The sequence below is a fragment of the Pimephales promelas genome, chromosome 5, assembly GCF_988280905.1.
Source record: "Pimephales promelas chromosome 5, fPimPro1.hap1.1, whole genome shotgun sequence".
Lineage (NCBI taxonomy): Eukaryota > Metazoa > Chordata > Actinopteri > Cypriniformes > Leuciscidae > Pimephales > Pimephales promelas.
This window is the reverse complement of record NC_142773.1, coordinates 24785606-24857694: the sequence shown is the minus strand read 5'-3', so window position 1 is coordinate 24857694 and position 72089 is coordinate 24785606. Positions and strand designations below refer to the sequence as shown.

Sequence of the window (72089 nt, the reverse complement as noted above, 5' to 3'; positions counted from 1 at the left end):
CTCTAGCCCCTTCCAGAGCTGAGATATCGAAACTCAAAAAATTCGGCCCGAAAAAAAAAACGACAGTACCCCTTACGTTTTTTTTTTTGGGCGAAAAATTAAGTTTCTCCAATCTTCCCAAATTCTGATAGAGGGCCATGAGACTTAGACCTGAGTGCAAAAATGGAGGCTCTAGCCCCTTCCAGAGCTGAGATATCGAAACTCAAAAATTCGGCCCGAAAAAAAAACGACAGTGGTACCCCTTACGTTTTTTTTTTTTGGGGGGCGAAAAATTAAGTTTCTCCAATCTTCCCAAAACTCTGGATTCTGATAGAGGGCCATGAGACTTAGACCTGAGTGCAAAAATGGAGGCTCTAGCCCCTTCCAGAGCTGAGATATCGAAACTCAAAAATTCAGCCCGAAAAAAAAAAGACAGTGGTACCCCTTACGTTCTTTTTTTTTGGGCGAAAAATTACGTTTCTCCAATCTTCCCAAATTCTGATAGAGGGCCATGAGACTTAGACCTGAGTGCAAAAATGGAGGCTCTAGCCCCTTCCAGAGCTGAGATATCGAAACTCAAAAATTCGTCCCGAAAAAAAAAACGACAGTGGTACCCCTTACGTTTTTTTTTTGGGGCGAAAAATTAAGTTTCTCCAATCTTCCCAAATTCTGATAGAGGGCCATGAGACTTAGACCTGAGTGCAAAAATGGAGGCTCTAGCCCCTTCCAGAGCTGAAATATCGAAACTCAAAAATTCGGCCCGAAAAAAAAAACGACAGTGGTACCCCTTACGTTTTTTTTTTTTGGGCGAAAAATTAAGTTTCTCCAATCTTCCCAAAACTCTGGATTCTGATAGAGGGCCATGAGACTTAGACCTGAGTGCAAAAATGGAGGCTCTAGCCCCTTCCAGAGCTGAGATATCAAAACTCAAAAATTCGGCCCGAAATAAAAACGACAGTGGTACCCCTTACGTTTTTTTTTTGTTTGGGCGAAAAATTAAGTTTCTCCAATCTTCCCAAAACTCTGGATTCTGATAGAGGGTTATCAGACTTAGCCCTGAGTGCAACAATGGAGGCTCTAGACCCTTCCAGAGCTGAGATATCGAAACTCAAAATTTCGACCCGAAAAAAAAATGACAGTGTTACCCCTTACGTTTTTTTTGGGGCGAAAAATTAAGTTTCCCCAATCCTCTCAAAACTCTGGATTCTGATAGATGGCCATGAGACTTAGCCCTGAGTGCAACAATGGAGGCTCTAGACCCTTCCAGAGAAGAGAAATCGAATCTCAAAATTTCGACCCGAAAAAAAAACGAGTGTTACCCCTTGCGTTTTTTTTTTTTGGGGCAAAAAATTAAGTATCCCCAATCTTCTCAAAACTCTGGATTCTGATAGAGGGCCATGAGACTTAGACCTGAGTGCAACAATGGAGGCTCAAGACCCTTCCAGAGCTGACTCTGCATTTTATCTTTATTAAAAACCTTGTTTTACCCGATCCTCTTGTCTGACCTCCTTGTTCCGTCCGACTCCCCAAGGGTGATCCGGGTCTCAGGGGTGGGTGCAGGTCAGATTGGCCCACCCCATTCACATTATCATAGCAAATGGATTAATGATTTGAACTTTAATGTAGTTACCATTGATTCTGCTACATAGTCTAGATAAGAGATGTTACACTGGTTAACAGGTTTTGTTTTACCAATACTTTTGTAAAAAGATTCAATAAGTGTTACATGCAATTCCATTTCACAGTTTGAAGTAAATCATTACAAACAACAAAGTAAAAGAATTGATAACATTTTTATTTTGTGAAGCAATGAATAGAAAGTCTTCATGACATCATAAAAATAAGCTTTATATGTACAGTGCACAAACACAGTTGTGCATTTGAAAAATATTTAACATACACAGGACTGCTCCTTCCTGTGCAAAAGTGATCCCTGATTTAGGCAGATTTTTAGCAGTCTGTTCACTTTCAAGTTTACGGTAAAACACAATACATAAAAAGGCACCACTACCTTGCTTAAATCAACTCTATGAGTCTGTCAGAGATGCAAGAACAAAAACATTGAGAAAACATCCACTTCTTAAGGGTAACACTTGGAAAACTGTGTTGAAGCAAGCATTTGTCCAATCTAATAGTCCTGTTGCCACCACAGTTCCCTCTGTTTCACTTAGCAGTGCCGGGCGTCTCATTTACTGTGTCTGCTGTGTCCAGAATGTGACCTGCTCTGGTGTTTGCTTCTTCCGTGATCATGCGAGCGGTCGCGTTCACGTTCGCGATGGTCCCAGTGGTGACTGGTGGCACGATCATGCTTGTGTTTCACATAGTCGCGGTCACGGCCTCTTTCGCGAGAAGTGCTGCGAGTTCTGCTCCGTGATCTCCTCCTTTTGTTGCCACGCCGACTAGACTCGCTCTTTCTGTCCCGCTCCGTCCTGAGTTGTGTAACTGGCGAAACTCTGCGACCTTTGTGTTGCCGTGGAGATGGGCTGTGGCTGCTGTGAGAGCTGTATGTTCCTGAGTGGCTCCTCCGACTAAGGATAAAAAAACCCAAAACATGTCAGCAGCAGAAAATGAAAGTCGGTTTAAATAAAAAACAATCGTCATGTGTACAGGTGTAAAATAACCCTTAATGAAGTGAAACTGCACGTTGTAACTTACTGTCGGTGTGGAGAACGAGACTGAGACCGTGATCTTGAGCGAGACCGGCTATGGTTTTTGCCATTCTGAAACACTTTTCTCTCCTTTTTCATGCTGCTATATAAGGAAATAAAACAAAAAATGGCAAACAATATAGTATAGTACAGGAAAACAGGGGCAGAACAGTGTTGTTTTTGCTCCCTAAAATATTAGAAATTCTTAAAAAATAGAATTAAATGAAATGGATGAAAAAAAAACTTGAATGACAGAATGTTGACAGGGCAACCATCTAAAGTAGAATAAGTTTACATACAAAAATACAAAACCTCAAAACTCGAAATAAAAATATTTACAAAATAATTTTTGTTTTAATGTGAAAAAGCACAAAACTACATTGGAAAAAAAGAAAGTTAAAATAAAAACTTTGCTTAAAATGCACAATACTGGCTTTTGTTGAAAAATAGCAGCAATAAACAACCAAAAGGGACTTCAATTTATATTATTTTCCATGATTCAATCCCAGAAGGTAAAATTATTCAATAAAGATTAAATTTGGCATTAGTATGGAAACAGCTTTACATGAAATTACATAATACTTCATTTATATAACGGGAATACATGATTTTTTTAACCATCACAGACATTTGTATTATTTGTATAATGTAGTATTATTCATACAAACATACCACCCAGGCCAAATGGAAGTACAATGTTAAAAATAAATACATATAATTTTAGCTGTACTTGATATAGGTGGTGTATTTTAAAACACTTACCCATTCAATGGGCTTTTGGCAAATAATTGTCTGTTCTCAGACCCCTGTACTAGTTTAGAGTTTGGCGATTTTTCTTCCACCTTCACTTCTCTTGGGGAAGCTGGAAAAGAAAACAAAGAAACAATTCACACATGTCTGTGAATTAACGAGTACTTGCAGAAAGCTTAAAACAATAATGCTGGGTACACTGCACGATTTTCTACTCACTGACAGTTTTGTAAAAATCAGAGGCAAATTATAGTTCGCGCGAGTGACGACCCTGTATTGTGTATTATCACAGACGTGATCAGATGCCCATCGCTGCATCCAAAATCGAATACTACCCTACTATATAGCATGAGAAAACCAGTATGCCATCATAGTAGTATGTAGTAAGTAGTATGACAACATGATAGAAGTAGTATATCCAGATTTAGATTACATTTATGCTATATAGAACATACTTTTAAACAGACACAAAGTAAGTTCGAATTCAAATGTGTCGCCTACCCTTCAGGGGCGGACTGCCCATCGGGAGAACCAGGAGAATTACCGTTGACCTGGCAGACAATTCTGCCCTGTATTTATCATTATTATTGTCTGCCGAATATACAAATGTGATTTTCCAAATTCGTCATTCAATAATAAATCTCTAATAAATCAGGAATCGGTTAGTCTGGACTCGCAATGCGATTCGCCTCCGCCCCAGCGGTTTCGATCAGAGTAATCAATGCGAGAGACTTGAGAGGAACCGCCTAGGTGGAGCAGAGAGGCAAAACTACTGACCTGTTCAGGACTTCAAGTGCACATCAGTTTCATCTGTAATGTAAAATAGGCTAGTTTTGTCTTTGTTTACTAGGTTAAGCATTATACTGATAGCAACTGTTACTTTACTACCACTCAAAATACATCATTATTTTAGGGATGCACCGAAATGAAAATTCTTGGCCGAAACCAAAAAAGAGAGAACCAAGGCCGAAAACCGAAACACCGAAAGAAATTATGCCAATCTTTAGTATTATTGCATTTATGGCTATGACTGTGTACAAACTTTACTAAAATCAAGGCATTGCAATTGCATAAATTAATATAACATTTTCAAAGAATAAATCAATTACAAATTATGCAAATATTTATTTAGCACAATGCACAGTATAAAATAAAATTCAAACTAAAATGTTTAACTTGACCCCACTCATGTGTACACTAAATAATAATCTACTGGCCTGCAGAAAGGTTTTAAAAAATGAAATGTTCTCTCAAAAACAAAGCCGAGCGCAAACTTCTCATCACACTAGCACCCAGTTTGCACGTCTAAATTAGGGTTGTAACGGTATGAGATTTTCACGGTATGATAATCGTCTCAGAAAATATCACGGTTTCACGGTATACGATATTAAACTATCATTATTATAATCATCATCAGCTACAATGGCCCTTAAATGAATAAAAACAGATATGGTTTTTGGTTGAACATGGTTTACAAAGTTTTTTTCAATAGAGTCTTTATGAAATGTATAATTATTTCCACAGAAATTCTGGGTTGTCTGAAATAACTGGTCTGGATTCTGTGATTAAATACAAAATGTATTTTTGAAAATGCAATCAGATAAAATGTAACAACTTTAGTTTGTCTACACAAGAGAGGTTAACTAAATCAAAACATGGACAAAAAAAAACTATACACAATAGTCATATATTTTAGTCATTATTTTAGTCATAGGCTAAACCAAACTTTTTTTACAGGTTGTACTGAACACCTATGAGTTTCAGTTAGGCTGCATTTACACTGCAGGTCTTGATGCCCAAATCCGATTTTCTGACTATATCCGATTTTTTTTGACGACCTGCTTACATTATCTTTTAAAAGTGACCCATATGCAATTTTTGCATTTACACTATACACTGCTGAGGATACTGTGGAGAAAAAAAAGAGGAGAGACATTGCCACGAGCACTTAAAACGATGCCTCTCGTGAAATGTCTTCAAATACGGATTTATTTCTTTAACAACCCTGCATTTTTGCCGGCACTCTTCACCCCAAAACACTCAAAAGACATGAATCCTCCGCATTGCTCCACTGTGTGTATCCTTTCTTCCATCGCGCCTATAATCGCACACTTTTTAATGACGTACGACTCGCATTTACTGGGGAATATCCGATTTGTCTGCTTACATGGCAGACGCAAATGCACGTATCTGATTCATATCCGATTTATTACCGCATTTGAATGAGGCCTGAATCCAATTTGAGAAAGTTGGAATCCATGCGTTTTTTTCCTGCTTACACGATTACCGGTCATATCCGATCTGTGCCACATGAGAGGAAAAAAAATCGGATTTGGGTCACTTGAACTATGCAGTGTAAACGAGGCGTGTATTTGATGATTATTCTTTTAAAAAACAATTATAAAGTGCACATTAAGTGTTCTCTGTCTGGATATGTTCATGTGTTCACATCTTCACATAGTGGGTGAGACAGCTTTAAAAACCATGAGCGTCATGCATACTTGAGTGTGTACTAGATCTACTAGACGAAACGGCGCTGCTCATTCATACAGAGATGCGCTGAATATAGAAGGGGCTTGCACACCAGTCTTTTTGCGTTGTATATTCACAGACACGCACATCGCGATTTGATTTAGGCTACTGCACAGCTATATTTTGATTTATTCATCCATCTATCTTTTTAAATCGCACATTTTACGTGGCATCTGTTTTGTAACGCAAAAAAGACGGGTGTGAAAAAAGACGAAAAGGGATTCCCTCAGCATGACAGAAATAATATGGCCTTACATTATAAAAGTTATGTATAACCTTTATCTTCACGGAGGGAAGGTGTTCCTGAATATGGGAGAACATGTTCGACGTGTTTACTCCTTTTACAGCCACTCTTCGTCCACATATCTTGCAAACTGGATATCCATCTTCAATGAAAACACCACGATCGTTTTTCGGATATAGTACAAAATATTCCCATACTGCAGATTTTATTTATTTTTTCGGCGGGAGATAGAGATTCGCAGCCTCTGTCTCGGACATTTTCAGCGCTGCACAGGTAAGCAGTCAAGCTGAAAGAAGTTGCATGCGGCAGTGCAGGTGAATTCTGTTTTTTTTTTTTTTTTTTTTAACCGCGGATAAGCAAATGTGCACGATATGACAATCGTACATGTCAATATCGCGATAAACCGTCATACCGTTACAACCCTATATGATAATCGTACATGTCAATATCGCGATAACCCGTCATACCGGTATACCGTTACAACCCTAGTCTAAATTAGTTACATTTTAAAAATTTAGCATACAATAGCATAAAAAGCCTTTTTAAATGAACAATGGTCCATGTTTAATACAAATGTACATGAAACATGTTTAGTGAATGTAGAAAATATTTAAAGGGATACTCCACCGGATTTTCATATTAAACTATGTTATTCCCTTAATTAAGACGAGCTGATGGATACCTCTATACTCTATGCTGATGCATACTCTATCGCTCTGTATTGCCGCAAAACTATGTTAGCACTTAGCTTAGCCCAGTGCATTAAATATGGGCCAAAAAGAGAAGCGACAAAACACTTGCTCGTTTTCCCTATTTAAACACAGAAAAACACAACGTTTTATTTTGTGTCACCAGCCTAGGTCGAGTTACACTAATCGAGTAACTGTGTTTAAATAGGGAAAACGAGGAAGTGTTTTGTCGCTTCTCTTTTTGGCCCATATTTAATGCACTGGGCTAAGCGAAGTGCTAACATAGTTTTGCGGCAATACAGAGCGATAGAGTGCACGCACTGAGACGAGAGAGGTATGCATCAGTTCGTCTTAGTTAAGGGAATAACATAGTTTAATATGAAAACCCGGTGGAGTATCCCTTTAAGAGAGCATTAATTTAGTTCTATACATACATGTTCCCATATACATATTTTTTTTGTAATGTCACAAGTAATAATCTCAGGGTTTACTGGGTTTTACATGATTATTTTTGTATTGGTGGTGGAATACTAAAAAATAAACATTGTCATGTATTTATCTGTCTTCTTCTCACCGATTCCTGATTGTTAGAGGACAGTTACTTGATTCGTCCCCTGTCGTTTCAAGGAATAGTACAACGGAGACCGCGTCAAGTATAAACGCCTCGACCGTTTGGAGCGGTGCACGCGCTGTTTGTGGAGACTCGCGCTGCCTTGTTTACTTTCGCCTGCCTCCGCAGCGCGAGTCTTATTTATAATTTTTAGTTGTTTCATCCACCTATATCTGCTCTAAACAATGCGTGCCGCCATGACGACAACTCCGGTTGCGAGCGGGTCAAGAGCGGTGCGCACGCTGTCTGTGGAGACTCGCGCTGCCTTGTTCATACTTTCGCCTGCCTCCGCAGCGCGTGTCTCCACAGACAGCGCGCGCACCGTTCTTGACCCGCTCGCAACCGGAGTCATGGCGGCACGCATTGTTTAGAGCAGAAATAGGTGGATAAACAAGGTTTCCGTCTCATCGCGGGTTCAGATACACTGAAATACGTCCACACCGTATTTCACAAAATGTCACACCGCAGACATGTTGCTTCAGACAAGCACGTGCAGGTCACTGTTTCTGTTTGCGTCATCACAACATTTCGGCCGTATTGTTTCGGTGATAAGTCTTTCGGTGGCCGAATATTCGGTGCATCCCTACATTATTTATTGTAAAGTTACAGTGGTAATTTAGCAGAAAATATTAACATTTTAAAATAGGTTTAGAGCAGACTAGGGAAGACAATAACACAACCCTTACAAAAATGGCTTATGGTTACTATAGTTAAACCATGGTAACCACAAATTAACCCCAATTTTACTAATACTGTCCATAGTTTAACCATGGAATTTGAAGTAAAACTCTGGTTATAGAAATGGTAATCAATCAGCCAAAAAAAAAAAAAAAAAAAACATGGGTCACTGCTTTTGCTATAATAGAACCATGGTTAATATTCCTAACTGAAAAACAGTTAGGAATAATCAAGGTATTGACAAAATGTCTATGGCTCATGATAATGCAATAACATGTTCAGTATTAGGATTTTTCATGATGTAGTTATTATTGTACTAATTCTGACATTTTGCCAATACCTTGATTATCTTGTTTTTATAACCATTGGAAGCCAAAAATCCGCACAGGCCTAGTCATTAAAGTTAACCAAACAATAAAACATCTTTAACAAAGATGAATCTATATTTAAATTATACAGAGAACACGATAGTGTTATTTTAGTAATTTAGATATTTAATGATTACATTTCTGTACCAGAGTACGTAACGATCCATGAATCAGCACAGACAACTTCAATCCAAAGCTTCTTGCAGGCATAATTTGAACAAGAAATCAAGCCTCAGGCATGATCTTACGTTATTTCCTGTCTCACTTCTTGCGTGTTTGGTTGTGAAACGTATGTTGCAGACCAGACAGTTGTCAGCGATTCTTCCTATTGAAATGCTGTGTAATGTATGACCCCGTCGCCTATCTGTTGTGTAACGTGCACACAACAGCAACTAAATGGTACGGCAGACAATTGCATAGTGTTGGAAGAACAGCGATCCATCGACACTGTGAAAATTGTGCAGCTTGTACCCGGCATAATAATAGACAAACAGAAACACAAACTTACAGGGTTTTGATGCTGGGGAAAATCCACCAATGGCAGCGAGAGCTGGTGTGACATTAGGATTCTGTCCTTTGGCTTTTAGTCTTGCCTCCTCCAGAGCCACCTTCCTCTTTTCCACCTCTTTTTCAAGATGTTCACTGATAGGCTGAAAGATGGATATAGTATTAACAACAGTATCTAAGAAAAGTATTGACGAGATAGTCAATATAATACAAATCTTTAAGTTGATTAAACTGAAGTTACCTTCTCCCTAGAATAAAGCTTCATCGTGTTAATACATATTTCTTTGATGTTCTCCTTAGTAGCACCGAAAAGAAGATACCAGTGTGGTTTGGAAGGAAGGGGAATCTGTGGAAATACAAAAAAACATTTAATGAAATAAAGAAATAGAAAAAATGAAGATAAATAAAGTCAAGGACATACCTGTAACACTCGAGCAGCGAGGTAAATACAGGCACACGCAATGGTCTCAGGTTCAAACCGCACAAACGCATTGGTTCTAAGAGCATCATTCATATAGTTCCTGCAAAACATGAAGAAACACCTATGCAAGACCTGCCATGCTCTCTCTCTCTCATATATGGCTTATTCTGGAGACTCTTAACTTTGTCCTTTCCCTCACTTTTTTTTTTAAATGTAGCCATGGAGGCAATAGTGTAATCTTAAATTTGAGCAATAAAACAATCTCAAATCACAAAACTAAAGCAACATGCTCAAACAAACGTGCATGTTTGGCGAAATCGAAACTTTTCAAACCTCATATCAAAAAAAGTTGTGAGGAGAGGCAAGGATCACTTCACGGAGGATATCAGGGGACAACTTACTGTGACAATTCACATGAACATGATTCATATGAGAAAAAAAAGTAACAATGTTTTCACTGCTAAAAAAATCATTTGTATTTATAGATCAAAAAGTGCACAACTAACTACTAGCACTTTTTAGAAAAAAAAAAGGAAAAGAAAAAAGCAAATCCTGGACCCCCCAGCAAAGCCAACCTCCGCTGAGAGCTCTCACTGGATTGGCTGGCAGCCTCGAAAAGGCCAGCCAATAAGGTGGGAGGGGTTCCTGGGTCTTGTGCCTGAGGAGTTCGGGTGTTTTCTGTGACACTTACCACCATGGGCTACCCTTTAATCAAAGAGTAGAGAAAGGACAAAGTTAAACAGAGCTCTCCAGAAGCCAGAACCTCAATGATGTGCAACAAGTCAATAATGCATGACCTACAGATTAATCCTATATTTTTATTACGAAAACAAAGTGGGATGCCAGAATGTGAGCCTATCTTACCTTTAGGTATACCAAGCTACAATGCAATTATACTTTATAATGCAGTGTTTCCACTAAGTCCTGTTGATGCCTAAGTAGCAAGCTCTCTCACAAGTTCAAGCTCTAAACAGCAAATAATGACAGCTACTAGTGGAAACACAGCACGAGTCCAACCATAAACATGATCCAATGTCTCCTCTATAAGGGGAAAAATGTTCAAGTCATATTTTGAAGTGCATTTTCATGAGCTTCAAGGACAAAAGCACACTTACCATGCTGTTTGAACCAGCATCTGATTCTTCTCACATTCAAGCACTTGTAGGTACATGACAATGATCTGCAATAGTTGAACATTATAAATTAATGATTTGAATTATGGACACTATCAGGATTTTCATATAAGAGAATTGATAGAAACAAACTGGAAATTTTAGAAAACAAAACTCACCTTGTGTGGATGTTTGACGTGAACACAGAAGCCCAACTCTTTAAGGATACGGCGCTCTGATTTAATCACTTGGTTCTTGGTGTTAATGTAATTCTGATCAAGGATAAGAGGGCTGCACCTGGTAGAACACAAAAAGTAAACGGGCTCATGTAGATTAATTTTAGACATAAAAAAATATATGTCGTAGACTCACTGTATTCCGGACACTAGACAGTTTTCTGCAAATTCTTTAAATAAACGCTCATGCTTACTAAATAAACGACTCACCTCCGGCGCCGCGCACTCACTACATTCCCTTTAGCACATAGTGGATGCATAATGTAAACCCAGTCAAACGTTTGACCGCAGTATCTTATGTGCTTTATAATCCGGTGCGCCCTATACATGAAAAATTTACTAAAATAGGTCATTCATTGAAGCGTAATATATAAATATTTATATTCGTCTGTATTATGGACCACGATTACGCTTTGCCTGCACGTTCTGCTGCTACAGCCAGCTCAGGAAAGCTCAAACGTACGGGTGAAAAATATGACCCGAGAAGGGTTTGGGACAGGAGAAGCATGACACAGGTAAACATTGTGGTTGCATTTAAAGCTTCTTGACAAGCTAAATCTACAGAGAGATGCGTATATCCGTATATTTTGTGAAACGATGATGTCATGCCATGAGCTGAGCTGGTTGTCATTGACAGCGACAACAACTCCCGTGAGCCCACGCTCTTTCCCAACGTCATCAAAGTACGTCTTTTGTTATTATTTTAAATAAGGTGGCCCCTGGTGGCCAAAAATCGCATACTGTACGTTTAACACAGTGAGTAGAAATTTACAGCCGTCCAGAACACTGTGGGTCTACGTTGTATATAATATATATACACATACATTTCATGGCATACACTTTCTCTGCTTAAATACTCTTTGAAAACTATACTTACTTATGACATAAAAATGTCATCCTCAAAATGGTTTCAAACAAACAGATCGTAATTTAATGTCCAATTTCAATTATTAATACTACACACAACAATTTGAGGGATATGAAATGACAGCCTGTATCTAATAAGCATTATTGGTTTTAATGGTAAATAAAACGGTTACACATCTATAAAAAAAAAACATTCAAAAACAACTCGGCCAATACTTAACAGCATTAAGAATAAAAACACCGGATCGACTTACCTTTTGCCCTTTCCTTGTTTCAAGTGATGGAAAACGTTGATCACATCCCTCACTCGTCTAGGCGATTCCTCAATCTTTGACGCCAAGTTTACACAGGCCATGGCAACAATCTGTTTTAAAGTGAAACCACACTAATTATTTTCATGACTTGCGTCGAATAAGTTTACACATTTTTTATATTTCTGACTTACCTCGAAGTTGTGTTTGATGTAGGACTTCGAGTAAAAGAATCGTTGAAAGAGGACTTGTCCGGTCGCCATCGCCACCTAACCAAAATAGCAAATTATTAACGACGTTCAATTCACTTTACTTACAGTAACGTTAAAGCAACATTTGTTGTATAACAACAAATAATCTGTTTTGAACAACAACACTAACGTTAAATTCATTCGACGGCCCGGCTGGCATTTGCTAATCATCTCGCTGCCAGACAAAAGGCCGCCGGTTTCAGTGTGCCGGTTACGGCTAAGTTAGCTAGCGCTAACGTTAGCTGTGCTAAACGCATCGTCTTACATACCGCGACATCTTATTAGTTAAATTAACTGCGTGAAACGGTGGCTCTGGTGAGTGAAACCCAGACTGTAAAAACATATCAGAGGAAAGAATAAAACTAATGTCAAAACCTATTTTATTTATTTATTTTTATAAACGCCTTTATTGTCAACAACAGCATGTACAGTGTCATATCTCATATAACAAAAAAATAAGTCACATGCCTCAACAACAAGGACAAAAATAATAATAAAAAGATGAGAGGTTACATTAGCATAATTTTACAAATAGATATAGGGGGAGAGCGGGGCATATTTTTACAGACATTTTGACTTTGTCAATTTGTGTAAATCTACTTAGGGTTTAGAGAATTTTTTACCACATGTCTAGTACAATTATGTGGTTTTGTTTTATTAATACAGTCTATACTTTTTTCTTGATTTACCCTGAAAGAATGGAAGTGAAATGTGACAACATGCCCCATAGGTGGGGGTACATTGTAACATCACCATATGACAGCTTAAAATGCTCTCTTATCTAATAAAAAATATACAAGTCAAACCAACATATTTTCTTAATAAAATACAATGATTAAATTTTTCATATAAAATAATGGCATTTTTTAATAATTAATATACTCATTTTTGAGTTTGACAACAAACACACCAGAAAACACAGCTATATTATTTCAAAACAAAATAATAATTAATAATTTCTGAACATTGACTCTCAGTCTTTATTTACATGTTTCTCTATATTCTATTATATTCTATAGTATAGCTAGCATACATTATAACGCAGTGTTACAACATGCCCAAACTGCACAACTGGGGTTTAAACCCTGCTAGTGTCTTAGAAGCAACTGTTAAGCAACAGATTGGAGAAATAAACACAAAAAATAGAGATGAAAAATTAACTTAAGAAATGTACTTTTGCTAATAAATAAATGTTCAGTGATATCTTACAAAGATCTCGTAATTTTGGCGCAAATTTTTATAGTGTTGAAATGGCAACTAGTAAATACACCAAGTCTCGTCATGCTGTGTGTAAGTGTAAGTATTTAAAACAAGTGTGTTACAACTAGCCCCGCATTACATTGTGTCCCGCGCTCCCCCATATACAGTACATTATACGTCAATGCAATTTAAATACAGAAATGATACTTTACAGGTGAGCATCATTCATTATATTTTATAGTATTTTATTATGTGAAAATGTTAAAGGAGGAGGCGAGGAGCATATATGAATCACTTTAATTGCTTTACTATTTGTAGATTTTGACATCACATCTATATACATTTTAATCTCTTTTCCAATCACCATAAAAAGAGGTTTGCCTTTTGTAAACTTGCATTTATGAAATTTACATAGAAATAAAATAATAATAAAACCAACATCCCTTAAAGAGCGATCTTTGATATAATACCCCAAAATCACATGTTTGTGAGATAATTGAAATGTTTTTAAAATATTATTATCAGCAATGAAAATCTCCAGATTATTCAAAAAATACTGGGTATATTGGCAAGACCAAAACAAATTAGAGATTATTTCAGTGGAGCATTCACAGAAAGAACATTTTAAATCAATTATAATTTAAAAAAAAAAATTTGTAGGAATACCTTTAGGATAAAGTCTATGAATTCATTTATATTTGATTTTCTTAACATTATTAGTAAGGAGGAATTTTTGAGGTAATGACCAATTTACATTATTAAAGCAACTGTTCAAAAGAACAGAAGGCATAGAAATAATCTCTCTTAAAAACAAGGATCTCATTTTTTATTGTTAGGCTTTAATTGTTAGGCAGAGAAACAGATATGTGCCGAACATACGTATGTACAGGTCTATTAGGACAGAGAGTGTGGAGGTTACATTTTCATTTGAAGAAAGTTTTGCTTAAATCATCACATTTTAAATCATTGGTTGTTAATTAAACCATTAAAATGGAATCAAGAAAACAAAACAAAAAGAACATTTTTTTTAAAGTCATAGTGTAAGTGTAACGTTGAAGAGATAGATCATCACTGGTCTCTGAGACAAATATGGAGTGTAAATAGTCTCAAAAAACTTCCACAAATGCGCGCGAGAGATCCGCATGCGCGCGCCCCCATCCACAAGTGCACACAACAGATCCACACACGCAAACCAATCCACAAATGCACACGACAGATCCACACACGCAAATCAATCCGACAGATCCACACACATCCACAGATGTACGCAAGAGATCCACACAACACACACACACACACACACACACACACGCACACACACACACACACACACACACACGCACACACACACACACACACACAGCAATCCGCGAATGAACGAGAGATCCACACAGACAGCGATCCACGAATGCACACGAGAGACACACACTCATGCATTATTGTCCTTACTCACATTGCTTTGCTCACAATCCACAAATGCTTTATCTGTACCTGTAATTTCATGCACAGCGAATCACGTGACTTTTGAGACTTGTTCTGCGGCCTTGATTTGCTTGATTCACAAATGCACACAAGCCATTACCTGCAAGGATGCGATATGGTGTCTTCCTCCAGAGGACGCTAAACGGCCTTTGAGCTGAGTCTTTCAAATGGCTGAATTCATTTCGTTTTCTAATTTGTGAGAAAACTGAAGTCTAAACATTTTTCACTAAATATCATATTCTTAAATGCAAATATAGAGTAAAACCAAACCTCTCTTTTTGTTCTTCAATGTATAATCAGAATATATAGCCTATTTAGAAAACCATTCGGATAACAGTACAGCTTTAAAAAGTCTTTACATTATTTCTGTAACTAGCCAACTACTAGGCTGTACTACGTTTTCTTTTGTTTATATTATTGTAATTCTGAATGTAGCCTACTTTGTGGTAATGTAATAACCTCTCCCCACACACACATATTAATTGTAGAATAAGATTTTTTCAGCAATTACCATATATGTTTTGCTTTCCTTATTTTTAAAGAAAGGATAGGGAGGACTCGTATCATGAACACATGTCTGCCGAATCCATGTGCTACATTTTAATACATACTGCTTAGGCTACTTAACTACTTAAAACAAATACAATTTGATACAGAATGCTGAACACATGTACTATTTATTCAGTGTATTATGAGGTCTATGTTGTTTGGATGAATATTTTCTCCCCATACGGACAAGGCTGATACGTAGGTACGTAGGTACGTAGGTACGTAGGTACGTAGGTACGTAGGTACGTAGGTACGTAGGTACGTAGGTACGTAGGTACGTAGGTACGTAGGTACGTAGGTAGGTAGGTAGGTAGGTAGGTAGGTAGGTAGGTAGGTAGGTAGGTAGGTAGGTAGGTAGGTAGGTAGGTAGGTAGGTAGGTAGGTAGGTAGGTAGGTAGGTAGGTAGGTAGGTAGGTAGGTAGGTAGGTAGGTAGGTAGGTAGGTAGGTAGGTAGGTAGGTAGGTAGGTAGGTAGGTAGGTAGGTAGGTAGGTAGGTAGGTAGGTAGGTAGGTAGGTAGGTAGGTAGGTAGGTAGGTAGGTAGGTAGGTAGGTAGGTAGGTAGGTAGGTAGGTAGGTAGGTAGGTAGGTAGGTAGGTAGGTAGGTAGGTAGGTAGGTAGGTAGGTAGGTAGGTAGGTAGGTAGGTAGGTAGGTAGGTAGGTAGGTAGGTAGGTAGGTAGGTAGGTAGGTAGGTAGGTAGGTAGGTAGGTAGGTAGGTAGGTAGGTAGGTAGGTAGGTAGGTAGGTAGGTAGGTAGGTAGGTAGGTAGGTAGGTAGGTAGGTAGGTAGGTAGGTAGGTAGGTAGGTAGGTAGGTAGGTAGGTAGGTAGGTAGGTAGGTAGGTAGGTAGGTAGGTAGGTAGGTAGGTAGGTAGGTAGGTAGGTAGGTAGGTAGGTAGGTAGGTAGGTAGGTAGGTAGGTAGGTAGGTAGGTAGGTAGGTAGGTAGGTAGGTAGGTAGGTAGGTAGGTAGGAGGTAGGTAGGTAGGTAGGTAGGTAGGTAGGTAGGTAGGTAGGTAGGTAGGTAGGTAGGTAGGTAGGTAGGTAGGTAGGTAGGTAGGTAGGTAGGTAGGTAGGTAGGTAGGTAGGTAGGTAGGTAGGTAGGTAGGTAGGTAGGTAGGTAGGTAGGTAGGTAGGTAGGTAGGTAGGTAGGTAGGTAGGTAGGTAGGTAGGTAGGTAGGTAGGTAGGTAGGTAGGTAGGTAGGTAGGTAGGTAGGTAGGTAGGTAGGTAGGTAGGTAGGTAGGTAGGTAGGTAGGTAGGTAGGTAGGTAGGTAGGTAGGTAGGTAGGTAGGTAGGTAGGTAGGTAGGTAGGTAGGTAGGTAGGTAGGTAGGTAGGTAGGTAGGTAGGTAGGTAGGTAGGTAGGTAGGTAGGTAGGTAGGTAGGTAGGTAGGTAGGTAGGTAGGTAGGTAGGTAGGTAGGTAGGTAGGTAGGTAGGTAGGTAGGTAGGTAGGTAGGTAGGTAGGTAGGTAGGTAGGTAGGTAGGTAGGTAGGTAGGTAGGTAGGTAGGTAGGTAGGTAGGTAGGTAGGTAGGTAGGTAGGTAGGTAGGTAGGTAGGTAGGTAGGTAGGTAGGTAGGTAGGTAGGTAGGTAGGTAGGTAGGTAGGTAGGTAGGTAGGTAGGTAGGTAGGTAGGTAGGTAGGTAGGTAGGTAGGTAGGTAGGTAGGTAGGTAGGTAGGTAGGTAGGTAGGTAGGTAGGTAGGTAGGTAGGTAGGTAGGTAGGTAGGTAGGTAGGTAGGTAGGTAGGTAGGTAGGTAGGTAGGTAGGTAGGTAGGTAGGTAGGTAGGTAGGTAGGTAGGTAGGTAGGTAGGTAGGTAGGTAGGTAGGTAGGTAGGTAGGTAGGTAGGTAGGTAGGTAGGTAGGTAGGTAGGTAGGTAGGAGGAGGTAGGAGGAGGAGGAGGAGGAGGAGGAGGAGGAGGAGGAGGAGGAGGAGGAGGAGGAGGAGGAGGAGGAGGAGGAGGAGGAGGAGGAGGAGGAGGAGGTAGGTAGGAGGAGGAGGAGGAGGAGGAGGAGGAGGAGGAGGAGGAGGAGGAGGAGGAGGAGGAGGAGGAGGAGGAGGAGGAGGAGGAGGAGGAGGAGGAGGAGGAGGAGGAGGAGGAGGAGGAGGAGGAGGTAGGTAGGTAGGTAGGAGGAGGAGGAGGAGGAGGAGGAGGAGGAGGAGGAGGAGGAGGAGGAGGAGGTAGGTAGGTAGGTAGGTAGGTAGGTAGGTAGGTAGGTAGGTAGGTAGGTAGGTAGGTAGGTAGGTAGGTAGGTAGGTAGGTAGGTAGGTAGGTAGGTAGGTAGGTAGGTAGGTAGGTAGGTAGGTAGGTAGGTAGGTAGGTAGGTAGGTAGGTAGGTAGGTAGGTAGGTAGGTAGGTAGGTAGGTAGGTAGGTAGGTAGGTAGGTAGGTAGGTAGGTAGGTAGGTAGGTAGGTAGGTAGGTAGGTAGGTAGGTAGGTAGGTAGGTAGGTAGGTAGGTAGATAGATAGATAGATAGATAGATAGATAGATAGATAGATAGATAGATAGATAGATAGATTGATTGATTTCATGCACTGGCACTCTGTGCAGCAGGTTCCCACAGGGATGTGCTATAGTCCACAACTGTTGCCAAGTGCCAAAATAATCATATCATCATATTTGAGACCTACACCACAGTGAGGGGGTTCATTACAGAAATGATGAGACAGCTCACAGAGGGGATGTGATATGCTTGACACCTGGTCAACAAGACATAAAAAGATGGTTGTTGACTTCAGGAAATCTTGTGCTCCTCTATTCATATCAATTGGTGGAATTAGTGGAATTAGCGGAATTGGCGGAATAAGTTAAGGAGCCCAGGATAAAAAAAAAAAAATCTGACCTCTGGTGGGTCAGATGCCTTTTTTTTTTTTTTTTCAAAAAATGGCTTTTTTCTTTAACAGTGCAATAAAGTACAATAGTCCTCTTTGCATTTGCATTCACACATACAGTATTCATATATATATCTGTTTCTATTTGATTGTGTGCTGGTTTGGTATTTGTTACCAGAAAGTGATTAACTTTTGTTCCACTTTAATGTCTTCATTACCAATGTTCTGGTTATTTGGATATTTGCTAAAAGGGTAAAGGATCTTGGTCTTTACTGTGCATCACACAGGAAGTAGGAGAGATGCCAGCTGTCATTGATACTCATTTTGACCTCATTGCATTTGCTTGCATGCACCTCACCTCTGCCAACTAAAACCCTAATGTGTCTAAAAAAATTAAATATACAAGATTTTGATGAACAAATAATTTTTAAAAGATGGATTAAATTATTTGATCTCTTGGGCTTATTACAACATTTTTCTCAAAAAATTTTTTGTAGAAGTTGTGCAAAACACTATTTTCCTAGTCTAAGTGAAAATAACATTTTGATGTCACTGCCAGCAAACAGTAAATCATTTTTTTAATCAATGTGTTTTCACAGGTTTTTCTTGCTTGTGGTTGTTTTTTGCGAAATGCTTGTCCCAAGTTACTGTGAACAACAGTAAACAAAACCTATGTAGACAAAATATCCTGCTGCTGCAATAACACTTCTGTGAAACATACTTTAAAAAGCCTGTTTCTTCTTCCTTTTTATGACTAAAAATGTCATTAAATGCCTATTAACAATTCTGATATAGAAGGAAAAATAAAGGTGCAAGTATATGAATTATTTTGAAATGTTTCACTGTTTGACTTACATCTCTATATAACACTAATAAATACTTCTGTTGTGTAAAAGGGTACACCGCATGCTCAAAAAAGATTTAATTTAAGATCCATCCTTATTGCTTATAAATACAGTTTGATACATGTTTGTGACTATATTATGTCATGGCTTTCACTCTAAAATACAGAAAATTAGCTCAGTTGGACAGCCATTTAAATGACTTTACATGTCAGCCTTGCAAGTGCAAAGTGTCATATTCTCTCATGCATACAATGTATTTCTGGCAGCTGATAGCACTGACTAAACCTCATGTCCCAGGGGAGGAACATCTTGCAGCTTCTTTTTGCATAAATCAGTCACTGAGACGTTTTAATCAGGTAATTATTCATCCTTTCTGTCAGTGACTGGGGGGATTCTTAATGTATTCCAGATATGCTGGCTTGAATGGCATATTGGGATCTGGTTAAAGAGCTGAAAGGTTTCACCTCACAGGTTCAGAGGGGCTAACACTTTGCTATAGGGTGTATTGGCAATTTAATACTTCTATATCTAACATAAATTATGAAATTAAAATTTGATGTTTGAAACCAAAAATGATATCATGCCTAATTCTCTATGAGTCCTTCATTTCAAAGTGCAGGAGCTTCATTGACCCAGGAGCCATCATTGTGAACAAGACATTATTGAGTCAAATGCCTAAAACCTTAGTCCACAGGAAGGAAATGTCATCAGCAGTACTGCACAGTTAAAACTGAACAATACCCCGCTTCATGAGGCAGTTTTGAAGCAGCCCCCCAAGATTGGAAAAAAGTTGTTGCCCCGTAGTGAGTTTGGCATGAACAACCAGGTGACATAAATCAGCATGTTTCTGTGTCTGACTTCATGTTAACCTGAGGAATGCTATGTTCTCTGAAGTCTCCGCCCAGCTTTACCTCAAACAGATTTGATTGGCTGCTCGTACGCCAGGGGGAACCAACTTTGTTCCTTTTAGAAATCCAAGCCAGCTATATTTTCTTAACATGCTAATGATTTGCCAAAGCCTGTGGCTGTTACATACAGCAGGGCCAAAGAGACCTGGTAGCTGATGGGAAACATACAAACTGCTGTTGTTTGAAACATTCTCAACCTCTCACCTCTCTCCTCAACGCTGTTCAGATGGAGCTAGGCCTGAGGTCATTTTCCATTCTCTAATGTTGTCAGTGGAGGGAAGCAAAGGTGGGTTTTATTCAAGTGTAAATATATTATATCCCCTCTGGTATGGTATACATTACAAGTGCCTTGTTGTACAGTTATTGACCTAGTCTGCACCAGCTGCATTGCTTTATTGAGACTATAGGTGTAGGACACCTGATGAAAGTTCAGTTATACCTCAAAATCTAAAACCCATTTATAGAAACAGTCCAGATCTGGAGTTGCCTGTTCATGCTGGGCCTATTTCTCCAGTAGTGTAAATATTTCCGTCTCCACATGTTCTTAATTTTGTTCTGACGGAGGCTCCTCTGTCTTGTGAACCGATTGCTTAACTATCGGTTTAGAACAAAATCACACGTGATCACTGATTTCTGTTTCTGAGTAACACAATACAGTATGTGGTGTGTCTGTAAAATCCCCATAAACAGAATGGAATGAAACTACTGCTCTAGCAGATGATAAATCACTGAGGGAGAGATTTCATAAATGTTTAGTTAATGATTGATTCTCAGAATTTCTGTCTTTTGGAATTTTCTATGTTGTTGTCTGAGAGTAAAAATCTGCAAAGATAGAGCTGCCCATTTTAGTACGGTTTTACACTTTTATTCACTCGAGGTTAAGGAATTACAATTGTGGGCCAAGGACAACAACTGAAGACATTGTGTATATAAGGAAAAGCAAGTGCTTTCTGATGGGTTTGTTTAAATGTTTCTTTAAGAATATCATTTTAAAATGGGAACCAAATACAGCTGTCATAATGCCTTCTCTGAATTTTGACTGCAAGTTAACAGTAAAACCTGTTCTGCTAAAATAAATTATTTTCAGTGTGCTAAAGTATTATGTTCAGTTTTTTTTAACATAGTAATATACGAGAATAAGTTGCACATTTGGAGAAAAACTCTAAGAACGTGATAATGATTAATGCATGTGTACAGCACTAGAGCCGACAAAGATTTAATCTACAATTAAACAATGCTATTTCTGTCACTTTCATAAAAGCCTATTGGAAACTATAGACACACCCCAGACAAGGAGTATTTAACAGATGTTGTCAGTAAATTATTTGGCTGTGTTTCTAAAAAAAGCAGTGGGTGGAGCATTAGGTTAGAACTGCTCTGGTTTGATTGATCTGAAAAAATATATACTTATGCTGGAAAACTAATCAACTTCAAGTGTTCAAGCCACAATCCTTCGACTTCAAGTGTTACATGTACACATGGTTCCTCTTTCACAGTGGATGAATGGAAAGCAAGAGGACTCCCCTAAACACTTTTTTTTGGCCAAAGATCTGCCCTGCCCACGGTGTTCAGCAATTCCTTGTCTGATGATCTTAAGTCCAATGCTCACAACACTTCTAAGTCCTAAGTCAAGTTTAGAATCTACAGTCATCATGTCGCACCACCAGAGTCTCATCACAAAATGGCCACCACATCAGAGCCTTCAGCCGTCATGGCCGTCACACCAGAGTCTTCAGCCATCATGGCCGTCACATCAGAGTCTTCAGCCATCATGGCCGTCACATCAGAGTCTTCAGCCATCATGCCAGAGCCTTCAGTCATCTTGGTCGTCACACCAGAGGCTTCAGCCATCTTGGCCGTCATGCCAGAGTCTTCAGCCGTCATTGATACCAGAGTCTTCAGCCGTCATTGACACCAGAGTCTTCAGCCATCATGGCCGTCATGCCAGAGCCTTCAGCCATCATGGCTGTCATGCCAGAGTCTTCAGCCGTCATTGATACCAGAGTCTTCAGCCGTCATTGACACCAGAGTCTTCAGCCATCATGGCTGTCATGCCAGCGCCTTCAGCCGTAAGCCATCATGCCAGAGTCTACAGCCATCATGACCGTCATGTAAGAGTCTTCAGCCGTCATGGCCGCCACGCAAGAGTCTTCAGCCGTCATGGCCGTTTAGCCAGAGTCTTCGGCCGCCATGGTCGTCACACCAGAGGCTTCAGCCATCTTGGCCGTTATTCCAGAGCCTTCAGCCGTCATGGTCGTCACACCATAGGCTTCAGCCATCTTGGCCGTCATGCCAGAGCCTTCAGCCGTCATGGCTGTCATGCCAGTACCTTCAGCCGTAATAGCCATCTACAGCCGTCATGGCCACCACGCAAGAGTCTTCAACCGTCATGGCCGTTACGCCAGAGTCTTCAGTTGCCATGGCCGTTACGCCAGAGTCTTCAGCCATCATGGCTGTCATGCCAGTACCTTCAGCCGTAATAGCCATCATGCCAGAGTCTACAGCCGTCATGGCCACCACGCAAGAGTCTTCAGCCGTCATGGCCATTTAGCCAGAGTCTTCGGCCGCCATGGTCGTCACACCAGAGGCTTCAGCCATCTTGGCCGTTATTTCAGAGCCTTCAGCCGTCATGGTCGTCACACCATAGGCTTCAGCCATCTTGGCCGTCATGCCAGAGCCTTCAGCCGTCATGGCTGTCATGCCAGTACCTTCAGCCGTAATAGCCATCATGCCAGAGTCTACAGCCGTCATGGCCACCACGCAAGAGTCTTCAGCCATCATGGCCGTTACGCCAGAGTCTTCAGTTGCCATGGCCGTTACGCCAGAGTCTTCAGCCGTCATGGCCGTTACGCCAGAGTCTTCAGCCGTCATGGCCGTTACGCCAGAGTCTTCAGCCGTCATGGCCGTTACGCCAGAGTCTTCAGCTGTCATGCCTGTCATGCCAGAGTCTTCAGCCGTCATGACCACCACGCAAGAGTCTTTAGCTGTCATGCCCGTCATGCCAGAGTCTTCAGCCATCATGGACACCAGAGTCTTCAGCCGTCATGCTCTGCCGGTTCCATAGCATGGTCTCATTTGGTCTCATTTCCAAATCTTATTCCTATCCATGGACCTGGCCGTCCGTCCCTCCCCCGGTTCCACCTCCGTGCCACCTCTCTCCTGGATTTATGTGAAAGCCACTCCTTAAAGGGGGACTATGTCACACCTGTCAGTTGGAGTGCAGATGATAGCCACCAGAGGGCACTTGTCCTTTCTGCTTGATTGTATCATGAACTGCATTTGCCATGATTCATTGCCTGGACTCATTATGTTCTGATTCCTGTCACCTGTGTATTATTATCTTGTTCTGTACGTTCAGTCATTCTCTGTGAAATCCACACTGCATTTCAGAACGATATTTCTGCTTACATTGTCATGGTCTTGTTCTTCTGCCGGTCTGCATAGCCATGCCTGTGCCTTGGACTTTTGTCTTTAGCTTGATTGTTTACCTGGTTGTTTTGGCAGGTAAACAATGCATGTTAAATGGATTATGATTATGGATTGCACCCGATAAAGCTTGCATTTGTATCTCCTATAGTCACGTTTCCAAGCAGTACACATATTACACAATCTTGTTTGTCCTGCACCTCCCTGAAGATCTGCTGGTAATTTATGAATGTAGGTCTTGACACAATTAACTCAATATTGTGTTGCGTAATTGAATTCCCAAGTCCTCTTCAATCTGACAAATGAGTTAAACTTCAATCAGCAAAGAGTTGATGCTCTAATGCACCCACAGTTAATATTTACACAATCTGTTATTATTTGAGCTGAATATGAAAAGAATAGTTTAGTTCAGAATGACCCCCCACCCAACAATCATTTATAATCCTCTGTAGTTGTTCCAAACCTGTATGGCTTTCTTTCATCTGTACAACACAAACATGTCTCATGGTGTTTGTTGTTTTGGACCCCACTGATCTTCATTGTATGGAGAGTTGCAATATCCTTATGAATATCCTATTTCTGCACATGGTTCTGCAGAAGAAAGAAAGTCATACAGGTTTGGAACGACATGAGGGTGACAAAATGACAGAATTCTCATTTGTGGGTGAACTTTCCATTTAAGAGACAAAAGTGGAACAAGCACATTCATGTGTTAAACAGCAATAAGAAAGATATGAATCGAGAAGTTAACTCATAATGTTATCTACAAGTTATCGTCTTGATTCATATCTTTCTTATTGCTGGTTTCACTGTCATGGACAATGAACGCTCCCTGTGGAGTTATTAGTTACTCCCAGGCCATAACATGAAACATCTTTTTTTGTCCAAATCTCTCTATCCACTTTGACTTGAGGCAGAATTTTCATTCGGGGAGACCCAATCCCTTTCCTATTTTCCTTTCCACACCCCCATGACAATTTCTTGCCCAAACAGCGGTAGAGACCATGACATTTGAATACATCATGAACGCTGCCCACCTCCAACAAAGCATTACTCACTGTTACGTCCCTGTGGTCTCGCATATATGTGTTTTCTTTTGTTTTTCTTTCTCTATCACTTTCTTAGGATTGCGTCACCACTCGTCCGCTGTTGGCTGAGAGAGATGTCAATCATCAGCTGCGTCCTAATATTCGAGTTTAAAGAGAAGCGGAGAAGAACGCATGCCAGCCTTGTTTCTTTCTGTCGCTCTGCTTGTCGTTTGTTTGTTTGTTCTTTTCTGTTACAGACATTGTCCTGTTTTTGTTCTTTCTGCCATGGTGGCGTGTTCTGAGATTACCAAGTGTAATGTGTCCTCCTGCCTATGACGGCGTGTTCTGAGATTACCAAGTGTAATGTGTTCTGCCATGGTGGCGTGTTTTGAGGTTATCAAGAGTAATTTGGACAGGTAAAATGTCACGTGATGTACAAAAAAGCAACACCTAGCAAACTCGATATATGTACATCCCCAGGTAATAGAGTGAATGCCACCCTTTTGTTTTGTTATTAATCAGAGAGAGGGCGCTTTGTGCTGAAGAACTCTCTTTTCTTTTTGTTAGAACTATTATTTAGCTAAGAGGTTGGGGATTAGTTTTGTTCTTTTCTTTTATTTGGCCTCACTATTTATGTCCTTTACACTCTTGGGTTATTTATTTTGAACTCTCAATCTGTATATTTTGTTTATTTTTCTTTGTGTCCACAATAATATTATCATTATTATTAGTATTATTATCATTGTTCATCTTTTGCATTAATATTTCACTAGTACATTCACAATAGCCTACCTTGTTACGTGTCGTCTCTTGCCATTTTAATTACACCATCTTCTGATCACGACCTTAATGTTGCCCCTTTAAAGACCTTGTGTCTAAGGGTGTGTAACACTCACAGTGTGACAGCCCCCTGCTCTGAGTGCTGTTTAAAAGAGCTTGCTCAGACTCATGCACACTCAGTGGGCTTACAGGCACGCATGAGGCACGGTGGCTGAGTTACAACACAGGGAAGAAAAAAAACCCACAAGGGATCTTAGTAGCTGTGGAACATCTGATTTACTTCAAAATAATCTGATTACATGCAGAGACAGACTAACATACACACCAGCATTAACATCAGAATGGATGTGCCCGGGGCCGTGTTGGCCCTCTGCCTGCCCTGCTTTTTGAGTGGGAATGTGTTTGCTTATGATTATGGAGAGGAGTACTCTGATTCCTACTATAACGAAATCTCCAATGGTGACCGCCTGCAAAGTAAGTTTTTTTTTTTTATTCCATAATTCTATTCATTTTTATTTATACATTTTTTTTAGTACTGGAATTTATATTCTCATTTGACTACTTAAATTAACGGATAGCTTGGCAAATTATTTTAAAAGTAAACTAACAGAAATATTGAGTAAATGGGTTGGTGAACAAACACACACACACACACACACACACACATATGTGTGTGTGTGTGTGTGTGTGTGTGTCTATTTATTTCATATATATATATATATATATATATATATATATATATATACCACCAAATGTATATATACATATATAGCACCAAATGTAGCCTTTATATAATATCAATATTAACTTGAAGTTAATATTGATATTATATAAAGGCTACATTTGGTGGTATATCTGGTCATTGTTTCTTGTTATGAAACCCATCCATTTTAAAATGGTCTTGAAGTGTGACAATATAAAAAGTTCAAATATTTTATGTAGTAGATTGTAAACATTTTTGCTTTTCACAAGTTTTAATGATCTTACAGAGTTCCAACTTAAAATGAAAACAACAAATATTATATAACCTAAATATAATGGAGCAAAATACTGTTGTTATAGTTTTTTTAGATGTGACATTTCACACCAGAGGATATGGCAACATTTGAAAATTGTTTTATGTCAACAACCCAAATGTATTTGAATTATTCATTTGTATTAGTAATGCACAGTGATATGCATAATGCGTCACGAGTCATGACTTATAGCTTATAAAAAAGCAAAAGTGTTGGTAGGTTCCATGACATTTGACATTTACATACCTTTCCACTGACACTCTCTCCAGCAAACCTAAGCCGGAGCTTGAACTTATTGACCAGAGGATGCTTATGAGCATAAGGTTATTCATTTTCAGAAAACTGGTCTCTGTTATTTAAGTCAGGTGCTGAGGAACAAGCAAAGCTGCATTTAGCAATTCATCTGTGGCCCTAGGATAAAGAAAACATTACAACAAATTTATTTAAATAAAAGTACATTTTGTTTAGAATTATACATGATCTTTTCGTTCAAATGCACAAGAGCAGTTAAAATCTTAACAATTTAAAAAAAAAATTTTTTTTTTTACAGCTGGACCTACGCAAATTCCCTGTCCGCCTCAAGACCTCTCACGCTGGGACAAACTTTTCATCATGCTGGAGGACTCACAGATGAAGCAAGACATGCTCAAGCAGCAGACTGAAGACATGGTTAAGGCAGAGATGGACACCATATGGAACAAGCTCCATAAGCTTAACAACAACAAAGCGTGCGTCCAAGCTTCAGAAAACACCTGCAAATGTATAAGTGAACAGATGAATCGCAATCTAAACCAAGCCATGAAGCAGTTCAGAGAGGTTGCAGATACGTTTCAAGCCCAAAACAATGAGACGTTGCAGCAGCTCATTCAGTTCAGCAGGAACCAGGCCTCCCGTCTCACCAAACTCGAGAGCAACTCAGGTCTGGGACAAGTGGCCATGAAGTCATTCTCCGCTTATCCAAAGGAACAAGAAGCAAGTATTGGAGATAGCGGGAAATTGGAGAGAGCACTAATGGCCACTGCTGTAGATCTCCAAAGGGTACATGCCCAGCTGGCCCTTTTCCAAAGAGCAACGGCACATCGCTATCTGCCCTCAGGTAGATGTTTCAACTACAAAAACAAATTCATCATTTAATACACTTTGCTAATCTGCAAAGGGCAATTTCGCATAGGGAACAGACAAGGCAGACAGATAAATAGGCCTGCAAATATTGTAAAATATTATAAATCACTTAAAATAACTGTTTTCTAATGTCATATTATTTAAAAACTGTATTGTGATGAAAAAGTAGAATATTCAGCAGCCATTACTCTAGCCTTCAGTGTCACAAGATTCTTCAGAAATCATTCTAATGTGTTGATTTGGTGCTGAAGAAACATTTCTTATTATTATCAATGTTAAAAAAAAATTTTTGCAGCTTAATATATTTGTGGAATCCGTTATACGTGTTATGAACCAGCCCATTCTCACTCCCAAGGCGTCACCTAACTGACGCCTTGGGAAGCATTTGGACATGCTTCAATATCTGACGCTTTAGGCGCCCTTTAGCGTCAGTTAGATGACGCCCTAGGATCGCGTGTACCCTACCCCCACCCCACACCTAAACCTAACCGCGTCCTCTAACTGACGCTTTCCTTTAGCGTCAGTTAAATGACGCCGTAGGATCGCGTCATGTAAGTGACGCTAAAGGGCACCTAAAACGTCAAATATTGAAGCATGGTCAAAGGTGACGCCTTGGGGTGAGAATGCGTTGCATGAACATAGGGTGCATAAAATTGTTCAAAAGTGACAGTAAAAACATTTATAATGTTACAAAAGACTTCCATTTCAAATAAATGCTGTTCTTTTGAACTTTCTGAAATCCTGAAAAAATATAATCACAAAAACAATAAGCAGCAGAAATATTGTAAACATTGATAAAATTATAAATATTATTAACTGAAATCATTAGTTTATCTCCAAAACCACAAAAAATTATAATGATTCCAAATGTTTGACCGGTCCGCTAGTGTGTTGCCTAATAGCTTAACATTTGTAATATTTAATTTCTGTGAATACCTGTCAGTATTTGTATGCTGATTTAATGCAATAATTGATCTTCGATTTTATGCTAACTCTCATTCTCTCTTTTTTTTAAAGGCTGTGAAATGGCTTTATTATTCCCAATGCGCTCCAAGCACATCTTTGCAGAAGTAATACCCTCCATGTCCATGACCCTACAATCATTCACCATCTGTCTGTGGGCCAAAGTGACCCAGTCTCTAAATAAAACAGTGCTTTTCTCTTACGGAACCAAGAAAAAACCTCAAGAGCTCCAGCTTCTCTTGGCAAGGAGCTCTGTGCTCCTCACGGTGGGCGGTGAGACCCATCTATTGGAAGCTCACAGCGTAGTAACAGATGGGCAGTGGGGACACTTCTGTGCAGCTTGGAGCTCGGAGCAGGGGCTGGCAACTTTGTGGGTAAATGGAGAGAATGTTGCCAGAGAGCCTATAGCCAAGGGGAACGTATTGTCCGGTGATGGGTTCTTTCTGCTCGGGCAAGAGCGCAGCCGGTCGGGTATCTACAGAGATCTGGACTCATCTGTTGCCTTCACTGGTAAAATGACAGGGGTTAACATGTGGGACCATGTGCTGGAAGCAGAGAAGATTAAAGAGTACGCCAATCACGACGGATCCTGTGATGGCCGCGGGAATGTGATTGGATGGGGGGTTTCAGAGATCATTCCACATGGTGGTGCTCAATATATCAACTGAGACTACCAATATTCATCACAATATGTTGTATATTATTGAATATCATCAATGATTGCCATTTTCTTCTTTCTCATTCCAATAAAAAGCACTGCTTAAAGGGATAATCTATACCCCAAAATTAACTTTACTCACCCTCATATCATGTCATTCCTTGTTCTGTGCTGTGGAGCACAAAAGAAGATTGTTTGCCCAATTAAAAATTCAACGGATTTTAATGGTATATCAAAAACAGCTGAAACAATCTTCAAAATATCTTCTTTTGTGCTTCACAGAAGAAAGAAAATCAAGCAGGTTTCTGACAACATGAAGGGTTTAGCATAATGATAGAATTGTAATTTTGGGGAACTCTTGAGAAGATCCTTTTTGACCGTAAAACACTGTACATAAATCCAATTAAAATTGTTTAATATTGCGTATTCTTTTATTTTATTTTAGCACATGAAAGAGCAAATTGCATTAACATGTAAATAAACCAGTTAAATGAGTAAAAAGCTAATAAACTGTAGCGGTGTGGCTCAGTGAGCATAATTTAATGGACTACAAATAGCAGAACTGTTTCTGTTGTACCAAAGTTTAATTTTAATGACTTAAGGTGGGGCAAGTCCATGATTTATTTACAGCACCATGCTGGACATGACTGTTCACACTGTTCAACAGTAATTCAAAACAGATTTTCCTGCTCTTGTGGTTTAGTCATTTACAATGTGTGTCTGTCTCATTGCTGCATAGGTGTTGCTCCAATATGACTATTGTTGGTCCAGTCTGACCACACATGCTATAAAATGAACCCAAACAAGGCGTGTAACTCTGAAATGACACCCACATGTGTATGTGTAATGATTGTTTCAATGAGCTGTATTTTCCAAAGGTGTGAGAGGTATAAGGTCAGAGCCCTTTATGTTGACTGACCTAACTTTGTCCAGTCAACCAGAGGCAATGTTTCACCAGTATAAAGGCCTAACACAGCAATATAAATGACTGTTGCAAATGTCTTCACTTGCTGTTTCTGCATTAATAATGTTTATAAACATTGCTATTGATTCTAAAGGTTTTGTAACATGACAATGGCATCGTAAAAAAACAGGTTTTAAAGGAAATAATTTTTGAATAGACTGTATCTCAAAATAATGTTCATAAAATATGTACATTTACAGTAAAGAGCTCAGAATTATTTGGCAATCCTTTACAGATTTACAGTTCACATTTCAAAGTGATGAATTTCAGTTAAGATGCAGTATGTGACTGCAAAACTGTTGTATCTTTAAATATTATAAATGTTAAGTATTCCCAGCAAACAGGCTCATTCCCAAATAGTCAATTTAGGATGGATGTGCTTATTAAATGTTTCAATGGGGTGCTTTTTCTACTCACTTTCCCAGGAGAATAATTGTAGGACACATTAGAAACTTTACCAACTCCTCAAAAAAAGTTTTTCCCCCCCAAATCACATGTCAACTTTATTGTTTAATCATTGTCCCAGAATAATTGTAGGGTGCTTTTTTCCAAGTAAAATTGTGATATCAATGGAAAAAAAAACTGCTGAATGGACCTATATTTCACATTTCCAGGGTTCTCCGAAGCAGAAGTTGTCAGTTGCGTAAACTACGATGGAAACTTACAAACATCATTTTTTAAATTTTCCCCAATAGCAAAAGAAACAATGCATATGACTTTCCAATAGGGACAAAAAAAAAAAAAATCTGAGAAATTGATTGCAAGAGGAGAGAAATATGTCACATTTTTAGTCATTCTCTCTCTTTTTTTTTTTTTACAAACCCTCACAGCTGGTGAACTGGTTTTCTTTAATTTAATGCCAAAGTAAGAATAGAATACAGTGTTATAAATGGCCTATATTCATGTTTTTTATTTATTTTATCATTCACAGTTTGTGAAAAGGGAGTGTAAAGATCTTTTCTCAAGGGCTTGACTCACAGTTGAATTATATTATATTATATTATATTATATATTATGTGAGCACTGTGAACTGGGTGGTCATGAGAAAGTCTATTAAAGCACAGGAGAGATCCATGATGAGCCAAGATCATTTTAATGCGAGACATGTTTTACACTGCATTCCCAAAATAAAACTCTGAAGAGACGTGACAAAAATACAGATGCAAGATGATTGCAATTTAGCTGCAGATGTACTCTGAAACACCTGAAATAATAAAAGATAACATTATGAATGATCAAATTCATCCCACAGACAGGAAGCTTTCAGGATCTGTGACAATAAGTCGGTGAACAAATCTCTGAAGGAGATGATTTTAGTTACAGTGTGTTGTAACTGATTTAATTTATATCTAGATTGTTAGTGTTTGTAGTCTGAGGTTTTGAGCTCATGAACTTCAAGAGTAAAAAGTAGATCTTACTCAGTGGGAACATCACATCTAACTGACTTTCTAATCGACATCCTCATGATGATCCAATAAAAGCAGGAAACTGGAAAGAGGTTGCATCAGACTTGGAATAATTTTTACAATAGATGGCAATGGCATCTATAGCTCTCGTCTATTCACAGTGCGCCTGCCAGGTCGGCGGATCAGCCTTTTAAAAGCTCCTCTGCTTCTGAACTCTTCTGTGTTCTCCTCCTGACCCCAGTCCCACTTGTTCCACAACATCGTGATCATTGAGACAAAGGACTGCACTATCCTTAGATGAACAATTTCACAGCTGCACAACTCAGACATATACTAAAGAAAGATGCAGATGATGTAGCCTAAAAGGCCACTGTGACAAACATCTGGTTTGATTTGCAAACATGTTAAAAGTTAAATGACAAAACTGGTCTCGTTTGGTTTCTTAATCTATATAGTCTTCGGACCTGTATAAATGTTGAATGTGTGCGCAGCCTCTGGGTGGCACTGTACTCAAAAGGGAGGAGTTGGCGAGAACAAACTGACCGCAATGACAGTACTTTCTGAATGACACGTATGAACGTTTTGAAAAAGCAAACTTACTGTCATTAGTCGGACTTTTTTCCGTAAGGTATAAGTAGCCTACAATTAGAGCTAAATTAAAAAGTAGGGTATACGAGAAAGTAACTGGTGCGTCCATTAAAGGCACAGCATCGCAAGGGGGAAAAAATAAACAGACGGATCATTGTGGCTCTCCTAAACATTTACGTTACTGAAGAATCGGATGGCACATAGTCTTTACCGTCTACTAAAGAAGAGGAGGAAAAGATGGGTAGAGGAATTTGTTCGAGACGACAGAGAAGAATATTTCAGTCTTTCCTACTTCTCATCTTCGTTTGCGGGACGTTGTGCGCCTTCATGGTCTCATATGAGATGCATAAAGAGCTGAAAAAGACTGAGGCGACGGCTTTGAAGTACCAGCAGCATCAAGAGTCACTTTCTGCGCAGCTGCACGGTAACTTTAGAAAATTAATGAAAAGATCCTACAGTGAATGCACTGTGTATTAGATGTTTGATTAGGGCTTACATGATTGTTTTGAAATATGTGCTGCATGCCTCTGGAGATTTCTATTCAAAATGTTTTGGCATGTTTGTTTATTTCTCTTATCCAATCATAATAGTTGGCACATAATAATGGAGTAGATGGCACGCATCAGAACAGCATCAAGCTTTTCTTGAGAACAACATTGCTTGAGAATACTTGCTAGCTTTCATTTGAAAGGCTTTTGAATGGAGTCCTTTGACAAACACATAACACTACACTGAGGATTTTCACCTCTCTGTGCCAGATTGCAGTGTTCATAATATATCTGTTGAATATCATGAGACCTGTCAAGATGTCCAGATCATATTTCAGCCCAAACAAAACAATAGTGAAATATATTGTGCATTTGGAAATTATTTGCAGGACAGTTAAGTCCACTTTAACCCTCTAAAGTTTCTCTTTTTTATTTTTTATTAATCTATTACAGTAAGAAATGCAGTTTTACTGTATTTAATTAATGGCAGTACAATAATGCTACTAGTATGATGTACAGTATAACTAAAACAAATCATTTATCCATAATTATTCTTTATTTTTCATGTTTCACAATTGAGAATGAGATTTTTGCGTTACAGTGATGGTTATGGAGTAAAATAACTTGATTAATAATATCACAATGCAAAAAAAGGTACCTGTGATGTTAATAAAAATATTTTTCTCTTTCTTTTTAGTGGTATACGAGCATCATTCTAAACTAGAGAAATCCCTCCAGAAAGAAAGACTCGAGCATAAGAAGGCTGAGGAGGGTAATGTCCTGTTCATTTGCACAATAATTGATTTCCTGATTCACACAAGCCACTTAATCTGTATGTGATTTGATAATGATGATGATAGATAATGAATGATAATGAGTCCAGGTTGTGCTGAAAGCCGTGTGCTTCATGTTTGTTTTTAAAAGCCTCTATTGATTGTCAATACATCATAGATTTCCTTGTGTTTAAGCGGGATTCACAGAAGGCCCTCAACAAAGAAAAGGTAATTTAAAGCGTATGGTTTTTGATTGCTAAATTATGCGTAAACGTTTAAATTATGCGTAAAGCGTAAAAAGCCGTTTCAGCTATTGTGGATGCATAATAACTTGCACTTTTGTTCTACCTAACAGCAAGATTCAACCTATCGACTGAATGCTCTGCAGACAGAGCACCAAATACTGAAGGTCAGATGACATTCATAATTGGAGTTCTTAAAAAGTAATTCTGTAATTCCAGTTATGGAATAATTAACAGAATAATTATTTTATGGATATCGACTTCTTTTGCATACAACCAATCAGGCCCAGCATGAAGACTTAAAGATGCAATACTACGAACTTCAAGAGAAGCACCAGAATCAAGGGCAGGATCATGAACGTGTGCTGGATGAGCACAGGCTGGAAATTGACAACCTGCAGAGAGAGAAGGAGGTTGAAATATCTAGACTGAAAGGTAAGCCAGAGTGCTACTCTTATTCATGTTGATGTATTCAGAATCATCAGATTTAAGGCTCAGACCAAATCCATTTCCATCCATATAAAATGCACCTGACCCACCCGGCCATACATATTTTCTAGAGTCTTTCATCACCTGTTTTTCTACTTTTAGAGAATGTGTACAACCTTCGCGAGGAGAACAGACAGCTGCGGAAAGCTCATCAGGACATCTACACACAGTTACTTGATATGCAGGTCAGAGAAACTACAAAGGATTCTGGGATACATTATGTGATTATTGTTTAAAGGGAGCTTGAAATTGCATAAATAATATTCCTATATTCAGTTTGTAGTTCTAAACCTTAAAGGGTCCTACTATGTTATTCCACTTTTTCAACTATAGATGGTGTGTAATGTGGGAAGGGTACAAGGCTCAAAGTCCACTCCAAAGGGAGATACTTTATTTAACAGAATCTCCTTTTCAAGAAGTACGACGATCGGCTTGTTTGGACAACAACACGCTTTTTCCGGATCTGACAAAGTCACAATGTTACTAATTTAAATAATTAGCGTCCATGAAACAGCTGGTTTTCTGTTGAGTTTGTAAGCTCTCGCTTTTGTTAGACGGTTCACTTCCCTGGAAGAAAATGAACCTTGGTTTTGTGATCGATTACTGTTTGTATTATCTTAGTTTTCAGACAAATATCGCAATTAAATGGTGGATAACAACAACGTATCTATATTATGTATAAGAAAATTACAAAAAACATACCACTCTGAAACGTATTGTAAAATCCTCTTGTTCAATAACATTGTCAGGGTCTGAATTGGGCTGGAATTGGTTTGAAATTGATGCTATCCTTGTTCATATTTACACTAGAAAAGAACTCACAGCGCTAAATGGTGCCAATCACAACACACTAGGCCAGCTAACCAATCACAGCACATTTCCTATTTTGGGAGGAGGGGCTTTATCGAAATATGCATGTTCGAGCCAGACTGGGGAGAGAGGTGCTGTAATAATGTAAAATATGTTAAAAAGAATGCATTTTTTGAACAATCAAGCATGAAATCATATTCTATTACACCTCAAAAACAAAATCAAGACTTCTTAAAAGGGCATAATAGGACCCCTTTAATTCCAGAGGGAACCCATGGCAAATTAGCTTATGGTTTGCCATACAAATTGTCATCAGGAGTGATTGAACATCTCTATTTCTGTGTGTACTACTCCTAATATTCAAGATGGACATTGAAATTACACCATTCACCATTTCAGGAACTGCGCAAGAACCTGCAAGCTTCAAAAGATCATCTCACACTCGCATTAGAAGACCATAAAAATGCACTTGTTGCAGCTCAGGTAACAAAGAGTCATGACTACTACTATAAGTTTGCCAGAACCTATTCTAGATATATTGCTTGAAGTACATCATTCTGCTACTGCATGCTGCAATGTTTTAAACAAATACAAGAACAAATCGACGAATAAAAGAATAATTGTAATTTGATTTTGCATTCTAAAATAATGGCTTTCCTAATACTAATTCTTAAAGCTGCAGTCCGTAGATTTTTTTTGGGTTAAAAATGATCCAAAATACATATTGGAGAAAATACATAACCAGCCAGTGTTAAAAACTATCTGCTTGCCATAGCTCGATTCAAAGGGCTAAGGTTGTAATAATGTTTTTAATTCCAGTGGTACTGGTGGATTTCCATGTCTTTGCCACATCATTATGTCACATCTGTACACATAAAGAAGGAGCCTCGGCTAGTAGGCTGAACACTTGATATAATTAAACTTATCATCTTAATAAGTTGAAATACAACTCACATAAAGTTCATAATTCCACAAATGACTGCAATTGCAGATTTCGAACAGAGATGGCGACAAAAAGGAAAAACGCCGGACCGCAGCTTTAACACGTTTACTGATTGCTATTAACGTAAGAAAGCAATAAAAATTCTGTCATTACAACTTTGGCGTGGTAATAGATATGACAATGTTGTTATGTTTGGTCTTGATCTGCTATGCTGTCGTTGCTGTTGGTTCTTGCTGTTGCTGCAGCCAAATATGGGCTTGCTAATACATAAACTACACACTGCTGTTAGCAAGTAAGAGATGCTGCTGCTGTTCAATATAGCATACTTGCATTACCCGTGGCAGATCTATACAGGTTGAGCTGGGGAAGGTGAAGGATTTTTGAAAGCGCATTGCAATTGCTACACCAAATGCTGACCAATTATTTGAAGGTTGAGCAGCAAGCTCATTGGCTACTGATACAGCAAGAACCAATCAGCTGTGCCATAAAGAGAATGGTTAAGTTAATAGTTAAGGACATATCAGCCGACGCCATCTAGAGTTTCATGACAGAACTTGTATTTGCCGACTGTTATCAAGCTACAGTTACTGTTTAAACCAATACACTGCGGTTCAAATGCGGTTTGGTAAAGATTTTTTGTTTATAAAGGTCGGTAAGATTTTTTGAAAGAAGTTTTTTATCCACACTAAGGCTACATTTATTTGATTAAAAAAGTACAGAAAAGCAGTAATATTGTGAAATATAATAACAATTTAAAATAACAGTTTTCTATTTTGATATATTTTAAAATGTAATGTATTCATGTGATTGCAGCTGAATTTTTAGGAGGCATTACTAGAGTCTTAAGTGTCACGTGCTTCTTCAGAAATCATTCTAATACGCTGCTCAAGAACCATTTCCTATTATATATTTTGGAACAGCCTAACATTTTAGTGGAAACAGTGATACTGTTTTTTTCTTCTTTGATGGATTCTTTGATGGATAGAAAGTTCAATAGAACAACATTTATTTGACGTTTTTGTAACAATGAAAAGGTCTTCATATATATATATATATATATATATATATATATATATATATATATATATTACTGAGCCTAAACCTTTGAACCTACTAATGTTCTCATCTCATTGAATGCCATCTCTCCCTACAAAGACAGCAGATGAAATGTGCAGACAGATTTGAAACTCCTGTCTAGCAAAGTCTTTGTGCATGTCTGAAGACTCATATATTATCTTTTTCTATGCCTCAGGCCACAGGTTCTAGCTGTAAATACTACAGATGTGTTTCCTCCCTGACAGTTGACCCTGTGTGAGTGATGCATGTTTGCATGCCATTAACATTTCAATACTGTCATTACTATGTCTGACTGGATATAATGTGCCACATTCTAACATTAACATTTAAACTACTTGAATTACTCTTCCTCACCTTACATTGCAGGTTTTATCTCTTCAGTAGCATGTAATATAAAAATTAATTCTCAAATGAAATAAAACCTTATTTGAAACCTTATTTGATAATTCTCAAATAATATATTTTATTAAAAATATTTATGAAGGTTAGAATATAGAATATATATAACATGCGGTTATCTTGCATTATAAATTCAGTACATTTTCTCCTGGGTAGTTTATTTAATTTACGTTTTGAATTATCTCTGTACTGCTGAGTTAGCATCTTTATCTCATAGCGTCAGGTCTCATACTATTTAACTTTCATTACCCAGTCCATGCATCACAAAGTATCACATCAGAAATGTTTAATTCCATCCTAATCCAATATTTGAATGAAGCTTCAGATAGAAGAGCTGACGCGATTAAAAGAGAATCGCAATAAAACCTCTAGTGCAGGCCAAGCAGCAAAAATTGATAAATTTGCTACTGAACGCACCCACAGCTATATACTAGAGACAGTAGAACGCCTAAATGAGGAGCTGGAAAATATGCCCATTCAGGTAGAGATGGGAATGCAACATACAACGTTGAAAGACTCCCTCTTTCATCATTTGGCTTTTCTTTCCTTATATTTTTAAGAAAGGCTATGGAGTAGTCTACTGTTGACATGAATGTGTGCTGTTCACACTCTCAGGTCTCAAATGGATTCTCTTAAGTCTTAATCCTTTTTTTTGAAATTATTCTCACTTCTTTCTGCAGCTGAAGTATATATTCAAAAGCCATTTGGGCTATAGTTTGTCAACTTCAGGATGAGATGACTCATGTAACTTAATAATGTAAATGTGTGACTGTGGCTAATGCAAGTGTCTTATCATCAGGCCACACCACACTTTGGTCATACGGATGTTTCTCCTTTACAGGTGGAAGGATATGAGGAAAATGGAAAAGGGTTATCCCCTCAAGGTGTGTTGGAGATTGAAAATAACAATGCGACCAAAGTGGCAATGAAGCAGCCTCGGAAAATTGATATTTTTGCTGAGGGAAACGGCAAGAAAGAGGAGAGAAGCACATCAAAGGATAGAGGAGGAGAGGATAAGGGGGGAAAGGCAGTGCTGGAACATTCCTTATCAAACCCAGAAGAGCTGGGCATTAACCCTCGTAACACGCTAAGCCAAAGCCCAGAGAAACAGACACAGACAGAGCCACTTCACAGAACCAAAGTACACTTTGAGGCTTTGGATACAGTTATTGCTGGTAAGGAAGGGTATTTTTTTGTGGCCGGTATTGGCCTTTTCTGATACTACTGTATTTTATGAAGCTATGGGTTCTAGCACACAAATCTAAAGTGCAAACATGTTGCACTTGTATAGCTGAGATTGGAAAACAAAAAACAACTTAAATAACCCATTAAAGAATACAGTTATATATACACACACACACACAGTACGTTGCTAGTTTTGTTTTCTCGTGAAATACAGGAAATGCTGTGCAGTCACATCATGTTATGGCTGGACGAGAAGATGCAAAATATGTAGAGGACACTCAAAAGCATATCAAGGTGTGTATGATAATGCAGCGTGTGTTATTATGTATACAGTAATGTCTGTCTTTTTTTGGATCTGCTGTTGGTGTCTTTGCTGTAAGAATTGCATAATCGGACGTTAAAGTGGCCCAGATTAGATTTAAAAAGACCAATGTGTTGATGCTTTTCAGAAATTAGATCTGTGTCACATGCAGAAAAAAAAGATTTGGACCATATACACACTGCGTGAATGAAGACAAATTGCATGCAGAGTCGTAAATGAATTATTCAAAAACATCAAGGCAGTGTGGTGGGAAAACTATGGCTGTACTTTCTCTGTTTTATTTCTTGAAAAGCTCAAATATTTGACTTTGAAGTGCAAATCACAATTTATTTAAAGTTATCAGAGGAAATTACATTATTTGAAGTTTAAGATTTCTATTAATGACTTATTCTCTCTTAAAATGGCTCTTTTGAACAGGACCTTGGGAAAAAAAACATGAACATTGAGAATGAGGCCAATAACCAGAACGAAGATGAATTTGAAGAGGCTGAAGAAGAAAATGAGTACAAGACCAATGCGAACAAAATCAGGCCTGAAGTGGATGAGCAGCTTGTGGTGAGTTTACAAGAAGGGTATAGACTAGCTCATCTTTAATTAATCATGGAATAAAGTCTTTTAGGGACTTTTTTGAGGAATTAAAGAAATACTTTTATTCAGCAAGGATCAAAATTGACAGGAAAGACATTTATATTGTTACAATTTTTTTTTTTTTTTACAAATTTAATAGAAAAAAATGTATTTGTTATTTTGAACTTTCTATTTATCATAGAATCCTGAAAAAAATCTATAAGGCTTTCGACAAAAATATTAGAGAGCACAACTGTTTTCAACATTGATGATAATAATAAGAAATGCTTTGCATGCGACACTGAAGACTGGAGTAATGATGAAGATTTAGTTTTGCCATCACGGGAATAAATTACTTAAAAAAATGGAAAAGAGTTACTTGAAATTATAATATATAATATATTTTTTAAAGACAGCCTTGGTGAACATGAGGGACTTATTTCAAAAAGATTAAAAAAAAACCTTACCGACCCCAAACTTTACAATGGAAGTTTGTATAATTTCTATTTTACATTAAGATTAACTCCTGCCGTCATCTAACACACACTTATAAATAACTTTTAGCAAATCTTAAAATTACCATCCATTTTCATACTGTACATATGGATTTTAGATTTAATGCTTTATTTTTAATATAATTTTATAAACCTGTTGACAAAGTTGTTAGTAGTTGCCACTTGGCAGCAGAAGAAGTAAACCCACTGGACTGGTATGGAATGATAAGCAGATTACTGATGCACTATATCAATAGGTGGCAGGCAATCCAGAGCCGCAAAAGGACCAGCCGGATGAGCAGTATGAGGACGATGTAGAGGATGAGGTGAGGGAATACAGGCATTGATGGACTGGTGTGCTGAGGAACTGATACAAAATGGTACATGAAAAATGACTTTTTCCCATCATCCCCACTGCAACATCCATTAGACTCTTGATGACTCGGTGCATGACAGACAGAAGAGAGCAGAGGATGAAGAGAGAGAAGATCCCTACAGTGAGCGTAATGGAGCACGGGTCAGCCAAATGCTTAAGAAGTCTTTTCCTATCAATCAGTTAGTGAGTGAAAGAATTTTAACTTTGTACTTGCAATGCATAACAATATATCTATAGAATGCACATGCACTATAAATGTTAGATAGGCTAAGTAGTGCATTTCAAGAACAGATGATTTTAAATGTCATAAAATGATTAATTGTTTCAGGGCCTTAATAACTAAATGAAAACCCAGAAGCAGAAACTGAAAGCAAGAGAGCTTCCAAGAAACAGTGATGAAAAGAAGATGAAGAAGACCTTAAGGAAAGCAATCAAAAGCGTGAGATATGAACATGACTGCTTATAGTGTCTACTGAATGGCTCTCTATTGGCACAAAACTGAAGTGCTACAACTGTGATCACTTTTTTTTTAAAAGTGACTACTTGTGCAAGTGTCTCATACTTTCAAGTAAGGATTTGTTCAGCATTTATAAATAATCAAAGCATTGTATCTTCTTGGCCTTTCTAAGGCGATATATGAACTGGCACCTTGTGAATACAAAGTAAACATTCCTTACGTCAATATTTAAAGGATTTCTTCTAGGTAATTATTATTTATTTTTAATAATTCCCTCAGTTTTGTACTTGAGATTTTTTAAATAAATGTTTTCACAACGTTTCAGTTATCTTTTTCTTAATAATAATGTAGTAAGAGATTGAAGTTACATCAAAGAAGTAGTGGGGGGAAAATAAATACAAACTAAATGTTTTTATGCTTTTTAAAGGTTTCTTTTTACTATTTGTACTTTTTTGTCTTGCATATTACTTTCATCTGAGATCTTGCACATCTGGACTTTCTCTGTCAAGCATAATAATTAAATATTAAAGATATACATGAGCTTTGTCATAGTATTCTATTATTATCATTTAAAATTATATGGAATGGTGTATGATTTTCAGTAGGAGCCTTAATAAATTTGAATATGTGAAGACAAAATTACTTACATTTAGATAAATCGCATTTATGTGTGTGTGTGTGTGTGTGTGTGTGTGTGTGTGTGTGTTATTATGTGGTTATTTTGGTCATGGTCCATTTTTTTCTTTACCTTTTTTCACTCCTCTTCTGCCCATATATTTATTATATATCTGTATTTTTATGCAGATCAATTCCTGTATGTTTATTGTTTTAAAATAAAAATATTTAAAAAAAAAAACATTATTTTACATTACATTGAAAATAAAATATGAGAACAGCAGCAGCTTAATCGCCCATAGATCGTGCAGTCTGGTTTCGTCAGGAGGAGACGGAAGTCGTCACCTTTCTCACAGCTCACGCAGAAAACTTCCGACTTCCGAAGTTGAAAAAACAAACACAGATACATTTTTCTAGCTAAGCGTCTAGGAAGACTTTAGTACTTATCTCATCCACTGTGGGACGTGCTGGTGAAGAAGAGAGCAGGTAACTTATTTCAGTTGACACTGTTGTGGTCATATTATAAGTCTAACGTTACATACGTCGAGATAAGCAGTTCTGTCTGCTAACTTTGATAGCCAGCCGGCTACTCTCTTGCTATGGAAGCTAGGCTGCTAATTCTAAAATCAAGAATAATAAGGTCTGTTAGATTTGGCTTTGACGGTTTAAAAACAACCAAGCTGAATCGATATGAACCGAGCGACAGTTCAATAATAAAGAGCCTAGAAAACATTTGCTACATAACCTGCTAACCCGTCCTTTAATGGAAATAACCATAGTTTCAATAGCATCGACTTTCTAGGCTTTGATCTTGACTGATAATAAGGTGAGTAACGTTAGATTATGTCCGATATTTTGTGCTGTAGGTGAGGCTCTGCTGTCACGTGAGAAGTTTACTAATTATAATTACTGGATGAGGACCATACCCATACCCCCACCCCCTATATTGGTGTATGTGCAATATTAATGTCATAACAATATTCACATTGACCTCCAAGTATCAATATAGGTATTACTGAATTTATTATGTATACTTTTAACTGTCATACATAATGTGTTTAAAGCAAAAGTCCAAGAGCTAGTAGGGCTGTGCAAAAGTTAATTGCGATTAATCGCATCCAAAATAAAAGTCTGTGTTTACATAATATATTTGTGTGTGCTGTATATAATTATTTCTTATATATAAATACCTATCCATGCATGTATATATTTAAGAGTTATTTGTGCTTAAATTCTGTATATATATATATATAAATACATAATCTATATTATATAAATATAAATATTGTATACATGAATAACACATTTTCTTAAATATATACATGCATGTGTATGTATTTATATATACAAAATAATTATATACAGCACACACAAATATATTATGTAAACACAGACTTTTATTTTGGATGCGATTAATCGGAATTAATTTTTGCACAGCCCTAAGAGCTAGCTAGTGTAATAAATGTTTTTATTGTTCAGTAAGGACAATCTTTAATTAGACAAACTATTTTAATTAAATAATGTTCCTTTAAATGTAGAACATTTCTTGCAAAAGGAAACAATCACTCTTTTTTCAGTTTGGGGGTGTTATTACATTGCTAAATTATCAAACATTTTTACTATGCTATTATATGTGAATTACTATTGATTGTTATTATTTGGGAATACATTCTTGGAACATATCCATTAATCCAGTATATTCCTTCTAAACATTGCAGTGAGCTTGAGAGAACTGTGAGTAAGTTCAACTGCCCATTTTTACCTGTGGTGGGCCTCCATTGAGGATGACAATGGAAGAGATGAAGAATGAAGCCGAGACAAATTCAATAGTCTCTATGACATTATATGCAGTCATGTATCCAGTCTTCAATGAGGTATTTGCATTTACATACTTCAGAATTAGCCAATATGCAGTTATGCAGAATTAGCCAATGCAGCCAATATGCAGTTTAATATGCCCCAACTGGGTCAGTAAGAATAATTTTTTTTAAAGGCTGCAATTATTTGATTTAAAAAAAAAATACAGTGAAAATACCATATTGTGAAATATTATTGTAGTTTTCTAAATTTTTAAATGTTTTTGTAAATCTAATTTATTCCTGTTGTGGCAAAGTTTCAGTCTTCAGTGTCACATGTTCCTCCAGGAATCATTGCTGATTTGGTGCTCAAGAAACCATTTTATATTATTAATTATTGAATAATCTAAAAAATAACCCCCGGGCCCCCACCCCTCATGGTTCTTTCATGAATAGATATAAAAAAAACAGCACTTATATTAAATTAACATTATATTTGAATTGACTTTATACATGTCTTTACTGTCACTTTTGATCGGTTGAATGTGTCCTTGGTGAATAAAAGTATAAATTATTTTTTAGAAAAATCTTACTGACCCCAAACTTTTGAACAGTAGTGTAACTTTCAGCAGTTGATGTATTATCATAAATGATGTATATGAATATGAAATGCTGATCAGATATTGACTTTTATATTATGACAGTTGGAGAGGATAAACCTGTCAGCGGCACAGACATTGAGGGCAGCATTTATCAAAGTAGGTGTTCACGAAAGTGTCCATTTATCAGCTGGCAGATGCTGATAGTCCAGTATTTATTTTTCTGACATGTTATCCATTTCATCTGAGCATTGTGATGATGTATTTGTTTTGTTTTTAAAAAAGATTCATTTCTTGCTTAACATAATGTGAGATTAACTAATGTTGAGTTTAATGCTCTTTAATCAATGCCACCCTCTAAAGGCAGAGAAAGAGAACCCAGGGCTCACTCAGGATATCATCATGAAGATACTGGAGAAGAAGAACGTGGAGCTCAACTTCACAGAGTCACTACTGCGCATGGCTGCAGATGATGTGGAGGGTAAGAAAGTCATTTGCCTCTAGTACAATCCCTATATCTGGATCTTTCCTGCAGTAACACTCAAAATAATACAAGTTATGATTGGCCATCAAAGTCTCTTTGTTTTTCCCAGTAAATATCAAACTGCACTTGTTGCTGTATCTGAACCTAAGAAGGTTTGTTTCTGACTCCTATTTCACAGAGTATATGATTGAAAGACCAGAGCAGGAATTTCAGGACCTGAATGAGAAAGCACGAGCCCTCAAACATATCCTGAGTAAAATCCCAGACGAGATCAACGACAGAGTGCGCTTCCTACAGACCATAAAGTGAGTATCCTGTCCCTTGTCTTAAAGGGTCAGTTCACCCAAAAATGAAAATTCTGTCATCATTTACTCAATAAATAAACTCATTATTTACTTATTTACTGTTTTTATGTTAATAAAAGCCTAAATTCAATCTTTTGATCACATGAAGCGATCTATTCTCTTCAGAAAATTTGGACTAAACCACATGATGAGTCATATGAATTAGTTTTACAATCTCTTTATTAACTTTTTGAAGCGTCAAGATGGTAGTTGTGTAGCTGTCAATGGAGGGACAGAAAGCTAGCATTAAAAATATCTTCATTTGTGTTCTGAAGGTAAAGGAAAGTCTTATAGGTTTGAAATGACATGAAGGTGAGTAAATGATGACAGAATTTTCATTTTTGGTTGAACTATCACTTTAACCTTGATGGCATAGTATAAAGATCTGGATATAAGTTCCTACTTAAACTGGAATCTAAAGTCCACACTAGAGGCTTAGTAACTACTAGCTAGTTTGTAACTAACTCTACTTTATTATTTTACACCATTTGTTGCATTCAGTCGGCAAGCATCTTTCGGGCTACTTTTTGTGGTGTGTTCCACATCGGCTTTAGTCGGAGAATACGAGAATAGAGCGTGAGAAAATGATCAACATAATTGATATTTAAAATGTAAGCAAGCACTTCTTTGTTTACGTTATGTACATCTGCAATCATAGTTTCGGTTTCTCTTTTTGAATGACAAAAATAAACTGATACTTGATGATTTAGACCATAATTTCCTAACGCACATACTAGCTGGCAGTCGGCTGCGGTCTTTGCGGTGTGTGTTCAATCGCAGCTTTTTGGCCCAGACGCAGTCAACGCAAGGCGACAACACTGTCAGCTTTTATCGCCACTAGTTCTTGTGTCAAGGGCGTAGCATAAATTAGCCACATAATATTACGCACCATCAATGATCCAATTGCAGTGTTCAAATACATGAGCAGAAGTTGTTGAAATGTAGTGAATTTCAGTGTATCCTTGATTCTAACTTACTTTGCCTCAAATAACTAACAATAAAACTGATTTGCCATTCAAATATAATACTACCTAATCATGAATAACATAATCTGTATTTTTATATGTAAAGAAAACCCAGAAACTGTATTTCAATGGATAAGGATTAATTAATAAATAAATACAAAAACATAAGAAATTACATTTATTTGTTATTATGACTGATTTTATTTGACATGCACAACATGGAACATGTTTGTGTTGAAGAGCTGCTAACAAAGTAATTCATTCACATAATGTTCTCTTTTTTTAAAATGTAAGCAAGTGTAGCAAGTAATCTGTCTGGTAAACTAGCTTATGGATGCAATTCAGTCAGTCTGCTGCTTTATTCTGTTACTCGTGGTCGAGGTTTCTGTAAATATTTAGTTTGTACATAGAGTTCTGTTTCATCTAAGTGCATTGGTGCAATGCAAAAGTATTTAGTAGTGCGTAAGTTGTAACTTAGGGCCCCTTTATGTCAAAACTTGACTTAGTTGTAACTTGCGTACATCTGGCCCATTAATTAGCATGACCCTTAACCTCCAGTCACTCCAGGGGGATTGTCCTAGTATTAAGCATCCTGTAAGTCATTTGGCATAAAAGAGGACCGCTAAATGAATACTTATGTTGAACTAACGTACTACAAACTAGAGTAATGGTCACGCAATAACTGCAGTCGAAATCATTTGGAGTCTATAGATTTTCCCCTCTTATAGCCTTGCTTAAAGTCTAGTGGTTTAGTTTTAATCAAGCAATCAGCCGGCAATTAATCGACTAAGCAATCTCACATAGCTGACAATAACATGGATACATAGACCTCAGGAGATGTTCAAACGTGAAAGATTTGTAGACATTTTAATGGGCCTCGCCTCTATTATCTTGCCATTCTCCACTGCCTGACTGCTGAGTCAGTGCTTCACTGTTCATAAATGTATTCATCACTCCTGACCTCTCGCTGATTTCCACAGAGACATCGCCAGTGCTATAAAGGAGCTGCTGGACACAGTCAACAATGTGTTTAAGAAATATCAGTATCAGAATCGCAGGGTAAGTATTTCCTATTTCACAGAAAAGCAAGTTGCACAAGCATTTTGGGAGGTTTTTTAAAATATATTTTGGGTTTAAAATACAAGCTCAACTCTCAGCTCGTAATGTTGATTGTAGAGCTACATAATTCTGGATAAATTGAGAATCACTATTTTTTTCTCCCACAATTCTTAATCAACTAAACAAAAAACATTATTTACTAGAGGTTCTGACAAAATGTTAATTGCTATGTTTAGGTTTAAAAATATATCATTTGAATTGACTCATGTCATTACTAGATGAATCAGCATTTAATGAATCTCTTTGAATGATTCAATGGCAAATACATTTTTAACAGTCACTTGTCTCCGACTCGCCACTGGTAATTGATGCAATCCTTATTTGGAGTGTCAAGTTACTTTCAAAAGGTGATTTACTCTATTTTGAACTCTGCTGTAGACATCAGTTTTTATATCCGAACTATAAACTTTGTAAATGGTTTTATACAATTATAAGCTTCACATTTCTGCTTTTAAACCATCCCAAAATACTTTATAAAGTAGATGAAGGTTGTCTTTTTTTGCATAATAAACATGCTGTCAATTGAGCTCAACTTACTGAAAAGTTCAGATATTATCATGCTTATATTACTTTTTTTTTCTTTACTCAAATGAAATCTAATATTGAGACTTTTTACCCAGGCACTTGAACACCAAAAGAAGGAGTTTGTGAAGTACTCCAAAAGCTTCAGTGATACGCTGAAAACATACTTCAAAGATGGAAAGTAAGCAAGCAGACAGTGATGGATGTTTTTTTCAAAGTGCAGTGCTCATGTTTCAAGCAGACATCTGTTATACAGATCTTCTATGAAAGTGCATTTCTCAATGAAAATGGGTCATTTGATGTCCCGAGCACTGACTTTTCTCTTTCTCATCCGCAGGGCAATAAACGTCTTTATCAGTGCCAACAGGCTTATCCACCAAACTAACTTGATACTGCAGACCTTCAAAACCGTCGCCTAGGAGACGCAGCTGTGGTGTGTGCGGGAGTGTGGAATATACAAAGATTTTTTGTCTTTTGAAAGTCTAATTTATAAACTTTTGCCTCATTTGTAGGAACTTGAAATGAGGAGTTCGAGACATGTTAATTTACTCTTAGCTGAATAATCATGATTTTTCACTCTTCATTACCTTTTATTTTCACTGTTGTTCCAATCAAATGAAAGCCAAAAGACTTTGCGCCTTAAAGTGTCATGCAACATTCCATATACAAAGTGTAAATATTGCTATTCTTTGTTATTCAGGCATAAAGAATAAGAATAAATGATGTATTTAACAGATATTTGGTTATAAATGTTCAATAAATAGTTTCCAAATGTTTAATATTCTCGGTCTTGGGAGGTTTTTAATTTATTCACTTAATATATTCCTGAGATGCAGCAAGGACGTTAAAAAGACGACTTTTATGAAGTCTGCTTTGTAATGTACATTAAGAAGCACAGTTAATGGAAGAGCTCTTCGGCTATCTCTGTTTAAGTGGATATTTAATGGGCTCTGTAATGTCTGAGCAAATACAGAAGGGGGTGTCCTGGGCTGAAAGATGCTGAGGATAGTCTCATAATGCTATTCGTTTTGAAACACATGTATTTGATTTTATGTACAAACATACATTACTGTTCAAAAGTATTTGGTCGGTAAGATTTCATGTTTTTGAAAGGAGTCTGTAATGTTCACTATGGCTAAATTTATTTAAAACAGTAAAAATGAATATTGTGAAATATTACTAAAATTTACAGTTACTGTTTTCTGCTTTAAAATATTTTAAAATGTCATTTATTTCTGTGGTGACAGACAACTTTCAGGAGCCCTTACTTCAGTGTCACATGATCACATGAAATCATTCTAAATGGAAAAAATCATGTAAATCATTTCTGAATCATTCAAATCATTCATGGAAAAATCATGTAAATCATTCTGAAATGGTGCTCAAGAAACATTCCTTATTATTAGGTGTTCAAGCACGAAGTGCTGAAAACCTATTGTATTTGCTAAAAAGAAAAGAAAAAATCCCCTAAAACGCATCGTACAGCCCAAACCGTAAGGCCTTTTGACTTGAAACTGAGGCAGATGGTAGGGCCTCAAATTGAGGAGAACCTATCAGAGTATGAGCCCAATTGGTCCATAGGTGGCGCTACAGCAACCAAAAGTACAAAATTGCTCATAACTCCTAGACCGTTTGACTTGGCTTCAAGGATTTTACACCACTGTAATCCCTGGCTCAAGACGGACAAGATGTATATCTCGAATTTTGTCCAAAACCTACTTTTGCGAACTAGTCCTTGTTTTTTTTACCAGATCGGAACCAAACCAGTCTAGGCCTATTCTCTGGACCCTATAGATCAATAATTATCGAAAAAAAAGTTGAATTTTGCCATTTGGTTGGCTACAACAGGGTCATTTCGTGACAAAACGCACCCAAAAGCCTATAAATCCTAAAGGAAAACTCAGAACTTCACAAAAATTTTATGAGCTTATGTGTCCTAACATGCAGAAGAAGCATGCGAAATTTCATGAAGATCAGACTATAGGTGGCGCTAGAACCAACAAAAACGTCTCATTCTTATTAGGTGTTCAAGCACAAAACTATGGTAAATCATGCTAGAATCATGGTAAATCTGGATCGCACTGAAATGTGGTGTATCATGGTAAATCATGCTAAAACATGGTCAATTCCATCTATGATCTCAGTGGTGAAATGCTTGCTACATAAAACTTAATGTCTTTTGATGCTTTTGTGCTTAAAGGCCATAAAGGCCTGAACTGCTTGAACACTGCTAAATGCTGCTTGCATCTTTAATTATTGTTGAGATCAGATAAAAAAAAAAAATCACCCCAGGAATCTTTGCATCGTGAAATAAGAACAGCATTTATTTTAAGTGAAAATATTTTTTCAATAATATAAAATGTATAATGTAACATACAATATATTAGATTATATGTAATGTGAAAATTATAAATGTCTTTAACTTGATCAAAGGTAACAGTAATTTGTTTTTGTTGTTTTTTTAAAAAATCTTTTTTTGTTTCACAGAAAAAAATGTTACAGAGGTTTTGGAACAATATGAGGGATGATTTTTCTTTTTTTCAACTGTTTTTATCCTATTATTTACCTATCAAAGTTCAGAAAAGAGAGGAGCATGCACACATAATAGATTTTTTGAAAAACAAAACAAAACCATATTTAGAGGCCAAATGGAAAGACAAAACATTTTCGTTTTACAGTCATCAGTGAAGGTTTTTTTTTTTTTTTACATTTTCTTCTATTACGAGTGCGAGCTCTTCTGTTTGACATGTTTTTCGAGTTCACCAAAGTAATTTTATTTACCAACTCCTTCAGTATTCTACGCCTTTTTGGCTGTTCCTGATAATTACCTGAAAAGTTACCCATATTTTACAAAATATCATTCTTTATGTTCAGCAGGAATTCATAGAATTTTTGGAACAACTTGAGGGTGAGTAAATGGTGACAGAATTGTAATTTTGGATGAACTATCCCTTTAAATATCATCTCATTGAGCCAATATAGGCCTTCTGCTGTAGATTTGTGTGTGGTAAAATCCCCGAGAGAAAAGCGTAAGTGTCTGCCAAGACAGGGCGACAGATGATACTGGTGAGCAAACCATTTATTACTGACTCTAAATAGAACGCCCAAGGCCAGCACAGACAAGTTGCTGCTTCTGCTTTAATATCTAATGATGCCCTTTTAGGCTCACCAATTTGTCTTGTGAAAACTATTTAGTCTGAAGCTATTTGTTGAAACAGTTTGGAAGTTTGCAGCTGCAGCAGATTGATCAATTATAGAGGCTTATTGATTGGAAATGTCAGCAGGCATGGCTGTGTCCGTCGACTGTATTCATAATATTTTCCTCCACCTGTCGATACGAGACAGAGGGCCACCACTTCTTGGTGAGAGGTTCGGTAGGGCTCTGTCCACGCGGCTAAAAAAGCAATAGCGGTTATGTGCATAATCTGACCTTTGGCATTGGCAGAACCTGCTGAAAAGTCTCTTTATGAAGAGAGAGGCTGTCAGTTGGACATTTCACAGGGGCTTTTGACATTGTAGACACTGCTGGCACGGTCTCCTCTACTGCCTCCTTTAATAGCTCTCATTATAATAAGTGCTTGTTATAGAATAAAAATAAATAAATAAATAAAAAACAGGGAGTTGATGGCTCTGAAGTACAAATTCCATTTTCTAAAGTGGGCTTTGCATTTGGAATTTTAAATTTAAATCAGATGCTCATTCCAGTCAAAATCTCCAATTTAATTTATACTCAATGTTTGATATTCATGTGATGCTCTCTAGTCTTCTGGATTCCGAAAAAATGCAGACATTAATGCAGAATGCCCACGAGCCAGTGCAGAATTAGCATTTAAAATGGTCTGAGTTGAGTTTAATGAGCATCTACCAGGGACAGCTTTGTTTTTTCTGTATTCTTGGATTATCGGAGCAAGTTTACACATTTTGACACAATTCTGTCCAGTCAAAAATCTGAAATGAAAAACGGTCAATGCCGATTCCATTAGAGCTTAACCTTCCGATATTATCATTAATAGAATTAATAATCCACCATTTGTGTAAAAACATAAAACTTCCATTGTAGCTTGTCAGAGACTGGAAAAAAAGAGAGAAATAATGAACTCCCTGTGCGTTAGGGATAAATTGTATAATTAGCTTTCTTTGATGTTATAACTACTATTTGTGACTATTTGCAAATGACTACAATCAAACTATAACACGTGTACTTAGTGTAAATACTATTTTTAGTCTTTTTGTTTTCTGGTTCTCAAACCCTTGTTGTGAGTGTAGAATGGGTTTCTCATATTTATTTTTGTTCTTCTGTGAAACAGCAAGTCCTCCTTTGATAATTCAGTAGATGAATCTTCACGTTTGAGTAAACTTTCACTTGAGTAAAAGTATTCTGTTTCATGAATTCATATTTTAGCCTTTGGCAAGCTACAATAAAGGTTTCCTTTGCCTGCCTATTTGCTGTTAAACCCAAAAATGAAAATTCTGTCAGTATTTACTCACCCTCATGTTGTTCCAACCCCATAAGACCTTCGTTCATCTTCGCAACACAAATTACAACGCATTCTCACCCCAAGGCGTCACCTTTGACCATGCTTCAATATTTGACGTTTTAGGCGCCCTTTAGCGTCACTTACATGACGCGATCCTACGGCGTCATCTAACTGACGCTAAAGGAAAGCGTCAGTTAGAGGACGCGGTTAGGTTTAGGTGTGGGGGTAGGGTACACGCGATCCTAGGGCGTCATCTAACTGACGCTAAAGGGCGCCTAAAGCGTCAGATATTAAAGCATGTCCAAATGCTTCCCAAGTTAAGTGGGATAGCTTCCTCAGTTAAGTGACGCCTTGGGGGTGAGAATGGGCTGCAAATTAAGATATTTAAGATATTAAGATCACTCCTGTATACTAGTCCATAGGCTTCTTGAGGGAATGACTTGCCGTCCTCGAAAAATCATTTAAGACATCGTTAAAATAGTCCATGTGACTACAGGGGCTCAATCTTAAGTTTATCAAACGACGAGAACACTTTTGTGCGCAAAAAAACAACAAAAATAACGACTTTATTTCAACTATTCGTTTATTTCTCCCTCTGCGTGAGTCAGGTTACTAGTTAAATAGCGTAAGCTTCTGTTATTGTACAACACACGCATCACACACATGATGACCATCGTCGGCCAATAGTGAGCCTACGTGTGACGTAGCTTTACGCAATCACACTACGTTAACTGACTACAGGCCCATGGAGAAGGAAGTGAATAGTTGAAATAAAGTCGTTATTTTTGTTTGTTTTTGCGCACAAAAAGTATTCTCGTCGTTTGATAAAGTTAAAATTGAGCCACTGTAGTCACTTGGACTATTTTAACGATGTCTTTAATGACTTTTCGATGCCAGCAAGAGTCATTCCCTCAAGAAGCCTATGGACTAGTATGCAGGAGCGATCTTAATATCTTAAATATCTTAATTTGTGTTCCGAAGATGAACGAAGGTCTTACGGGGTTGGAACAACATGAGGGTAAATACTGACAGAATTTTCATTTTTGGGTGAACTAACCCTTTAAAAGTTGATTTTGGGATAATTATATGGAAATCAACAGGGGTGGATTGGACCCCTAAAATGTGTTAAAAGCAAACCTGGAGAGGATGTAGATGTGAATTTGAGAACTTGTACAATATATTCATACAGGCTACACGCTAAAATTTACACACACGCTCCACTGTAAAAACAAAAACAAAGTAAAGTTGTTGAGTTTTGCACTCGCAGATAAGAGTCACAAATCTGTATTCTGAATTTGAAGCAGCAGACACCCAAGTTTAGGCTATGCAACCTTTCTAAAACACTTTGAATGCACATAGGGTAAGTTTCACAGAATTGTACTTTCTCTGCTATTCATGCCAACTTTAATTTCCATTATAGCACCAATAAAAAAAGATAATCACATGTGCTCAACTCAAGCACTGAGGCTTTCAGTCGTTTTAGAGGTACGTTTCATGTCAGTTATCTGTGTTCAGTCATACCTCGATTGTGTCTCTTGCACGGGTGTATAAAGAGCCAGAGAATCCCTGGTGGTGTTACTGATTGAGAGCACTTAAAGCGGAGAAGTGTTGGCCTCCTCACACCGTTGGTTATCATAGCAACACGCTTGATTGATAGATTGCTGAGCATTTGTTTATTTTTTCGCCAGTCAGAACCACCGCCATTGCACAAAAAGTCTGCAGACAGTGCCAGCAAGAGCCCTACTGTAACCCAGGTCATTAAAATGCAGAAATCTTTCAATCCCCAGGTATTTGTGTACTCTTCCATGAAATTAAAATTGTTGTTGAACCATGGATTAACTTGGGGCGAGGTAATTGAATACACAAGCGTAAGCACATTCAGAGTATAGCGTTAGTAGCATCTCCTGCTTCCTGTCTCAGCACTCAGTATACGTTTAATCATGTTTTTAGTCATTGTGCGATTCTAAACTGAAGATGCTTGAAAAAAAAAAATCAGAGGTGGAAAGAGTACTGAATTTGTACACAAGTTGCTAAAATAATACTCAATTACAAGCAAAAGTACTGGTGTTAAAAATGTACTTGATGCATTTCTCACATCACTATTTACATTTGCACAACAGTTAATGCAGTTCTCAAAACAATTAGTACAAACTGCAAAACATAGTTGATAACCTGCAAAAGTGTGTCACTTGTCTTGCTCAAAATGGATAACGCATTCCTCAAAAGCAAGTATTCATGTCATTGAAAGTGTCAGTGTCGTCAAGATGAAAAGTCCTGACACCAGTGTTTATGAACAAGATAGTCAAATGGCTTTGTCATGTTTTCATTGTGACCGTTTACTCTGTAAGTGTTTGACAATGCAAAAAAAAGTCAGATCTTGGTGATACTACCTGAAAATGCTCAAGACAGTCCTATAAACTATTTGCACAGCCATTTGAAAACTACAGTAAAGTTTCACATTACTGTATTTACGTAGTGAGGTACAGTAATCGAGTACAAGACACTGAATATGTATGTTTCACATTTTTACTGCATGGTCTTTGCAATTCTAATTTGTTCAGAGCATTGTGCAAAAGAATAATTACACCCTTATTTACAACAAACATAAACTCCCTTTGGGTAGATTGGTGCTCAACTGTGAACAATATCACAGTACATATTGGAAATGAACATACAACAGAAAATACATATACTGTAAATCATTCATGCACATCTCTTCTCATCAGTGAAAGCTGAGGTTCACCTGCAAGAAATTGTTCAATTTAGGATAAAAAAAGTTTCTTTTTAAAGATTAAAAAAAAAAGTCAAATTTGCTTGGCGGATTTTGACAACTAGATTAACATTTTTGTATGTGATGACTCAAGCAATGAAATGAGGACTATTAGTTTTATATGGATTGACTATTCAGCATTCACAAGTATAGTTAATTTGAACTGATATGACATAAGCAAATGAAAATGTTATAAAACAGCTGTGAGTTGTATGAAAGCAATTGATGCATGTCCAAAAGCATTTGCAGTTTGTTGGAAGGAATGAGAAACTGCTACTATGATGTGCACAAATGACTAGATGTTGTGGAGGTTGAACTATCTGTAGTGCAAATGTAAATAGTGATGTGAGAAATGCACCAAAATGACTGAGAAAAACTGTAACTAAAAGTACAAAGTACCCCTCTCAAACTATTAAAAGTAGTTTTTAGCCTGTGATATTTATTTACTTCTATGGAAACCAAGTTATAAAAACGGTCTAATATGATTATCATTATTAATGAATTATAATGCAAAATAAATAAGCTTATTGGGTTATTTTTTTTTATAAAATTCTTTTTTTTTTTTTACAATAAAGATTTCCAAAAGTACCCAATTATATTTCAAAATTTATCAGCATTTAGCACTGACACATGCGCAATCTAGACAGACTGTCAATCAGTGCAGTGTTATGCCAGTGGGTCGCGGCGAGACTGTTTTAGTCATTAGTAAACTTTGTCATTAGTAAACTCTTCATTCTAAGCTTAAAACTCGGATTAAGTATTATTAAAACAATGTGTTGACAATGACATACAATCTAACTTTGAGCGCAAGTTTACAACGCTAAATCTTTTTTTACGGTATATGTGCTTTGTCACCTGAGTAACGCTGAAGCTCATGTTTCACGAGATATTTTTAGTCAAATTATCGTGAGGTCTACCGAACATTAAAAACGAAAACAATTATCACATAAATTTACCATAATGTATTTTTTGAGATTAGAGGCTGAAGTCTTGTAAGCCGAAATCACTACAGAAGGCAAACAAGGTTTATATAAAGCCGCACGCTGTCTCCTTTCCTACCTCTGTTTAAGAACAACTCCTCCAGGTGCGGCCACGGGCACTCGTCGTCTTTCGTTATTCTTCGGAATTTTCGAAGAATTCAGCGTCTCGAATCTCCATGTCCATAACGGCAAAGTTCTTTGATAACACTAAAATACACACCGAAGGACGTGCGAGGACGAATAGCTCTCCAGAAACCGGTCCTTTTTCCCGGTCCAAATAGGGCTTGGGGGCCGCGTTGCATTTTGGGAGTGGCGGCCATGTTGACAACTTCGCAAATGTAAACATACCAGAAAGTCGAACGACGAGAAGCAGCTGAGTTTGGAGAAATAAAATAAAGGAAAGTTCCAACAAAACAGTGGGAGCACAGTTACGTTTATGCTAACTTAATCCGGACAAAGGTAAACTGCGCTCCACCTAGCTGCTAGTTTAGTAACAGAACAGTGCAAACAACCATTCACACATGTAACATACTTCTATGTGTTTCAAAAGTGTAAGTTAGTTAGTAACGTTAGCTGTTTTAAGCAAAACTTAAGTTAGTGAGTAAAACGATGCTTAAAGCAAGAGGTTAACAGGACAACACAGACTGGCAGTTCCGATTAAAGTGCTAATGTTAATGTTATGAGAATAATAAAATACGGGATATTTTACAGGAAAATACTCAAACGGGAAGACAGCGGGAAAAGAGCTCAAGTACGTGAGAAACCCATAGACAGTATAAGAGGAGACACAGAAAAAACAGTGAGGGTTGACAGCTAATGTTACTAACTATCTGTCCGGATTACTGTGTTCCCACTGTTTGCCGACTCTTTGTTGGAAATTTCATATGGGTCCAAACCGTTAAAAGTGCCGGTTTAGTCCACACCAGTCACTGGCTTCCCTATTTAACATATCAAGGTAAATTCCACAATCTTTTAGCGATTTTAACATCTTTTTTCTTTTCTTTATCCCAACTCTGCTGCTTCTCCTCGTTCGACTTGCTGGTATGTTTACATGCGCGAAGCTGCCAACATGGCCGCCACGCCAGTAATGACGTCACGACGCCCAAGCCTTATACAAGGGTTTTTATTGGCCCGCCCACGATCAGTTATTTCCATTGGATAAATGCTGGTCAAAGATTTGAATACTTGTTGAATTCAAATTGTACAAGTACTTTGTAATTAATGGGATTTTTAAAGTAGTGAAGTACATTACTTAACTTAATTTGTACTCAAGTACAAGGAAAATTACAGACTTAAAAATATACTCATAAAAGTACAAGTACACGAAAAAACGACTTAATTACAGTAATCTGAGTAGTTGTAATTCGTTACTTCCACCTCTGGAAAAAAGTAATATTTTTGATCACATATGATAGATTTTATTTTAGCTTACGTCAACTGCACTCGTAAGGAGAACCAACGCACTTTCATGGCAAAATCGTCTATTTTACAGTTTGGCGCATTGGTTTTGGTACGATTGACTTTCGTTTCACCTTATTATACATAGTTTGGATCTTTATGGTTACCTTTTTTTGGGGAATTTTGTAAAATCCTACGTTTAATCATGAGATGACAAAAATAAAATTAAATTCTGTTATTTGCTCATGCACCCTCATGATCAACTCGCTTTGACTTTTTTTTCTCTCGGTGAACAAAGAAAAATAATTTTGAGGAACTGTTTGTCCATTCAAAGAAAAAATGGGATCCACAAAAACACTGGAACCCTTTGATTTTCATTGTATGTCCAAAACACACACAACAACATTGAGACTTTTTTAAGCTGGAATGGCATTGTATGCAAAAAAAAAAAAAAAATGTGAATGGTCATGCATGTAAAAAGGGTAATTTCTTGGTGATGTAACAGTGTAGAGAGAGGTAGAATCACCATAGCCGTTTCCACAAATCTTCCCATATCAGCCACTGGATGCCAGTATAGTACTGACTGAGATCCTGACTGCACCCTATTAGTAGGATTTTTTTTTTAATTAATCAAAAAGTGTGATTTTATTACCATTATGTGATCAATCATTTAGCATTTTAAATATGTATGCTACCAGTGTATGATAAACAACACGGGTAAGCACCGTAAAAGAGTGATATGGCTTCTGCAATCATATCACTTCGCTTGAGTTGAGATGTTTGTTGGCAGTGAAGTATCAACTGCTGCTGTCCCATGACAGCAGCTTGTCAATTTCTCGAAGCACTTTGGAGGCAATCCTTAGCTCCGTCCCCACCTGTCAACAGCACGCTGTATACCTCTCTCAAGCCGAAGGGTGAAAATTCACTCACACAAGGTAATTGTGTCAAAGTACATGTTTGAGCAGCAATATAACAGATGTATAATTTTCCTGTTGCCTTCCTTACACCTCCACAATTTGTCGCTGAACTTTACCTTCAACACTCTCGCAATGTGTTGCCTGAGAATTTTCGTGAACGTGTATGAGCCTGTGCAGAAACTGAACTGTAAAGGACGACAGATGGAAATGAATTCATTTGCATTGAAAACACAATTTCGGTTCACTGAGGATCCTTTGTCAAATTTACCAAAGATGCGTTTTCCATTCCGGCCGGTTTCTGTGAGGAGACAGTTGTTTTTAATGCAGGGGCAGCGTGGGTCACAACACTGATATTTCAGTAGGTCAGCTGTCTGATAACACTTTCCAGCAAAGGCTTGCCCACTGGGGTTGTTTCCATTACTGTGTTTAAAGCACAATAGAGTAAATCCAGTCTCTCGACTTTTCTTTAAAGGGTTTATCTTAATAATGTGTTTTAGGAGAGGTCAAAGTTCAGCCTGGCTCCTGGCAATCTCCAATGGCTCGGTTACAAATCACTGAGTTTCAGCCTATACTTTATGGGCACCAGCTGATAGTGGATTTGCTTTTAAACTCGTTTTATTTATGCACCTCCCAAGATCAATCAAATGTATTGAATTTGAATTCCTAAAGTCATGCAGATTTAAAAAACACAGTTGCCTCAAAAAATATTTGGACACTTAAGACACATTAAAAAATTTCTTTGTGTCTTTTAATTAAAGGGGTTATTAAGTATATAATTCAGAAACCCTTGTTATTAATGATTCCGGTGGCTGTTAAAAGGATAGTTCACTTTGAAATAAATTTTAGATATGTTTTAGCTTACCTCAAGGGCATCCAAGATGTAGGTGTCTTTGTTTCCACAGTAGTTTCAATTTTGATATTTTTCGGTCAAACCGTTGTGGTCTGTCAGTCATATAATGCAGGTTTAGGGGGTCCACCCTTGGTTCACCTCAAAGAGCATGCACAGAGAAGTCAAAATTATACATGATTTAATGACTTGTGAATGTAAGTACACATTGACGGCCTAAGACACGAAACGAGCGGTTTGTGTGAGAAAAAGAACAGTATTTATATCGTTTTGATATGTAAAACATGAGTTTACAGTGGAAAGTTATACTGTGTTCAACCCCAGACTTACTGGGGGCAGCTAACAGTGGTAATCTGCATTTATGACAAATGGTCAGAAAGTGTTAACTCAAAGACACCCTTCTTGGTGCAAGATATTTCTATATTCTTAAGAACTTTATTGCCTTTTGATTTACTTTTGATTTTACTCATTAAAAGTTAGCTCAGAGAAAAGATGTTACCATTTGTTTGGAGATGCCACTTTTATATTTGTATTTCAGTTTCCAAAAAACATTTTTCGTACACTATATCTCAAATGATTATTTCCCTGAAACGATCCCATCCCACCGCTTTCAGTTTATGCGTCCATGGCTGCACCTGACCACAAGTTCACTGCAGTTCTTTATTCATTTATATGCATTTGCAGATCGTTCGAGAGTACATGTGTTTAATTAAAGTCAACTGCAGTAGATTACATGGGAACCACTTTAGGTTTGAATTAGTAATGTGAGTTAATTATGCATGGTGTGCCGGCTGTTGAAAAAGTGTAGATTAGGACCCGGTCGGCCCTACAACACTGATGTGATACCTCGGTAGAATGAAGCATCTCACTGCGTCTGCGCACAGGCACTGTGGGCTCTCTTTAATTGCATCAGGCAGCGCCCACAGCCGGAGCACTGGGCGAGGAGCATCCCGCCTCTCTGCCTAATGTCTGAGATGCTTCAGAAAGTTGTTGGTCCCTGAGCACTATAGCTGAGTCATTATGCCGGGCAGTGCTTCTCTGTGGCTTCGCACATTTTCTCCACATTGATGTTCTTTCATCTCTCCTTCTCCCTGTGCACCAGTAATGGAAGAGCGTGATCAATTCTTGCCCTTCCTGTTCTGCAAAAACGCCTTTTGATATTGTTTATTGTGTATTACCAGGAACAGCAATTGGGCAGACGGATTCATCTGTGAGGGAAGTAAAAACCCTCTCTCACGACAGGCTGTAAAATTGAATAATATTCCCAAACCTTCCAATCTATTATTTTGCTTAGAGTGGTTATAAATGACAGCTTTACTGTGAAGTCAAATGTATGCTCCATTCAGCATCTGAAAGAAAAAGAGAGTGATAGCATACAAAACATCCGGATGCAGATGTCATGTTGAAAAACTTGTTTAGAATTTTGAACAAATTAAAACACAGAAATTTAAGTATAATGTTCATTATCGCAATTTAAACAGCGATGTGGGTTATTCGCCAAATTCCCAAAAAAATATGTGGACATTATTTAAATGTAGGTTTACCATAACCTTAAAGGAGAACACTGGCGTAAAATGAACCTTTGGTCTAATAAAACATCGGTACCAAGTCAATCGTTCTCTGAGATTTGTTTTCATGATAATCGAATGTAAAGAGTTCTATCTCTAAAAACTGTTTAGTGTATAATGCTAGGACTGGGGGCATTTACTAAGTAATAACAAGGCTCAAAATATCCCCACACTAACAGTAACATAATGAGGGTCCATACATGCAAAACGAAGCATTGAGAACTTTGTAAGTGTAGCCTACAGTTTAATAAGAAGATACTTTATAAAGACAGTTCACTTCGTGTATGCAGACAGGAGCCATCTTAGAAAATAGTCTCGATAAGTCGATCCCCGAATGCCGTCCATACAGTTCAGAAGATCGCTGAACTTCATACAGTTAAGATCACTCAACACGACGTTGGTTTGACTTGCCGTGACTGTTTTCCAAGATGGCTCCTGTCTGTATACACGAAGTGAATGACGTATCTTCTTATTAAACGTACACTCTGTACACTTACAAAGTTCTCAATGCTTTGGTTTGCATATATGGACCCTCATTATGTTACTGTGTTAGTGTGGGGCTATTTTGTGCCTTGTTAGTAGTATAAACTAGCGATTTATTTTTACTTAGTAAATGCCCCCATTACTAGCATTAACGCTAAACAGTTTTTAGAGATACAACTCTTTACATTCGATTATCATAAAAACAAATCTCAGAGAACAGTCGACCAGGTACAGATGTTTTATTAGACCAAAGGTTCATTTTGCGTCAGAGTTCTCCTTTAAAGCTTTTGCTAAGAAAATATACAGTATATGCACAAAACTATCAGCCTAACAACCAGACAAACTACAGTAATTAGTATAAGGCCATTTAAACTACGATTAATGACTAAGATTAATCTGGCATTTATGTGAATAAATAAACGTAAGATGATGCCAGACGCATTTGTAAGAAAAAGAGAGAGCGAGTCCAGGGTGTGTGATGCAAGGAAATAGTGCCAGTATTTTCAGTTAGCCAAGATATACAGATTTGTCAAGGAGGACAGCGGATATTGCAAAATAATGTTGCAATTGACCAATCAGAATCAAGTACTCCACAGTAGTGCTGTGTAATAATGAGAATAGCTTAGATGTTGCACTTTTTCTAGGTCACTGATCAAATAAGCAAATTTGAGACACTGAGCATGTAAACTCCTTTTCACATTTTTCATGCTTCCACTTGGAACATTCTCAAACCATGCTGGAAACCATGAATCATCGTTTGTGCATGTCAGCTCAAGGTCATTCAATCAAAAGGCACCACGGATATATGGCATACTGAGAAATTCACGTTTTCTAATTCAGTTTTCTTTGAAATTGTAATGATAATAAAATAATTTGGATGTTTTCTTAAACCTTCAACCTTTATTATGCTTTAAAATTGAAGTCACATGAAAACTGCTCTACTGCATTGACGTATTTTTCTCTAAAGCTAAAGGCATTCTTTTAAAACTTGATATGAATATTTAAAGTTATAGATTGCATTGCCCACTGAACCCAAACCTTAAATCTATACGCATGAATGTATGCAGCTCAGAACCTGAACAATTATTTGAATGCTGACTTTCTCTCCCTCTTTAAAAGATTTTTGCAGAGGAAAAAAAAAAAAAACCTTTTGCATTAGAAACGGGGCTCCTGAAGCACAAGGTAAAAGTGAAAATAGTTGTGTCTCCTGTGCATGAGTGCCGGAATAAATGAATCGGTAAGTAGTTTGTTTGTTGGGGTTTTGCTCTGTAGTATTGTGGAGCACCTCTCTCTGTAAATTAGGTCCCTATGGAGCACTGCATCACAAACTCCTGCACTGATTGTGCGGCTAAAGCTCCTACAACCTGCACTCCATTTGCACGAAAGGATCTGGCTGTGGATTAGCTTTTCATTTTATGTCGCCCTAACCTTTTTTTCTTTTACTTTGCAGTTTGTACATATCACTCTTGCAAAATCAATTTGAAACAACACAAATGCTGCAAACTAAGGTATGCAAGATCGCATTCTCACCTGCTGATGAAAACCATGGGATTCATGCGTTCTCCAGGGCTGATTTTGCTCCCAAGAGTTTCTCCCATTGTGAGGACTTTTCATTCTGGTTTTAATGGGATGCTCCAATCATGTCAGTTTGCCCTCAAGGGACAACCTATATGCACCCTATCACATCGCCCACAATCCTTCAGCATGCAGAGAGAGAGAGAGAGAGAGAGAGAGAGGGAGAGAAAAATGAATATGCCAGGACTGCAGCTGGGGATGATGAATTATATTTGAGATATGCAGACAATTTACCTGAGTACACTGCATATGGCTCCTGCTATGCTCTTCTGTGTTCCACAGTGTTTTATACATGTTTGTCGCTTGGCAGATTTCATAAGAAACGGTCGATCTCTTGTAGCTTATCAATTTCACAGACGACCAAGTCAGACGCGTACAAGTTCTCCAGTGTCTTGCTCTGTATATTCCTCGGCAAATAGGTTGGCGGATTAGTTGATGCAATCGGTTAATACAGAGCTCTCAGCGCACGATGCCGCTGCAAAAATCCCTCAACAATGACCGTATGAAAGTTAACTTACTCGAAAAATAGGAGCTGTTTGGCTCCGCCATTTTTTCTTTTCGGCTCCAGCTTCAGAGATCCAGAGAACGCTGTCTGAATATAATCTCAGGGTGGGATTTCTTTTTGACTTCTTTTTGTTCTGCTATTGCCTTGAGATAAACCCTTTTCCGGATGCAGTTCAGCATCTCATCCTTGTGACTTACAACACCACATCACAAATTAAATTACTCCTCGTCAAAACACTCAAACCCTTATTTAGTCATTATTTAGTTTAGCCGTGACACTAATGTGCGGAGAGATGGGGCTTGCAATACTCACAACTCCCCAGCGCCATGAGCGCAAGCTTTCTTTACCCTCGTGCAGATGGAGCTCGCATCCCAAGGCGCCTCGAGGCCTGCAGGAAAGGCCCGGGACTTGAATTTGGGCCTAATTTCTGCCACTCGGGCCCGTGAGCAGGCTGTAAAGATCCCGCTGCAACCCACAGATTAGAGCCCCACATGGTGCCTTACAAATCACTCCCACAGCGTGACTGCATGTGCGACTGTGTGCGTCTGCTGCAAGAACATTAGATTAATTAACGCGTCTATGTTTGGCACAATTGGAGCTGCAAATGTTAGCATAGTGATTAGGTTTATCTGGCATTTATGTGATAAATTGTAGGTTTAGGACACACGCACGCACACAACTGCGCTGGAATTAAGTGTGGCACATAACAGTTAAATGTGCAAGTTGGTGCATCTCTTTATTCTTGTGAAAATATTCTTGGTGTTTTCACAGGTGGCGTGTGTTGATGAGTCAATGTTTGGATCGGGAGGCGGCTGTGTGCACGTCCTTGCTTTTATATCTGTATGGGGGAGAGGATTTCTTTTCAAATCTTGCATCTCATTTGCGCTGGCGGAAGTTGTGCTGCAGAATGCTGTTTTCTCCCTCGGAAGGCCAGACACAGATCATTTAGCTTAGGATTTGCAATGCAGCCTAATAAGATGCCATGATAGGCCCTCTGACAATACAGTAAATTAGTTCATCGCTGCATCTTCTTATAGCCGTTACTAGCAGGCTGTGCCTAAGACGAAATAATTATGTCAGATTTAACCATTATTATCCAAATGTCACCTATCGGAAAGAGATGAGCTGCACTGAGATGCTCTTTATATAATGAACTGCTCTGCTTGTGGGTCATTCTTTTGGGCAATAACAGGCCTAAATATAACTGTCAATAATTAAAAGAGAAAAATAAAACTAAAAATGTCCTTTTTGTATTAATATTATTTATATAGCCAATTATTATATTTATTTTAAGTCATTTTGTTGTATGCTTTTTAAACATTTCTATTTAGCTTTAATTTATATTTATTTCAGTTATAGTTTTAGTAATAATTTTACTCTAGTTTCAGTTCAATTTTAATTTTTCAAGCTTTAGTTTTTTTTTTTCATCTAATACGTATATTTCAGTACTTAAACAATAGTACAGTACTATTGTTCAGTACTTAAACAATGCCCAAGTATGACTCAGTTTAAAAAGCATTGTAAAAATATGATATTTGCAAGGTATAGAGAGAATGAAGGTTATTAGTTAGGTGATAGTTTATTTATATTTTTTCTTTTTTTCTCTTTTTATTATCATTATTTTTTATTTATTTTTTCTTATGTAATTTTTATTGAAGATGTATATAAACATAGATAGATATGTATGTTGTTTTTGTTTTTTGGTGTGTAGAGACAAATAGAACAAAATGTTCGGTCAACCGGTTAATTAGTTATATTTAGTTGAAGATGGGGTAGGAATTGAATAAGCTTATGCTTATACTCCTTTTAAAAAAAAATTGTTTTGTTTTTTGTCTGTTTTTTTTTTTTCTACAAATAAAAAACTTTTCATTCATTCATTTTAGTTCAACTTTATTTCAGTTAATTTATGTGAATTATAGTTTTACAACACTGTTTCATGTCGTTTTGAAAAATTCATATGGTGTAACCATCAAGTAAAAAGGAAGAAAAATGTCAGTGTACACATCTGAATGATTATATATATATATATATATATATATAAATGAAGAGTTCAGATGCAAAAGCCTCTAAGTGCCATTTGAAATTTTCTTCTAGAATTATCATTTTTATCAAGCTTGTACATTTAAGTTTAGTGATTTCACTTAAATGGCAATGAAATTAAATTAAACTTAAATATACAAGTTTGATAAAAATTATCATTAAAGAAGAACATTTCAAATGGCATTTAGAGGCTTTTGCATCTAAACTCTTCATATACAGAACTACAACATGTAACTACAAGCTTCATCATAAGTTTTCAAATATTAATAATATTTATAAATTTTTCTATAAGATAAAAAATACTATGCTTGACCAAATATGACCCTCATCTCAGGGACCCTTATGCAAATGTAAAAGTATGGCCATCACAGTGGATATGATTTATGAGTTGTTATAAGTAGCATGTTGGTTGTGATCATGAAGCCTATAAGAACTGAATTATTGTGCTAGAACTGAATTTTAAATACGCTAGACGAGTTAGGGGTTATCTCGAGTCATATTGAGACTGTGATGTTCTTCTGTCACGCGTGACGTGAATGTAGAATTGAAGCGCTGGATTTCAGTGCTAACTGTATCAGTGCATCTGTGGATCAAGGCATGCATTTAATGAGCGAATTATACCAGCAAACATTTTCTAATAGCCGCATTCATACATTCTCCACCCATTTCTTAAGCAATTAGGCCATTTTAAAGATAGTCTTATCGATCGGAGAATTTTAGCTTTCTTTTATTTGATAAAAGGCAATTAGCTTATCGGTGCAAAGCAAGCCACCACATGACAATCTGATAGATGGATACCCCACAAAACACAATGCAGCCATCACGTCTTCACTGTCAGTGACAGGACTTCTATTACAGCTGCAAAAACATCCGCATCAATCATTGCCTCTGCACCTTTTAAAACAATAGGCATGGGACTCACTGGAAATGGCAAATCAGTAATTGCAGCCTCATTGTCAGACGGGGACAAAACAGGGTCTCATTCGAAAACTCCCACCTCACTGTTTTTCGAGCTGATAAAGTCCGTCCAATACGCCGGCATAACTAATAATGCATAATCACGGCTATTAGAGACAACCACAAAGTGAAAGGCTGAGAATACAGGCCTACTCCCTCTTGAATAACCCTCTGTAAAGGTGAGATGTCTGGTGGTTGTCTTGATGATGGCGCTTGACGATAGAGTTATTCACGTTCCGTTCCGTATTCGCCGAACGTCTGGGTAGCTTTGTGGATGTGTGATTTAAAGGAGCTAATTGATAAGGAGACTGAAGGAGGCTAATGAAAAGCACTTTGATGGCTCTCATTCGGAATGCTCCGTTACTCTGCTGTAACCTCAGGCCTCTCTGCAGTAGCAATTATCAAAAGCATGTAACCCGGTGAGAGCCATCTGCAGCCTCCAGGAGAGTAATCTTCATGAAATAGATTCGATTTTCCCCAGAGCTCCAAATAAAAGCCACAACATTGTCCAAAAAGTGTGAACTTTCAAAAGCTTTCATTGTCTTGGAGGTTGTTTTCAACGTAACATCCAAGTTGTGTTATCCAGCATTATACAACATAGGGCTGGACTGATCACAGAAGCAAGATGCTCGACTGACTAAAAAGGGAGGCGCAGGCAAAAATATAAATAGCATCACTAAAACATGATTTATTTCTGACCATATGTGTTAATGTGTTCCATAACTTAAAATAACTCCCAAAAATATTGATGAACGTTCTTTAAAGTGCCCTCTATTATGCTATTTTAAAGGTTCCAAATTTATGGAGGGCTCCTATTTAATAGGTTTACATGCATCCAAGGTCAAAAAAACAGTTTAATTTTCTCATAATATACATTGCACATCTCCTCATTTCTCAAATACAGTAACTCTAACCCCTCCTTTACGGGAGCCATACTCTAGATTTTTACCATATCAAATCCAACGCTAGTCCTCAACCTTTTGAAGCGCATGCAAAGTGGATTTGTAGCACTGAAAACAGCATCTTCTCGACTTGTCGTCGACAACACGAACCAAAATTTTCCAGGCCTCAACTACACCTATAGGACAGGTCACATCACTGCGGGCAGCCAATGAAGACAAATGTGCAAATGTGACATTGCTACGTACATAGACATCATATAGAGATATAGACGCCCTATCGACTGCTACAGCCTATTGGCACGGATGAGCCGTGGGGCCGCCATCTTAAACCGTTCACCCGCTCCGATCAGTATAATCTGTTTGGCAGGTGCAATGTACGGTGGCCCAGTAGTGCACAACACAATCAAATTTAAAAAGCAAACACAAGCAAAGTTAGTTCACAACACAGTAGTCCTAATGTTTTTTATAAAAAAAACAAAAAAAATTGTGTACTGTGCATGTAGGGAGCTATTGGCACAGTTTTACCTGTTGTAAGTCAGACTGGTTAATAGAAACTACAACCTTTGAAACATGACAAATGAAAAAAAAACGTTTATTATATTACAGAAATTTCCTAATAAAGAATTGTTTACTATAAATATATGAAGGTATTGTAAACAAAAAAAAAAATCAGCCGTAGGAAGTCAATACAATCAAGCTTTGGATTTTGAACATTAAAAGTGATTTTAATTAAAACAAATGATACGTTTTAACAACTTGGAGGATTTGGCAGACGTTCCCTTTAGGGATCATGTGATGTGGAAGCGCGTCAAAGCTATAATGCATGTGATTTCGAATTAATATCGATGTACAATGGTACATACTGTTAAAACTAATCGTGGTGTTGATACACTTTAGACTGCTGGTGACTCTAGGCAAGGAAAACTAACTTTATCACACTCCAAGAGCCCTCTAGTGGTCAGTAGCATTTCCGTTGTGTTGCGGCTTTATTTCGTTGTGTTGTACATTTTCTGTTGTGTTGTGGCTCATTTCCGTTGTGTTGTACATTTTCTGTTGTGTTGCGGCTTTATTTCGCTGTGTTGTACATTTTCCGCTGTGTTGTGGCTCATTTACGTTGTGTTGTGGATTAATTTAGCTTAATTTTGTTTTGTTGTGAACTTGTGTTTGCTTTTTAAGTGTCGTTGTGTTGTGCACTACTGGGCCACCGTAGCAATGAGCTGTCAGGGCATTTAATTAATCATATCTCACTGAATCCCGAACTGATTTTCACGCAAAGGTCATATGTATCTATGATACAGGACACATTGGATATTTTATTCACAAAATACAACCAATAGAACGGTAATGTTAAATCTTAAATCTTACTGTGAAAAGTAATTCCCGAGCGATAGTCCGACGATTTGAGCAGGAATATGCTGCACAGTGCTCTGGCATCTACTGCTGCTATGCAACACAATAGGAGTATGACTGGTTTAAGATGGCGGCCGCATTTCTTGCGATCAGCGGCCAATAAGGCATCTTGCTCTATATGATGTCTATGGTTATGTAGGTCTGTAACAGGAAGTAAGACTGGAATTGCTGACGACTCGTTTCAGCAGTTCAGAATTAATTCAATTCTCAGAGAGAGAGAGAGAGAGAGAGAGAGAGAGAGAGAGAGAGAGAGAGAGAGAGAGAGAGAGAGAGAGAGAGAGAGAGAGAGAGACATTTATTTGTTGTCCACTTCGATCTTTAGATCTCAGCCCTACATTCAAAACCAGCTATTTTACACACAGCATGAAATGTAAAACTTGCATAGAAGCATGATAGGGGCAGTTTAAAATGCTGAGCTTTGGGATTATGGCATATGTTCACAGCTCCCTGAATATTTCTTTTACATAAAGTCATTCACAGGTGCAAAGACAGTTCCAAGGTGTGATTTTTTTTTTTTAACTGTTCTTTTATCCATCGGTTCTGATTGGACAATCTACTTTCCAAAAGTTAGTGAAACTGGGACTTACTTTTCACTGTTTGTTTTGTAAGACTGTCTAATTCGATCCAATGGCGGTATTCGATTAGAGGTGAAGGTCTCACACCTGTTCCGTCTTTTCTCATGGCAAAGGGATTTTTAATTAAATGCAATACATTTTATCTTGTGTATTAACTCGTTATTTCATCTGACTCCATAAATGAAAAGGTTTGTCAATGATTTCTGTGCATCATTAAATCTACGTGAATATCACAATTTATTATGTCAGGTAAATGTATTATTCAAATTTCATAATCAATTGAAAGATTATCAATGTACACCATCAAATGTTCTAGAACAAAGAGGAAAATCTGTTACCCGACATTATGAAATACATAAACGCTGAGTCTCGGTGACTCAGCATTCTGAGATACAGAAAAGGCCCTGATCCTTCCGCTGCATTTCATTATATAGCCAGACCTCATTTCATATGTAAACATGAGTTCACAGTGGAAATTTACTGTGTTCACCCCCCCAGACTTACTGGCAACAGAAGTTGATTTACATTTGCTAACAGTGGAAATTAGCATTGAGTTCACACCTTCTGAGAGCAGGAGGGTTTACCCTTCCACCCTCCTTTGTTTGTATGTTATCTAAAAACCTTATTAGGGCCCAAGCCTTGAAAAAGCGAAGGCCCTGTTGTTTTCCTTTGGAAAAAATATGAAAATTATTATTTTACTACTGCTTTGGCACTTTTGGGGCCAAGGAAAGTTTGCACACGGGTCAGAACCCACGGCCATCAGGTACGGGCTGAAGCTGGTACCCGGGCGTGTCAGGGGGGCTCGACAGCGCCCCCTGGAATGGGGTCCGAAAACTTGCTCCATAAATCAAACACGCTTGCATGTAATAATATGAAACTGTACACTTATAAATCTCATCAGGGGGTTTACGCCAGTTTTACGCCAGCCCAACAGGAAGTCGTTTGTTTGGAAAACACATGCAATGGAATTTAAAGTACTCCTGCTAAACAATTGATCGAGATGCCACGAAACTCGGTCAGCGTGAAGTCAAGACATTGAGGATGAACAATTGCCAGGGGATTTTTGATATCTCGAACTGTTTGGCCGTGGCGAGGAAACAAAATTATGGCGAGAAACGTGAAACAGGAAGTGTGTCATAACTTCAGCATAAATTAACTGATCTTGATGAAAGTTCAGCAGTGTGTTTGTTGTAAGAGGACGATCACATGGATGTGACTATTGTGAGTCAAAGTTATAGCGCCACCAACTGGCAGCAGGAAGTGTGTCACGTTCAAAATGCTTTAAAATCACCCTCTAATTTTTACCCAATTTGCTTCAAACTTTATGTGTATAATGTAAACACATGCCAGATGTAGACCTGTGAAAGGATTATTGATATCTTAGTCCCTAATGACTAGATTAACCATTTCACTGCTGTGTGGTTTGGCCTGCATTAAAAAGAAAATAAATGTCTTAAGCTTTGTATTTTTAAATATGTTTATATATACTATATATATATATATATATATATATATATATAAAGTAAAGGTATAAAAGTATATAACCAGTTTAATTGTAGAGCATTGACAATAGTTTTAGATAATTAGTTTAAATTAAATTAACTTGGTCCATAAAATTGGTCAGAAAATTTGGTCCATAAATCAAACACACTTGCATGTAATAATATGAAACTCGGTACACATATAGATGTAAAAGGAAGTTGGCTATTTTGGTCTGAATGTGGATGTTTTGCAAAACCAGCCACCAGCCTCTTGAAAATTATTTAAATTATTGTTTTTCAAGGTAGCATTCTAATCAGGTAAAGCATGTAATATTCTCTGTGTGTTTCTATAAATATAATATAATATATATATATATATGTATATATATGTTCTACCTATCTATATCTATATATATCTATATATATATATATATATATATATATATATTGCTACGACCAGCGATTACGGGCGTAAAGGAACTAAAGGCACCAGGTGCCACCGTCTTGGGCTCGTAATCGCTGCTCGCAGCTACATTTACCTTTCGTTTTACTTATTTGGAAATAGGACACTTGAACCAGTCGCACTTGTAGACATTTCAAATAATACTAAACATATGTATAAAACTGTATGATAGTTATTCAAATTAAAACCATATAGATTCTTATGTGAGTGTGGGTGATCTCTGCAAGAGTGGGGGATGCAGTGGGGGAAGAAGTGTGTGTTTGAGAGTTGAAATGTTCATTTGCCAAGGTTCTTCGTCTTATAGACCAGTGGTCAGGTCTATCTATTCAAGCAGTTTATCCAGTTATACAGTTTCATATGCGTTCTTTATATTTCAGACCAGAGTATGTGAGTGGTGAGAACTACAGTGTCTGTTTTCAATTCTCTCACAGTAACATATGAATCAGCAAATGAGGAACAAACCTGGAGTGGAGTAATTTCCGAACATTTGCCTAGAAAATATGCTATTTCAGTTTGCATATTGCTTGTTGCCATGCAAGAATGATGGTTTGGCTTCTTTTAGAAAAAAAAGAAGAATTTTAAGGAGAAAACAAATGCACATTCTAACTGGTCAATTTGTTTTTTGTCGGAACTTCCTGAATCAATGCTGTGTAAAACCAAAAGCAAGAGAGATGATATTCAGTGCTGTGATTTTGTTTAACCTTCCTGTTGGACAGATCAGCATTTACAATGCAATAATTTTCTTTTTTCTTTTTTTTTTTTTTAAAAAATGCCCTGATCAGAAGACAAAGTTCTATTCCTTTTAGCTAACGTGTTGTTTTTGGTGGTTTCTCAGGCAGCATGCACTTCTTGCACAAACATGCTGCCGTTCTTTTCTAGGGAGAAGCACGGATATTATATTGATGTTTAAAATTTAACAAAAGTCTTGTTTTTTTCTCCTCCTTTGTGTTTTCATACTTCATCATGATGATAGAAGATTTCAGACTGTTGTGAAACCTGGCTGAAGAATTGATTTACAGAGTCGATTCTTGTGTGGCCGCCTCATCCTCCCCACCCTCTCTTAATCTTTTTCTCCTTTCTTTTCTCTTGCCGCATTTCTTTCTATCTTTTTTCTTTCTCATTGACGTTCTTACTCCTGTTCTTATAGCACCGCTTGGCAGGTGCTGATGAGCTTTCTGGTCTAAGACCTGCTTGTAGATATAGTCAATAATCATACCTCTTATTCATTCCTTATGTTCAACTTCGTTATAGCCTTACAATACAAAAACAAAATGGGGAAACTTCATTAGGCACTGTGCACTGAGCAACAATCTCTTTGAATGTTTTTTTCCAAGAGAGAAAGATTTGTAAAAGAAAATATATTCAAATATATATTTCCAACAAGAGATTTCATAAAAAGAATATTATCTGACTAGGCGTTAATTAAATGTACTATCTTTCCATTTAATCAGATTTCATCGGAAAATAATTTAGAATTTAAAGCTGCAGTCCGTAGCTTTTATGAGAGGTTAAAAATTATCCAAAATACATATTTGAGAAAATACATAACCAGCCAGTATTCAAAATTATCTGCTTGCCGTAGCTCGATTCAAAGCGGTGAGCTTGTAATCATTTTTTTAATTCCAGTGATACTGGTGGATTTCCATGTCTTTGCATCATTACGTCACATCTGGAGTCTCGGCTAGTAGGCTATATTGCGAGTGATGATGCTGGAGGTGGAGATTTATTGCCTTTTCTCACAACACTTGATATAATTAAACTAATCAATTTGATGG

General features: G+C 37.5%; 4 protein-coding genes across 7 annotated transcripts; 3 read left to right on the top strand and 1 right to left on the bottom strand.

Annotated features, from left to right (window-relative positions):
- Window positions 1-1753: 1753 nt before the first annotated feature.
- On the bottom strand, window positions 1754-12219 carry ccnl1b (cyclin L1b). Of its 2 annotated transcripts, XM_089131184.1 has the most exons (10): window positions 12087-12219; window positions 11896-12005; window positions 10718-10835; window positions 10542-10606; window positions 9427-9526; window positions 9247-9351; window positions 9007-9148; window positions 3390-3489; window positions 2635-2730; window positions 1754-2507 (listed from the first exon to the last, which is right to left on the bottom strand). In XM_089131184.1, exons 1-10 carry the CDS (start codon window positions 12153-12155, stop codon window positions 2165-2167), a joined length of 1248 nt encoding a protein of 415 aa, XP_088987310.1. In that variant the 5' UTR covers window positions 12156-12219; the 3' UTR covers window positions 1754-2164. The 2 variants fall into 2 exon arrangements, with proteins under 2 accessions (XP_088987310.1, XP_088987311.1); XM_089131185.1 differs by lacking the exons at window positions 11896-12005; window positions 12087-12219 and adding an exon at window positions 10002-10131 and having other exon boundaries at window positions 10718-10788.
- Window positions 12220-25179: 12960 nt separating this feature from the next.
- On the top strand, window positions 25180-29943 carry ptx3b (pentraxin 3, long b). Its single transcript, XM_039685521.2, has 3 exons — window positions 25180-25656; window positions 26749-27294; window positions 28338-29943. Exons 1-3 carry the CDS (start codon window positions 25482-25484, stop codon window positions 28949-28951), a joined length of 1335 nt encoding a protein of 444 aa, XP_039541455.2. The 5' UTR covers window positions 25180-25481; the 3' UTR covers window positions 28952-29943.
- Window positions 29944-31836: 1893 nt separating this feature from the next.
- Window positions 31837-40842, top strand: golim4b (golgi integral membrane protein 4b). 3 transcript variants are annotated; one of them, XM_089131183.1, is made up of 13 exons: window positions 31837-32323; window positions 33085-33159; window positions 33339-33388; window positions 33516-33569; window positions 33687-33837; window positions 33994-34076; window positions 35101-35184; window positions 37962-38295; window positions 38520-38599; window positions 39045-39182; window positions 39946-40014; window positions 40119-40247; window positions 40393-40842. In XM_089131183.1, exons 1-13 carry the CDS (start codon window positions 32137-32139, stop codon window positions 40405-40407), a joined length of 1449 nt encoding a protein of 482 aa, XP_088987309.1. In that variant the 5' UTR covers window positions 31837-32136; the 3' UTR covers window positions 40408-40842. The 3 variants fall into 3 exon arrangements, with proteins under 3 accessions (XP_088987309.1, XP_039541460.1, XP_039541459.1); XM_039685526.2 differs by having other exon boundaries at window positions 33312-33388; window positions 40119-40205; XM_039685525.2 differs by having other exon boundaries at window positions 33312-33388.
- Window positions 40843-41461: 619 nt separating this feature from the next.
- On the top strand, window positions 41462-47748 carry pdcd10b (programmed cell death 10b). The gene is made up of 8 exons (XM_039685532.2): window positions 41462-41622; window positions 42855-43010; window positions 43637-43690; window positions 43895-44012; window positions 44194-44320; window positions 46305-46383; window positions 47064-47146; window positions 47303-47748. The coding sequence occupies exons 2-8, from the start codon at window positions 42921-42923 to the stop codon at window positions 47382-47384; spliced, it is 633 nt and encodes a 210-aa protein (XP_039541466.1). The 5' UTR covers window positions 41462-41622; window positions 42855-42920; the 3' UTR covers window positions 47385-47748.
- Window positions 47749-72089: the final 24341 nt, after the last annotated feature.

Excerpts from the sequence above, each read along its gene's own strand:
- ccnl1b (XM_089131184.1), bottom strand. The coding sequence starts at position 12,155 with ATGGCGACCGGACAAGTCCTCTTTCAACGATTCTTTTACTCGAAGTCC. Across the intron at positions 10,836-11,895 it reads AAACAAGGAAAGGGCAAAAG|GTGCAGCCCTCTTATCCTTG; the intron begins GTAAGTCGATCC and ends GTGTTCTACCAG. Across the intron at positions 9,352-9,426 it reads TCGCTGCTCGAGTGTTACAG|ATTCCCCTTCCTTCCAAACC; the intron begins GTATGTCCTTGA and ends GTATTTCCACAG.
- ptx3b (XM_039685521.2), top strand. The coding sequence starts at position 25,482 with ATGCAGAGACAGACTAACATACACACCAGCATTAACATCAGAATGGAT. Across the intron at positions 25,657-26,748 it reads CAATGGTGACCGCCTGCAAA|CTGGACCTACGCAAATTCCC; the intron begins GTAAGTTTTTTT and ends TTTTTTTTACAG. Across the intron at positions 27,295-28,337 it reads ACATCGCTATCTGCCCTCAG|GCTGTGAAATGGCTTTATTA; the intron begins GTAGATGTTTCA and ends TTTTTTTTAAAG.
- golim4b (XM_039685525.2), top strand. The coding sequence starts at position 32,137 with ATGGGTAGAGGAATTTGTTCGAGACGACAGAGAAGAATATTTCAGTCT. Across the intron at positions 33,570-33,686 it reads CAGAGCACCAAATACTGAAG|GCCCAGCATGAAGACTTAAA; the intron begins GTCAGATGACAT and ends ACAACCAATCAG. Across the intron at positions 40,015-40,118 it reads AGGACGATGTAGAGGATGAG|ACTCTTGATGACTCGGTGCA; the intron begins GTGAGGGAATAC and ends AACATCCATTAG.
- pdcd10b (XM_039685532.2), top strand. The coding sequence starts at position 42,921 with ATGACAATGGAAGAGATGAAGAATGAAGCCGAGACAAATTCAATAGTC. Across the intron at positions 43,011-43,636 it reads TGTATCCAGTCTTCAATGAG|TTGGAGAGGATAAACCTGTC; the intron begins GTATTTGCATTT and ends ATATTATGACAG. Across the intron at positions 47,147-47,302 it reads ACATACTTCAAAGATGGAAA|GGCAATAAACGTCTTTATCA; the intron begins GTAAGCAAGCAG and ends TCTCATCCGCAG.